At 49.3% G+C, this 70,482-nt stretch overlaps 5 protein-coding genes, 1 long non-coding RNA gene and 1 pseudogene across 7 annotated transcripts; 2 read left to right on the plus strand and 5 right to left on the minus strand.

Annotated features, from left to right (window-relative positions):
- Positions 1–18,699: 18,699 nt before the first annotated feature.
- On the minus strand, positions 18,700–24,626 carry LOC120663005. Its single transcript, XM_039942043.1, has 2 exons — positions 22,554–24,626; positions 18,700–20,862 (listed from the first exon to the last, which is right to left on the minus strand). The coding sequence occupies exons 1-2, from the start codon at positions 24,517–24,519 to the stop codon at positions 18,833–18,835; spliced, it is 3,996 nt and encodes a 1,331-aa protein (XP_039797977.1). The 5' UTR covers positions 24,520–24,626; the 3' UTR covers positions 18,700–18,832.
- A 1,361-nt stretch (positions 24,627–25,987) lies between these two features.
- On the minus strand, positions 25,988–32,146 carry LOC120663006. Its single transcript, XM_039942044.1, has 2 exons — positions 30,043–32,146; positions 25,988–28,635 (listed from the first exon to the last, which is right to left on the minus strand). Exons 1-2 carry the CDS (start codon positions 32,062–32,064, stop codon positions 26,608–26,610), a joined length of 4,050 nt encoding a protein of 1,349 aa, XP_039797978.1. The 5' UTR covers positions 32,065–32,146; the 3' UTR covers positions 25,988–26,607.
- A 2,017-nt stretch (positions 32,147–34,163) lies between these two features.
- LOC120663004 (L-type lectin-domain containing receptor kinase SIT2-like) lies at positions 34,164–36,874 on the minus strand. The gene has a single exon (XM_039942042.1). It carries the CDS (start codon positions 36,569–36,571, stop codon positions 34,505–34,507), a length of 2,067 nt encoding a protein of 688 aa, XP_039797976.1. The 5' UTR covers positions 36,572–36,874; the 3' UTR covers positions 34,164–34,504.
- A 2,961-nt stretch (positions 36,875–39,835) lies between these two features.
- On the plus strand, positions 39,836–41,137 carry LOC120663010. The gene is made up of 2 exons (XR_005670249.1): positions 39,836–40,143; positions 40,829–41,137. It is a non-coding gene; the product is annotated as an uncharacterized LOC120663010 (long non-coding RNA).
- Positions 41,138–41,477: 340 nt separating this feature from the next.
- On the minus strand, positions 41,478–45,807 carry LOC120663009 (annotated as a pseudogene).
- A 2,004-nt stretch (positions 45,808–47,811) lies between these two features.
- Positions 47,812–48,705, plus strand: LOC120659101. The gene has a single exon (XM_039937159.1). It carries the CDS (start codon positions 47,812–47,814, stop codon positions 48,511–48,513), a length of 702 nt encoding a protein of 233 aa, XP_039793093.1. The 3' UTR covers positions 48,514–48,705.
- A 4,845-nt stretch (positions 48,706–53,550) lies between these two features.
- LOC120663007 (L-type lectin-domain containing receptor kinase SIT2-like) lies at positions 53,551–55,821 on the minus strand. Of its 2 annotated transcripts, none has more exons than XM_039942046.1 (2): positions 55,230–55,821; positions 53,551–54,857 (listed from the first exon to the last, which is right to left on the minus strand). In XM_039942046.1, exons 1-2 carry the CDS (start codon positions 55,789–55,791, stop codon positions 53,761–53,763), a joined length of 1,659 nt encoding a protein of 552 aa, XP_039797980.1. In that variant the 5' UTR covers positions 55,792–55,821; the 3' UTR covers positions 53,551–53,760. The 2 variants fall into 2 exon arrangements, with proteins under 2 accessions (XP_039797980.1, XP_039797979.1); XM_039942045.1 differs by having other exon boundaries at positions 55,032–55,821.
- Between the last annotated feature and the right edge of the window lie 14,661 nt (positions 55,822–70,482).

The following is a 70,482-nucleotide window of genomic DNA, read 5'->3' on the forward strand; positions in this document are numbered from 1 at the left end:
TGTCTTGCTTCGAAAGTATAGGAACCCGCACCCAACTCCTGGGGTAGTCAAGTAGTCGTGGAGAAATGGGGATGCATTGTTTACTTTTGGTAGTCTCATGTTGAGCTCGGCTGACCATATGTCGTTGGGCTGGTTCCTGTAGTTCAAGGCGGGGAGGGGAATGGTTGGCATGTATAGTCCGACGGGGCAAATACGTGCCGTGTTGGTTAGGTCCACCTTGCAAGGTTAAATCGGATCGATTCGTCGTCAGTCGCTCTCGGATATGAGCACCTTGATCACTGCGTCGCATCGTAGTGTTATGACGAGATGATGAGTATATTCATATACATATGATGATGAACACCTTGAATTATTGTTGATTTCACCGCCATGTTTGCTATAGTTGATTCCTGCAAATATTAGATTAGAGTTAATTCATATATAATCTGTGGCTAAAATAATGAAAGTAAGGAATTACTATAGTTGCTTTTCTGCAAAATAACCACCAGCCAAATGTCTTGCAAGTCTAGATATGTGGGCTAAGTTATACCCACTGGTCGGGTAAGTCTTGCTGAGTATTAGTTGCTCAGGGTTTGTTCTTTACCCTATTTCAGGTTTAGGAGCTAACTAGGTTTCACATCGGTGGGCTCGATGTGGCGCCTTATCTTCACGTCTCGGTAGTCCTCGATTTATTTCATTTGTTTTATTTATTCTCTAGTAAAAATGCTCTGTAAGTTAGTTTCTTTCTCGCTGCTATCTTTTCTTTTGTATATTTTAAATTTACAGCTGTTTTGTAAAAGTCTTAATTTTATTTACTATTTTTGTAAGATTGTATCATGCTGGTACCTTCTGTGCTCGTCTTCGTGCGAGACTTCTGGGGTGTTTTGATCTGGGTTGGAAACAGTTTGTCAAGTTACACTTAATTAAGCTAATGCGTCTGATGTGTTCAAATAATGGCGGTTACGCTTAATTAAGCATTTTAACTCGGCGGGCCTGACACCCTGCATCAGCCATCCTTCAGCATCGTCTTCACCTTGAGCGCAGGCAGCAGCACCCTGCACTTCGACATCCTTCCCATACTTGATCCCTCGACCTCTGACGGTGGGAGATTTACCCCCAGCATCTTCGAGACTGTCAAGATCGAAGCACTGGACAGCACAGCGTTCCATTCTGGAAGAGCTATCCGGGTGACAGCTGCCTTGCAGCCACCAGAAAACGATGATCCTGATGCAGCATCGATGAGGCAATACAGCGTGCAGATCGAGTACGATGGAGCTGCGCACAACCTGACCGTGCGCCTAGTCCGTGATGGTGCAGCAGGAACTGAGGTGCCTGACGAAGCCACCCTACACCTGGGTGCCAACGACACCATGTCCCCGGACGGCCTGCTCTTCGCCCTCTCGTCGGCGATGGGGCAGCTCCTGCAACTCCACACCTGGAGCTTCACGATCGAGATCCCGGAGACCGTCCGCTCGCGGGGGGTGAACACCATCACCGTGCTGTCCTCCGTTCTCGGATCGGCAGCCACCCGCCGCCGCCATTGCCACCGCGGTGTACCTGTACCTGAACTCCAAGTACAGGCGGTGAAAGAAGGACCTGGATCATCTGGCCAAGACCATGCGGCGCCTCCCCGGTGTGCCGATGCAGGTCGGCTTCGCCGACGTCAAGAAGGCCACCGGCAACTTCCACGAGGCCACAAGGCTGGGGCAAGGCGGATTCGGCGCCGTTTACAAGTGCAGGCTTCCTGCTCCGAACAGCAAGGGGGAGTTCGTGGAGGTTGCCGTCAAGAAGTTCAACCGGGCTGACAACAGGGGCTATGAGGACTTCTTGGCGGAGGTCCGCATTATCAACCGCCTGCGCCACAAAAACATCGTCCCTCTCGTAGGTAAGAATTAGTCAAATTGCATGGTGCAAAATTTGCATCAAAAGATTATCACTCAAAGTATTTTTAAGCTGCTATTAATTTTGTACTAGCAATTAATAATATATTCTAAGATAATTTTATGGTTTGAAAATACTTTGTACTTAGGACTTTAATGAAAAACATTTCTCCATTTGCATCTAATTAATATATATCAAGGAATTCATGTTTTTGCACCAAAAAAAAATCAGGTTGGTCTTACAACAGAGGAGAGCCCATACTCATCTACAAGTACATGCCCAATGGCAGCCTAGACCAGCAGCTCTTCCGCAAGAGCCGTGAAGAGCTGCAGCAGCCGCCGGCGGCTTCTATCTGCCAATGGAGCACTCGCTACAACATCGTCAGGGACATTGCAACCGGGTTGCAGTACGTTCACCACGAGTACGAGCCCATGGTGCTCCACCGCGACATCAAGGCGAGCAACATCTTGATCGACCTCACCTTCCAGGCACGCCTCGGAGACTTTGGCCTCGCCTGCGTGCTCGCCGACGGCAAGAACTCCTACACCGACCAAGGCGCACCCGGAACCATCGTGAGGGACCGAAAGGGCGACCAGAGGGGGTGAATGGGAGCCGATTCAAAATTCTTGCAAACTGAAACTTCGGCTTAGTAACAAAGTGCACACCCAACCCTAGAGTCCTAGACACAGTGTGGAGTAGTTATTGAGGAGCTATACCAACACAAGAAAGCCCTAGGAGCACACGCGAACCAACGTGAAAGCAAATAGCGAAAAGAAGCAGCTGAAAATACGCAAGGTATACTCACCGGTTAAACCGACGTACACAAAGGCACCTCGTCGGTTTAACCGATGCGCAGAGCCTGCAGCAGTTAAAAAGCCCACACCGGTTGAACCGACGCTACGGTTTAAACTGCGTCGGTTTAACCGGTGATAGAGCACTGGATGATCCGACAAAATCGATCACGAGCGCCGGTGTGGTTGTCCAGAGGGACACCAAAACTCGATGCTGAGCACCGGTTAAACCGATGCTAGCAAAACCGAAACACCGGTGTAGTTGTCCAGAGAGTTTGCAAAGCCAAACACACAAAGCACCGGTTAAACCGACGTCTAGAAAAGTCTATACGCCGGTTAAACGAGCAGAACAGCAGCAAAACGACACTCGCCGGTTGAACCGATGCACTTGGGAGAGAAAGCATCGGTGCAACCAGACGACAAGCAGAAAACCCTAATGCATGAATAAACCACTCACCGGTTGAACCGACGCCAATGAGCACAAGCGTCGGTTTAACCGGTGCTCGGAATAACTCTATCCAGAAATGTTTTTCAGCCCGTGTTCTTCCAAGAACTCGATGATCGAGTGGGCAAATCAAGTCCAAATCTCACCAAATTTTGCAGGCATGATCACAAGGGACTTGTGAACACGTCCACGGAAGAAATCGACGAATTACTCCATGGTTTGGGAGAAATCGACGAAATCTTAAGCAAGATTGTGGTTTTCTCAAGAACGCCAAAACTTCAATTCGAAGAAGCTCGTGAATCCGAGGGTTTTAGGGCTAGTCAAGATGGATTAGGAACACCCCAAGGAGTCACAAAATCGTCAAGAAGCAACCCGTCATCTAGAGTACGAGAATCGACAAAGGAAAATTGAAATCATTCAAAACAAAGCACAAAACGTACAAGATTGAATTGAATTCAAAACCCCGGAGGGCACAAGGAGGATTGGGCCTCCTTTCCCACACAATCTCAGTACAAAGTCTTCAAGAATCCATCCCTAAAATTCTAAGCCTAGAGAGGAAGTAGGGAGGAGGAAGAGAGGCGCCAGGGAGGAGGGTGGCGTGCTGTCCAGGTACTGAAGAGAGAGAGAGGGAGAGGGTGAGGGGGTTTTTAATCCCAACAACTCTCACCCGAAAGGACTACACTACCCCTAGACTCAATTAAACACTAGAAAGCCCGTAGGACAAAAACCGGAAAATGATACAAAGACTCATCCGACGGTCGAGATTCTTTCTTCGAGTCGAAAACTCCACGCGCGGGTTTGGAGGGTCTGGTATGCGGTTTTGGAGGGTCCGCGAAACCCGGGTAGGTGGCCGGTTTTGAGAAAACCGCCAAAACTCCACGCGCGGGAAGATTCCTGCCTCCACGCCGTGGCCCTAGACGTCGTTCCCGCCTCGGCCTTCTGACGGCCCTAGACGCCGCCTGTCACCTCCTCGCCCGCAGCGAGGCCCTAGACGCCGTCGACGCCCGTCGCCTCTGTCAGTCCCGAGACCGACGCCCATGCCTCCACGACTTGGCGTCTTCAACCGCCGTCCGCCTCCTTGGTTTTGTGGCGCAAACCAAGAAACCCGTCTTCCGTCGCCGCTTGTGCCCTCGATCCAGGAGTGGACGCCACAGCTGCCGATCGGCCTGATCTCCTCCACGGCAACTCTCCGTCGACACTCGACGCCCGTGTACCTGCAATTCAAAGACCAAGCGCATGATCACACCGCACGGTTGACAATTCACACATCACAAGCAGGATAGAGTACTCAACATTCCTCACATCGGCTTCAGGTTGCCGGAGTACATCTGCAGCGGCAAGGCCACGAGGAAGACGGACGTCTTCGCCTTCGGAGTCCTCGTCCTCGAGATCGTCACGGGGAAGAGGGTAGCCGGCAGAGACGACATGCAGTTTGGGCATGTCACGGATTGGGTCTGGAGCCTTCACGCCGAGGGGAAACTACTCGCCGCCGTCAATGCCGCCGTGCTCGCCGGCGGCGGCAGCGAGTTCGACGCTGAGGAGGCCGTACGGCTGCTGCAGCTTGGCATGGCGTGCAGCAATCTGAACCTAGCGGACCGGCCGAGCATGGTGGACGCTGTGAAGATCATCGGCAAGTTGGAGCCGCCGCCAGATTTGCCTCCTTCCAAGCCACCGGATGGTGTGGCCACCGGAAGGGTGGACCTCAGTGACGGCCTCTGATTGTTGCACGTCGACGAGCAACTGAGGGACCGAAAAAGGCGACCAGAGGGGGGGTGAATGGGAGCCGATTAAAATTTTTCTCAAATTGGTAGTACGGCTTCAGATCCCAAGTGTGCACCCAACCCAAACGTCCTAGGTGAAGTGCGGAGTACCTACGGAGAAGCTACACCAACACAAAGCAACCTTAGGAATAAGCGAGACAAAACGCGGAAGCAAACACGCAGAAACAGCGCTAAAAACGCACGGTATAACTCACAGGTTGATCCGACGTATATGAACTTGAATACGTCGGTTAAACCGGTGAGACAGAGCTGGCAGCAGTGAAAAGCTATCACCGGTTGATCCGACGCAATGGTTTAAAAAGCGTCGGTTCAACCGGCGATAGTGCATCGGATGATCCGACAAAATCAAATTATAACACCGGTGCAGTTATCCAGAGTGACCTCAAAATGGACGAACTGAACACCGGATGAACCGACGAAATCATTCACGAGCGCCGGTGCAGTTGTCCAGAGGAACACCAAATCGAAATGTGTTGAACACCGGTTAAACCGACGTCAAGGAAATTCTATACGCCGGTTGAACAGGCAAAACAGCAAACCCAGTGGTAACGCCTGTTGATCTGATGCACATAGAGACTAAAGCACCGGTGCAACCAAAAACCTAGGTCGAAAACCCCAATTGAACACCGGTTGAATCATTCGCAACGCCGGTTCAACCGGTGATAGGAAAAATCCAACCCGACGCAGAAACTCTGTTTTTCCTCTCGGTTCGATCCAAGACTTGACGATTGGAGGATCAAAACAAGTCCAAACCTCACCAAATTTTGCAGGCACGATCACAAAGACCTTGTGAACATACCCACCAAAGGAATCGACGAATCACTCCATGGTTTGGGAGGAATCGAGCAATTCCCGAGCAAGAACGGGGTTTTCTCAAGAACGCGAAAATCTCCAATAGAACGGACTCGTGATTCCGGGGAATTTAGCACTAGGCTAGATGGATTAGAAGCACCCCAAGGAGTCACAAAATCATCTAGAAACTGCCCTCAATCTCATGCACAAAGAACAAAACGGGAGAACCAAAATTCATCACACAAAAGACATTCAAAGTACAAGATTGATTCAAATTCAAAAGCCTCGAGGGCACAAGGAGGAGAGAGCCTCCTTTCCCGATCAATCTTAGTACAAAGTCTCAAGAATCCATGGATGAAATTCTACCCCAGAGAGAGGAAGAGGGAGGAACAGAGAAGGAAGAGGCAGGCGCCAGGGAGATGCTCTCGTCTGGGCAAAAACGGGAGAGAGAGAGATAGAGAGGGAGGGCTGTCCACTAACTAAATATCTCCCACTAACTCTAAACACGAAAAGACTAAACTACCCCTAAGGCTAGAAAATAAACTAGAAGGCCCGTAGGGGCAAAACCGGAAAAGATACATTGAAGATCATCCAACGGCTGCGACGACTTGGAGATATTTGCTTCGACCCGACACAATTACTCTGATGTCGCCACGCGTCCTTTTGGAATCTTCAGAGGGGGCAGTTTTTGGAAAACTGCCGAAACCGAGTCGGGGGCGGTTTTGAGAAAACCGCAAAAACTCCACGCGCGGGAAGATTCCCGCCTCCACGCCGTGGCCCTAGACGCCGTTCCCGCCTCCGTCTTCTGACGGCCCTAGACGCCGCCCGACGCCCGTCACCTCCTCGCCCGCAGCGAAGCCCTAGACGCCTTCGACGCCCGTTCCTCCACCAGCACCGAGACCGACGCCCGTGCCATCACGACTTGGCGTCTTCAACCGCCGTCCGCCAGCTTGGTTTTGTGGCGCAAACCAAAAAACCGGCCATCCACAGGCACTTGCGCCCTCGATCCAGGAGTGGACGCCACAGCTGCCGCCTGGCCCGAGCTCCGGTCCCGGCTGCCCTTCACCGCCGTCCACCTCACGGTCCATCGGCCACAGCACCTCCACGGCAGCTCTCCGTCGACACTCGACGCCCGTGTACCTGCAACCAAGGACCAAGCACATGATCACACTGCACAGTTGACAATTCACTCATCACAGCCAGGAGAGGGTACTCAACATTCCTCAATGCCCCCCTTGATGAGTGCATTGTCAACACACCACTAACGAACCAAGAGAGAAGCAAAAACCGAGAAGAACAAAGAAGAAAGAGAACTTGAACAAGTGACAAAAGCTCGAAAGAAGTAGGGACAAGTCACTTGACCATGCAAAGATCGATTCCCTAAGACAAAGGCAACGGCTCAACGCAATCGATCAAACACAAGCATGACTCCTCAAAGACAGAGGCAGGGCTCGACACAGTCATGCCAAAAGCGAAGAGGAAAATAGGAACTAAACAAAGCAGAAACTCCCACTGAAATGCATTTCCCCCTCACCAGTGCAACTCTCACCACATGTATGCACTCTCAAGGCCCTGTGCACAACAAGTTTTTGGTTCTCTCAAAAATCAAACAAATCTCCCCTTGTTTGATCACTAAAACTTCTCCCCCTAAAACTTCTCCCCCTTGTTGGCACATGCACACATCAAGTCTAAAAGGCCTAAAGCTCCCCCTGAAACTGAGACTCCCCCTGAAAATATACTATGCAATGAATAAAATGCAGGAGGTGTAAGTGAAAGCATTCAGGGATACAAGGATATGAGCAACATCTAGTCACAAGCATGTGTGCATCCATAAACAAGACCTGCATCTAGCTCAACAGGGTATATCAAATCAGTCTAGAGCTAAGCAAGTTCAGTTTAGCAGAAATAAAAGTATCACCCATGATCTAGCACTAACAAGTAGGGAATGGAAACCAGTGCTAAACAAATTCATACAGGTGAGCCAAAAACAGCCAAGGCATGTTGCAAACATCCATTATGCAATCAAATTATATCAAGCAAATGTTAAAGCCAGGGGTTGAAAGCTTGTCATGCTTTACTTAGCAACGAGGCCAAGCCTATGCCAAAGGCAATCAGAAGCTTAAGACACTCGTTTCAGTCATGCACAGCCTTGCCCGGGTTCTCACAAGTGCAAAGTGAGCCGTCCCGAAAGCTCGATCAGTGCGACAAGCAACCCCACCTGGATCTTCCCATTCCATTTCAAACACATATCAAGCAATTTTATCAATTTTTAGATCATGACAAATATGAATTGCTGAACCAGGATGAATTGAAACAAGTTAAGTATCAAGAAGCTACACTAGCATGAATAAGATAGCAAAGCATATCAACACGCCCTAACATGCTAGTAGCCAAGACAGGGTGACCATGTTTTCAGATTTTCAAAACAAAAGCCGCTATACTCAGAGGATGTAATATACACAGTGGAGCAAGCTATTCATGATCACATTTATGGACTAACACTAGCAAGCACCAGAGAATCATAGCAAAGTATTCATGAATGCTAGTGCAAGTGAGCAATGCAAAAATGCTGAAATGTATAATGCAAGTGCAAAATGCAGCTACCAAACCTAGAAAAACGAAGAGAACAAGGAACCAAGACCTACAAAGCTAACCAAAGAAAAACTAGCAACTAAAAGGGGGTAACAAACCCCAAGCTCCCCTCGCAAGCGAGCAAAAGTCTCAAGCTCAAGTGGTTTGGTAAGGATATTTGCGGATTGCCTCTCGGATGGTACATGGATCATGTGTATGTCGCCTCTCTCACGATTATCTCGCAGGAAGTGGAACCTGATGTCTATGTGTTTGGTTCTGGAATGGAGCACTAGGTTCTTTGCAATGCAAATGGAAGACATGTTGTCTACAAAGATGGAAACCCTACCAAAACTCAACCCATAATCCTGCAAGGTTTGTTTCATCCAAAGAATCTGAGAGCAGCAGCTAGTAGCGGCAACGTATTCGGCTTCTGTGGAAGAGAGCGCTACACTAGCTTGCTTGCGAGAGGACCACGAAACTAGCAATGTACCGAGAAAGTGACAAGTGCCAGAAGTCGACTTGCGATCCAACCGGCACCCACCAAAATCGGCATCCGAGAAACCAACTAAAGCAAGAGATGAATCCGCAGAATACCAAAGAAAGAATTCAGGAGTGAACTTGAGGTACCTGAAGATGCGTTTCACCACTTGTTTGTGGGAGGTGCGCGGTGAAGTCTGATACCGCGCACAGAGGCCGACCCCAAACTGAATGTCCGGCCGGGTCGCCGACAGGTATAGAAGGGAGCCAATCATGCTCCTGTACTTCTTCTGGTCAACCGCCTCGCCATCCAAGTCCGCATCGAGCGTCGTCGATGTGCTGATCGGAGTCAGCTGAGGAGACAAGCCACTCATGTCAAACTTCCGCAGTAAGTCCTTGGTGTACTTGGCTTGATGAACGAACGTGCCCTGAGGAGTTTGCTTGATCTGCAGCCCGAGGAAAAACTGCAGCTCACCCATCATGCTCATCTAGAACTCCCTGGACATCTGCTCAGAAAACTTGGAAACAAGAGCGTGAGAAGAGCCACCAAAGATGATATCATCCACGTAAATCTGAACCAACAAAAAGTCAGAGACAGAGCGCATGAGGAACAAGGTTTTATCAACACATCATATTTTAAAACCTTGAGCAAGCAAAAAAATTTTAAACCTATCGTAACAAGCTCTAGGCACCTGTTTCAAACCGTAAAGAGCTTTCTGAAGTTTGTAAACTCGGTTTGGAAACTTAAGATTTTCAAAACCAGGGGGTTATTTCACATAAAATTCCTCTTCAATAAAACCATTTAAGAAGGTGGATTTCACATCCATTTGGAAAACTTTAAAATCCTTGGAAGCAACAAATACAAGAAAAATTCGAATCGCTTCTAAGCGTGCTACCGGGGCAAAAGTTTCCTCATAATCTTTCCCTTCCTTTTGGCAAAACCCCTGGGTTACAAGTGGAGCCTTGTTCCACACAACCAACCCATCTTCTCCTTGCTTGTTCTTGAAAAACCACTTGGTTCCAATAGGGTTACAAGCAGGCGGAGGCTCAACCAGAACCCAAACCTGATTCCTTTCAAAATTTTCGAGTTCCTGATGCAAGGCATTGACCCAATTGGAGTTAGAAAGTGCATGTCCAACATCTTTGGGCTCAAAAGAAACAACAAACGCCGAATGAGCAAAGCCAGCGATACATGTTACCTTAGACCTGGTGACTCGCTCGTTGATGTCACCTAGCATATGTTGAGGTGCATGACGATGCTGAATGTGCCACGGTGCTTCCCTTGTCGAAGTCGCCTCCTCCTCAACAACAGCTGGTGTAGACTGGGTCACCTCCTCAATCGGTCCCCGAGAAGTGGATGTAGTCGGATCAGGGCCGTCATCGTCATTTGAGCTCGTGGCAGAGGCAGCTGGGTCCACAGCACGCGTGGTAGCCTCAGCATCACCCTCGTCAGCTTCTTCTTCCTCATCTTCAAAGATGGAGGTGCCGAGCTCATCATCTCCTGCAACTTCAAAGACAGAAGAATTGCACGGTGCAGTCTCGTCGAAAGTGACTTCACAAGTCTCTCTAACGATATTAGTATCAATAATCAGCACACGGTAAGCTCTAGAATGAGAAGCATAACCGATAAAAATACCGTCAGACGATCGAGACTCAAACTTATCAAGCTTTCCTTCCTTTAGCACAAAACACTGGCAACCGAAAACTCTGAGATGGTCAACACGGGGCTGGCGTCCAAATCGCAACTCATAAGAAGTCTTGTGCATAAAAGCACGCAAGAAAATACGATTGGACACATAACAGGCGGTGTTAACCGCCTTAGCCCAGTACTTTCTAGGAGTCCTATGCTCTTCGAGCATCGTCCTAGCCATCTCAACCAGCGTCCGATTCTTCCGCTCTACAACCCCATTCTGCTGTGGAGTGTAGGGGAAAAAATACTGGTGTTCAAGACCTTGATCACTGCAAAAGGTGTCAAAACAAGCATTTTTGAATTCTGTGCCATTGTCACTGCAAATCGCTCTCATGGCATGGGGTAGCTCGTTTTTCAACCTCAAGATCAAGTCTCGAACAAACTCGAAAGCCTCATCCTTGGTTCTCATGAAAAAGACCCAAGAATAGCGAGAAAAGTCATCCACGATCACAAGAACATACCACTTCCCACCAACCGACATCACCCGAGAAGGACCAACTGTGTCCATATGTAGCAACTCTCCAGGGTGAGTGGTCATCACTTGATTAATCGGCAGATGAGAGGTAGCAACCATCTTCCCGTGGCGACACGGGTGGCAAACAAGATCCTTTTCAAACTTCAATTTGGGCAATCCTCGGATCAGGCCAAGTGAGCTAAGTCTCGACAACAAGTCAAAGCTCAAATGTCCAAGTCTCCTATGCCACTTCCACAAATCAGAAGAAGGACCAGCCAACAAGCAACAAGGAGGACCAAGAGAAGTTCCAGAGAAATCAACCAAGAAAACCCGATCGCGAGGTAAAATCTGGCAAACCAAATCTCCTATGGAATCTAAAACACGAGAACAACCCTCCTTGAAGCGAACTTCAAACCCCTCATCAAGAAGTTGCGAAACAGAGAGCAAATTGAACCCAAAGTTCGAAACCAAAGCAACTTCTCTCAGGGTAAAGCGATCGAAAACACGAACAGCGCCAATTCCACGTACCTTTCCTCTTCCATTGTCCCTGAACACAATGTACTCCTTTGAGCACATCGGGGTGAGGCTGGAGAACCACTTGTCATTCCTGGTCATATGGCCCGAACACCCGGAGTCCATGATCCACCTGTTCTCCAAGCCTCCGGCCTGCACATCAGTAGCGAGACAAAGGGTGAGAAAATGTCTCAACACTGGGGTTAGCAAAGTGTGAAGCAAACCAGTGTCGAGCCATTTGCTCTACAGAAGGGTTAGCAAAATCAAGCAAAGTGTATCCCCTGTCCCGTCTACCGCGAGGCTGACGACCACCACCGCGAGGAAAGCGTGGTGTCTCGTAACCTTCTCCAAAGCCTCGGTCCCGTGGTCCATAGCCGTACTGAGGACGACCTGGAGCACGACCAGCAAAGCGACCACCCACTGGAGCACGGTAATCACCACCGTCTCCCTGTCCTCCACCTACACGGCGCGCCCTAGCATCTTGCCTACCACCACGCCGAGGAGTACCATGCACTCGAGCAGAGTACATGTCCGAGTTATGTCTCTCCTGCTCACGCCTCATAGCCCGCTTCCTCCTGAAGCAAAACTCCTCCAAGTGTCCATCTCTGTGATAGTACTCGCAGTGGTACCTCACCTCTCTCTTGGGAGGTGGAGGCCCCGTCTTTGGACAGAAAGGAGCAACCCCCTTCTTCTGGGCAACCTGGGCTGTGGCAGCAGGGAGCGTATCGAGGGGATTCTTTAGCTCATTGGGCTTTGAAACCCAAACATGCTTCTGTGGAGGTGATTTTGGTGGTTCTTTTAGCACACCATCCACGGGGTCAACAAGCAAAGGCTGCGTGCTCGTACTAGCCGTGTTTAGAGCACTCGGAACTCCAGCAGTCATGCCGATCTTACCATACAACATGTCAAAGTCGACTGCGTGTAGGTGTAACCGACCCCAAACCCATCACCACGCTTAAACTGTTTGATCATCATGCCCAACTGCGGCTCACGACCAGAAACCCAACCAAGAATCGCCCTAAGATATGTGTTCTCATTCTCCAAGTTGGCTTTCTCTACCGCAAGATCATCCAAATCAAAAATCAGACCAGGGTAAACAAGACAATCAATAGGTGGGCTAGACTCCACGACCTTAGTCTTCCCCAAAGACATAATCAAAGCGTTCTTCTCATCTAGCTCCGACCTAAGCATGGGACAAAGCTTACAAGCACCAAGCAGAACAGGCCTAGACCTAAGCTCCTCTAGCTCACACACAACAGCAGCAAACTTAGACTGCAAAGAAGCTAGATCAGACTTAAAGATGGAGCACTCATCACATTCAAGCACATCACTAACGATAGGAGCATCCTTGGCCAATTCAAGCTCATGCTTGGCCCTGGCTAGCTCGTGAGACACGTCAGCCAGCGAGATCTTGGCAACATCTAAGTTCGCTACGTTCTCATCATGCTTGGCACGGAGAGCAACAAGATCGTTCATGTGAGATATGCAGCCAGCGCACTCATCCTCACCAGATTTCTCTTTAGGACAAGCCAGCTCAGCCCTAAGCCGCTTACGCTCTCTAGCTACTTCCTTAAGCAGCTTTTTCTGATTATCGAGAGCGGCATACAACTCCCTAACCTTAGTATCAAGCAGGTCGATAGTGGAGTTTACCTTTGAATCACTCTCGGACCCAGGAGAAGCGTCGTTGTGCGTCGGTGTAGCATATCCACCTGGAGACGCACGAGCACCATTGGCCTCACCCGCCATGGTGCAGAAACTCTTGTGCCGATCGGCCGCCAAGCAAACGCTGATGAAGCCGGTGGCTTCCTTGTCCCGCTTCTTCTTCTTCTTGTCGTCGTCGTCGGAGGTCGATGAAGAAGAGCGGTCGGTGTCGGAGCTCTTGTCAAGGTCGCTGAGCTGCGCCAAGAAAGCCTTCTCCGACTTCTTGGCCTTGTACTGGAAGCGCTTCTTGATCGACTCCTTGTCGAAGCGCCCTCCCTTGTCCCGGTCACGGCTGCGGTGCTTGTGGCACCGACGCTCCTTGTTGGAGCTTCCCTCGTCGCGGTCGCGGTGGCGGTAGCAGTCGAACTTGTTGTTCTGGCCACCGCCGGACTTCTTGGGGCAGTCAGCGACGAAGTGGTTCAGATCGCCGCAGTGATAGCACCCGGGGTTCTTTCGCCTCTACCTGTTGTGGTAGACACGATGGAACTTGCTGATGAGGAGGCACAAGTCGTCGTCGCCCAGCGTCTCCAACTGCTCATCTGTAACAGAAGACAAAGAGGCAAGAGAAAAGCCAAGAGCAGAGTTAGCATTAGAGCTCGATCCACCTGGGCCAGTCACAAGAGCGATGCTCTTGGAAGGAGGGGCACCATTGCACTTGACTCGTGTCTGGTTATCCACCTTAGTGGCCTTGAGCTTGCTGAAGAGCTCATTCATGGTCAGAGTCTCATAGCCTGCAGACTCGATGATTGTGTTCACCTTGAGATCCCATACAGAGCAGTCAAGTGCGTAGAGCAACTTGAGAGCCTTCTCATGCTCTGTGTAGTCAAGGGCATCAGCAGATCTGTTAGCACTGACTTTGTTCACAATCGATTGAAACCAACTGAACATGTCGCCAATGCTCTCACCCGGCCCCTGTGTGAAGTTCTCATATTCACGCCGGTGAGTCTCGAAAAGTCTAGTCTTAACCTGAGGTGTGCCCTCGTGGTAGTTCTCAAGGCACATCCAAATCTTGTGGGCTTCCTGAAAACCCTGGACGCGTGAGAACTCCGCACGAGAAACGCCAGCGAACAAGGCATTGACAGCCTTGGCGTTAGCCTCGTGCTCGGTCACTTGAAGAGGAGTGACCCGAACGGCAAGCACCTCGTAAGCCTGGTTCTTGGTGATATCCCAAACCTCAGCTCCCAAGCTCTGCAAGAAAGCCCGCATGCGAACCTTCCAGTAAGCATAGTCCTCGCCGGTAAACACAGGGATTTTACCAAGACTTGCCATGGTCGCCAAAGGGTTTTCGAACCGGTTAGGGTAATGAAAACCTTAACCAAGCTTTGATACCAATTGAGGGACCGAAAAAGGCGATCAGATGAGGGGGGTGAATGGGAGCCGATTAAAATTTTTCTCAAATCGGAAGTACGGCTTAAGATCCCAAGTGTGCACCCAACCCAAACGTCCTAGGTGAAGTGCGGAGTACCTATGGAGAAGCTACACCAACACAAAGCAACCTTAGGAATAAGCGAGACAAAACGCGGAGGCAAACATGCAGAAACCGTGCTAAAAACGCATGGTATAACTCACCGGTTCATCCGACGTATATGAACTTGAATACGTCGGTTAAACCGGTGAGACAGAGCCGGCAGCAGAGAAAAGCTATCACCGGTTGATCCGACGCAACTGTTTAAAAAGCGTCGGTTCATCCGGCGATAGTGAATTGGATGATCCGACAAAATCAAATTATAACGCCGGTGCAGTTGTCCAGAGTGACCTCAAAATGGATGAACTGAACACCGGATGAACCGACGAAATCGTTCACGAGCGCCGGTACAGTTGTCCAGAGGAACACCAAATCGAAATGTGCTGAACACCGGTTAAACCGACATCAAGGAAATTCTATACGCCGGTTGAACAGGCAAAACAGCAAACCCAGTGGTAACGCCAGTTGATCCGATGCACATAGAGACTAAAGCACCGGTGCAACCAAAAACCTAGGTCGAAAACCCCAATTGAACACCGGTTGAATCATTGGCAACGCCGGTTCAACCGGTGATAGGAAAAATCCAACCCGACGCAGAAACTCTGTTTTTCCTCTCGGTTCGATCCAAGACTTGACGATTGGAGGATCAAAACAAGTCCAAACCTCACCAAATTTTGCAGGCACGATCACAAAGACCTTGTGAACATACCCACCAAAGGAATCGACGAATCACTCCATGGTTTGGGAGGAATCGAGCAATTCCCGAGCAAGAACGGGGTTTTCTCAAGAACGCGAAAATCTCCAATAGAAGGGACTCGTGATTCCGGGGAATTTAGCACTAGGCTAGATGGATTAGAAGCACCCCAAGGAGTCACAAAATCATCTAGAAACTGCCCTCAATCTCATGCACAAAGAACAAAACGGGAGAACCAAAATTCATCACACAAAAGACATTCAAAGTACAAGATTGATTCAAATTCAAAAGCCTCGAGGGCACAAGGAGGAGAGAGCCTCCTTTCCCAATCAATCTTAGTACAAAGTCTCAAGAATCCATGGATGAAATTGTACCCCAGAGAGAGGAAGAGGGAGGAACAGAGAAGGAAGAGGCAGGCGCCAGGGAGATGCTCTCGTCTGGGCAAAAACGGGAGAGAGAGAGATAGAGAGGGAGGGCTGTCCACTAACTAAATATCTCCCACTAACTCTAAACACGAAAAGACTAAACTACCCCTAAGGCTAGAAAATAAACTAGAAGGCCCGTAGGGGCAAAACCGGAAAAGATACATTGAAGACCATCAAACGGCTGCGACGACTTGGAGATATTTGCTTCGACCCGACACAATTACTCTGATGTCGCCACGCGTCCTTTTGGAATCTTCAGAGGGGGCAGTTTTTGGAAAACTGCCGAAACCGAGTCGGGGGCGGTTTTGAGAAAACCGCTAAAACTCCACGCGCGGGAAGATTCCCGCCTCCACGCCGTGGCCCTAGACGCCATTCCCGCCTCGGTCTTCTTATGGCCCTAGACGTCGCCCGACGCCCGTCACCTCCTCGGCCGCAGCGAAGCCCTAGACGCCGTCGACGCCTGTTCCTCCACCAGCACCGAGACCGACGCCCGTGCCTCCACGACTTGGCGTCTTTAACCGCCGTCCGCCAGCTTGGTTTTGTGCCGCAAACCAAAAAACCCGCCATCCACCGGCACTTGCGCCCTCGATCCAGGAGTGGACGCCACAGCTGCCGCCCGGCCCGAGCTCCGGTCCCGGCTGCCCTTCACCGCCGTCCACCGCACGGTCTATCGGCCACAACACCTCCACGGCAGCTCTCCGTCGACACTCGACGCCCGTGTACCTGCAACCAAAGACCAAGCACACGATCACACCGCACGGTTGACAATTCACTCATCACAGCCAGGAGAGGGTACTCAACATTCCTCAGCAACTTCAACAGGGCCTCGTCGACGTTCATGGTGGAGACGGCGGGCATGGAACGAAGCATCTCATTTGGACAAGACCGACGCGGCAGGCTGACCGGTTATCCCAGAGGAAGATCTTCGCAGCTACAGGCCGTCTCCGATTTTCACTCTGCACATGAATAATCTAGCTAGTGTCAAGGTGAACATAATTAGCTAGGTTGTTGTCACTGAAATGGAGTACATCAGATCACGTGGATGATCAAGTGTTTGTGATGGTGCTGACAATATGGTCTGAAATCCATTAGGGCTTGTTCGGTTAGACATAGATTCATTCCGGGCCGGGAATGATACAAACAATAAGAAATATAATAAGAGATTGGAATTCATTCCGGGTCGAAAACTAATTGCAATAAAATATGCTTATGATAGCTACATTAAAAGACATGGAATCAATCCATGAGTGTAGAGGTGTGGAATCAATCCTTATCTCTTATTGCACCTATTATGAGTCTATTATGTTGCAATTAGTTTTTGATCCAGAATGAAACCCGGCCTCTTGTTATATCTCTTATTGTTTCTATCATTCCCGGCCCCGAATAGATCCATGTCCAACCGAACAAGGCCTAAGGCAGTTCACATTTTCGTGCACTGCAGAGAAATTTGTTGTACTGCTATTCCCTATTGTGTACAGTATCTGGAGGTTGTGTACAGTATTCAGATACTGTCCATTGCGTCAGGCTGAATCTGAAGGTTTTCAAACTGTCTGTTGTGTATAGTATCTGAATACGATCTGCTGCTGCAGGGAATTTTACCAAAAAACAGTTACTACAAGAATTGCATGTTTTGTCGCAGATTGATCAGGGAACCGGATCATCATAATGATACATTTTTAAGGAAGGAGAAGCAAAGTGGCAAACTGAGCTATATATCAGTACCAGGTGGCTGTAATAAGCATGAACTGAAAAATAACTTCCGCTGAGATATCAGACTGAATGTCTGAATCAATTTGACAGCACTCCATTCACCTGTGGCAATGGACAGAGAACAGGCAGCACGGCTACAACTTGGTCAACTCGCAAGCGAGACATACAGCGCCTCTTCATCCCCGTCCCCTACCCGCCCACCGCCGCAACTTCACCCTCGTCGAGGATCGCTACAAGGCCTGCCACCGGCAGCTCCGCTTTGCTCTCCACGCCGGCGCCGACCAACCGCCTCCCAATGCAACGGCCTGCTCATTACTGGCTTCCAGTCGCCGGCGGCGTTCGACACTTGGACGGCGATTTCTCTTCTCACGGAACAAGGCCGAAGAAGACACGTTAGGTGTCCAAAAAAAAAACATGAAAATGAAGTTGGCCTTTGTTCTAATCTTCCCTAATTTCTCCCAAGAAAACGGATGCAGGTCGACTGATTTATAGGAGTCACCTTTTCATTGTTCTGTGTTTTGAGTGGAGCAAAGATATATAACGTGTATTCACATCACATTAGTTTTTGATTATTTCTTTTGGTAAAAAAATAATTATTGAAATCAAAAGATGTGGGTTGGATCAATCTTAGTATTACTAATTGGAGGCTCCTTTGGAGCCTTCACGTGAAACCACCTAGGATCCTAAGTGGACACTCTGAAAAATTAGAGAAATCCTATAAATTCTCACAAAAATCAGAAACATCCCGCCATCAATCCAACAACTCTAATTCTAATAACCATCGGATCTGTTATCTTTACTAATAAATTACTCATCTCTGCCATTATGAACATAGACTAAAGTAACCCCCTAAATATGTATCTAAATTACCCACCTCTGCCATTATAAAAAAATCTAAAGTAACCCCCTAATCTTTGTGTAAATTACCCACCTATGCCATTGTTATAGTAATACAAATACCCCCCTAAATTTGCATATAAATTATCCAATTATGTTATTATTATTACAAGTTAAATTACTCATAAATCTGAATCTAAATTATATAATTACAATAATATATTAAGATGCACCAATATAAAATTCTAAAATTACTATTTCTATCATTATTAATATATTATTTATATAAAAATACTACCCACAATATATGTCACCATATATTCATGTATGATGGAAGAGATACGAACACCAATTCACAATTAAATAGTTCAACTAAATATATATTGAATACATATGGAGATGTATAAAATAAAATCTATTGTAACTAAATAATAAAAATATATATTTTAGAGTATGTGTTAGAATATTTAATAGATGAAAAGGGCATGAGATAGATAATTATAATCATTGATCTTATTTTTATATTAATTCTAATTAGCCCGTGCGGTTGCACGGGTTGACCGACTAGTTATTGAAATAAAAAGATGTGTCATATACAGTAGTAACCAAGTCAAACAGCATCAGCGTCATCTTCCTCCTGATAGGTCGGATATGGTGCCCACGCTCACCATCGTCGACGAGCACGGGCATGACATGACGTTGAACCCTTTCCTTTGCATGAGAGCCAGCACGTCGAAGCTCGGTTCTCCTCGCGTCATCTCCGGGAGTGGCATCTCCCCTTCAAGATACTGCAAGACTTGCTGCATGCTGGGCCTTGCGGTGGCAGATGGGTGCGCGCACAACAATCCTACCTGAAGCACAAGCCGCACCTCGCCGGAGTTGTACTCGCCTCCTCGCAGCCTTGGGTCCACGGTCTCGAGGAGCGACTCGCCGTGCCAGTGCTGGAGCACCCAGTCGACCAGCAAGAACTGGTTGCCTTGCACGTCCTGCTTGATCGGTCTCTGCCCGCATGTGACCTCGAGCATGAAGGTGCCGAAGGCAAAAACATCGGTCAGAGGGGTCGCCTTGCCCGTCCGCACCAGCTCCGGTGCTAGGTACCCCGTGGTGCCAACCACACGAGTAGTTTGAGGGTTGGCACCGTGCTCGTACAACTTTGCGAGGCCGAAGTCACCGAGTCGCCCATTCATTTCTCTGTCGAGCAGCACATTGCTGGTCTTGATGTCGCGGTGGACGATGACTTTCTCCCACCTCTCGTGCAGGTAGTGTAGGCCGAAAGCAACACCTTTGATTATGTGAAATCTTTGAGCCCAATCCAAGGTTACTGGGTCATCTTCTTCTTCGCTGTATAGGTACTTGTCGAGGCTACCATTGGGCATGTAGTCATAAACTAGAATGAGCTCATCTTTTCGGCGACAGTAGCCGAGTAACTGCACAAGGTTACGGTGCCTGATGCGGCCGATGCTCACAATCTCCGCGATGAACTCTTTCATCCCTTGCTTTGACCCATGGGACACCTTCTTCACAGCGACTTCCACTCTGGACTTTTGAAGCCGTCCCTTGTATACCATGCCAAAGCCTCCAGCACCAAGCAAGTGCTGGTCCTTAAACCCTTGTGTGGCATGGAACAGATCTTTGTATGCGAACCGATGCGGTCCGAACTCGCTCTCCCAGTCTTCCCGCAGCTCAGTGTACCTCGACCGCCTTCGCACAAGTAGAATCAAGACGATGCCCGCTGCGAGAACGAGTGCGGCACTCGCAATCGGCAGGGTTATCTCCAACACCTTTGAGCGAGGCTTGGAGCCCAATAGTTGGGGAAGCTTGGGCAACTTGGTGACGTCGATCACTGGAGCAGGTCTGTTCATGCCGAAGCTCCAACCGAGAACGTAGTGCCGTGAATTCCCCGGTCCGGTTGCCGATGAGAAGCCGATGTACGACGGCTCTGCTAGCACGGTTGACAGGTTGTAGATGTAAGAGAGCAATGGCTTGTTGGGTTTCACCGTTGCAAGGGGAGCAATGGTCACGTTGATCTGCATGGTCACTCCGTCGTAGTCCACCCAAACCTGCATAGCTTCACGGCTGATGAGGCTTAAATTTTGGAAGCTGCCATTGCTGTCGTGGTAGTAGCCTGCGTCATTGGATAGCACGGAGCTGAGGCTGTTGATGTCGATGCCCACATGGTTGGCGTTGATGTCGTGGAACTCGATGTTCTGCACGGTGTCGAGCTCGACGGCGAACATGTGGTTGGTCGCGTTGCCGTCGTTCTGGGCGTTGGTGAGCCCCATGTACTGGTCCGTCAGCGCGCTGGACAGGCTCCTGCTGCCGGGCGCGACGACAAGGGCCAAGCCATGGGTGCTGAAGTCGAGGTAGCTGGAGACGATGCCGAAGACGAAGGCCACCGAGAAGGACTGCACCGTGCCATCCGGGGACCCGCGGAGGCGCAGAGGAGCCGGGTGGAAGGCGTGGCCTTTCTGGTGGGTCGTGCCGTTGGTGAGCTCGAGGAGGCCGGTCGCGGTGACCGTGGCGCCGCCGTCGAGAGTGAGGTTTGCGCCGGTGAAGCCGGTGTAGACGAATTGGTCGCCGTTGCTGCCGTCGGCAGCTAAGGATCCAAGAAGGCCATGGCCAAGGAAGAGAATGGGGAGTAGATGGCAGAGCATGTGTGCTACCACCATTCATGCGACTGGAATGTTTCCCTCTATGCTGTAGTACACTGAGTGCTGTTGGTTCTCGGAAGCTAGCTAGAGGCAAAGGAAATTCCAAAGCAGACTTATTTTATTTAAGATGATAACACACCGCTAAAAAAGTTTGGGCAATCAAACAAATTGATAACTCACGGGTAGCTATCTGTAGCTCACACGCGGATGCAGCAGTGTGAACTGGTGGTGAACACATTGGCCGGCACGCATGCGTGTTTGAAAATCGGAGCTGGGGAGAACATGACGACCGGCCGGCCGGAGAAAGCTACAGGGAATGACCAATCAAGTCATCAGTCAAAGTCACCGGGAGTTATCAGCCATAAGCTAACTGACAAGATTACACTCTAAAAGAAGATTGTGTATGATTGGCTATACTAATTAGGACGCCTGTCAATCCACAAGAGGCCATGCGAAAGAAAAACATTTTACAGCATGTGGCATGTTAAAAATCATTTGTATTAAGGTTTTATCCAGCTTTGCGTTGGTGCAAAGCTGGATAAAATATGTTTGCATCGAGATAAGAAGGTTTTTATTTTACATTATAAAAGAAGTATTGAGGACTATCATATATACCACGAGTTCACTCAAGTGGAGACTATGAACGATATAGTCCGGAGGTCATGTTTGGACTGAAAGATTAGTACCGCCGAATCTTCTTAATTATCTGAATTTTGTTAGTGATATGCTATTGCTACCTGCATAATTGTCTCAATCATCTATGCAGGTGTCATTAAATATAATACTGATGCAGTTGTTGGGAAATTAGGTTGCCTACTGCATCTGCAACTTGTTCATCCCTGGTCACGCTGATGACGGTGAAGCTGATGTTTGCCGTCCCCATACAAGGCATGTTTCTCTTTCTACGTACACTAGGCACGCTTGCAGCCAAAGAATTTTCTGTTCCTATGTTTGAAATAACAAAGGTGTCACATCAGTCCACGCATGCTATACAAAATAATTACAAGAAGATCATAGGATAAATATGAAAAATTTAATCCTATCGTACTCAGGAGTGGTAAAGGGCCTTAATTTTTTTGTCTAAATAATCTAAGGGCAGGACCCTGGATATGGCTCTAATCTTATTCAATTTTGAGCTAAAAAATTGAAGGGCCAAATAAGATTGTGAAGAAAGCATTAGGGCCATGGTCCATTACCACCCTAGATTCGTACTTTGAGAGAGCTTGGGCTTCTTTTGCTACTGTTATCTCTCTTTTTTTTGTTAGCGTTTGCACTCCTACTTTAATATATGTCGGATAAAGCTCTTGCCGGCTGTTTTTTTAAAAAAATACTATTGTACCATGAAATAAATTCCAGATATGACATCCACGATTTTTTCAGCCAACGTTGATTTATTTTCGATCGCAGCAACACACTTGAAAATTTTAAGTTATACCGTCAAAGGATTTGAAATCAAACTTGATAGCATGAGATCAGCTTGTGGCTCACTAGAATGATGCAACTTTCTTTCTTATTATCACATAGCTAAAGAAACTAATTAACAAAAAATCCAAAGCATGTGAGTAGGTAACTAGGTATCTATAGGTACACACAACATAAAGCTAGGTGTATATCAAAACCACTAGCTAGCACAAGGTTGGAAATTCTTCTTGTCGTTCTTGCACAAGGTTTGAAATGCTATCGACTGATGAAGGATATGACATGATGTACGAGTCGAACCCTTCATTCTGCATCAGTGTCAGCATTTGGAAGCCTAGATGTGCTGGAACCAGCTCTGGCACTGCCACTTCACCGTTTAGATACTGCAGGACTTGCCGCATACAGGGCCTTGCTTCAGGAAAGGGATGAGAGCATAACAACCCTACCTTCAGTGCTATGCATGCCTCATCAACATTGTAGTCACCTTGGAGCTTGGCATCCACAGTACCAATTAGCGATGTTTGTTTCCAATGCTCGACCACCCAATCAACCAACATGAGTTGGTTGTCTTCTGAATCCTGCATGATGGGCTTTTGCCCACAAATGACCTCAAGAACGAATATGCCAAAGGCGAACACATCGGTCAAAGTGGTCGCCTTACTGGTGCATCCAAGCTCAGGAGCAAGGTATCCTATGGTGCCAACAACATGCGAGGTTTGGGGGTTGTCACTGTGGTCATACAACATAGCAAGCCCAAAGTCTCCTAATCGACCATTCATACCACTGTCGAGTAGCACATTGCTCGCCTTGATGTCGCGGTGGACGACAACCTTTTCCCATTCCTCATGGAGGTAGATCAAGCCTGATGCGATGCCTTTGATGATACCCAGCCTTTGTGCCCAATTTAGAGTAGCCTTGCTCTCTTGGCAATACAAATACTTATCCAGGCTCCCATTCGGCATGTACTCGTAAACCAAAAGCAGTTCACCTTTCCGACGGCAATAACCGAGTAACTGAACAAGGTTAGGATGTTGCATGCGCCCGATGCTAACAATCTCAGCAACAAATTCCTTCATGCCCTGCTTCGAGTTGTGTGACACCCTCTTCACGGCGATCTCGCATTTAGACACACCAAGAACTCCCCTGTATACTTTGCCAAACCCTCCTACTCCCAACAGATTTTTGTTCTTGAACCCTTCTGTGGCACGGAACAAATCCTTGTACGAGAACCGATGCGGTCCGAACTCGACTTCCCAATCTTCCCTAAGTTCACTGTACCTTAGCTGCCTTCTCCTAAGTAGAACAAGGACTGCACCCAGAAAGAGGACCACTGCTGCTGTGACAATTGGTAGGATGATTTCCATGACCTTGGATCTTGGTTTTGGGAACTCACGGGGTAGCTTGGGCAGCTTGGCGATGTCGATGGCTGGCGCGGGACCATCCATGGCGAAGCTCCATCCAAGAACATAGTGTCTTGAGTTGACTAACCCTGTGGACGATGAGAAGCCAATGTATGCCATGTCGGGGATCACCGTTGAGAGGTCGTGAGTTGCCGAGAGCAGCGGCCTGACAGGTTTGCCCATCTTGAGGGGAGCCAGGGTCACGTTGATCTTCTTGGTCTGGCCGTCGTAGTCCACCCACACCTGCATCGCCTCGTGGCTGATCAGCGTCAGGCTGTGGAAGTCGCCGCCGCCGTCGTCGTGGTAGCCGGCGTTGGTAGAGTCCACCGAGACGAGGCTGTTGATGTCGATCCCGACGTGGTTGTCGCTGATGTCCCTGAACTCGTTGTTCTGCATGGTGTCGAGCTCGACGGCGAAGACGCGGTTGGTGGTGTTGCCGTTGTTGCTGCCGTTGAGGCCGAGGTACTGCGCCGCCATCGCCCCGGAGAAGTCCTTGCTCTCCGCGACGAAGAAGGCGATGCCGTTGGCGCTCACGTCGGGGTAGGCGGAGAGGATGCCGAACACGAACGAGGTGGAGAAGGACCTCATCGCGCTACTGTTGGACGACGCGTCGCGGAAGCGCAGCGGTGTGGGATAGATGGCATGGCCTTTGAGCCGGAGCGTGCCGTTGGTGAGCTCGAGGAGGCCGCTCCCCGTGACGGTAGCTGCGCCGTCGAGGATGAGGTTGCTGCCGGCGAAGCCGGAGTACAGGAGCTGGTGATCGTCGCCGGCGGTGAGGGCTGCAAGGTTGAGGACCACCAGGAGGAGGAAGCATACAGCTAGAAGCTGCTTGTTTCCAGGCATGGAGGTCACTTTGAGTTTGTTGGATTGAGTGAGGCTAATTGCACTTGTGCAGAGAGGCAAACAAAGGTGTCGCGGAGCTGCTGCGGACGTCAAAACGCGCCAATGGGAGAGGCGGAACGCAGGTCGCGCCACTGAATGAGACGCACTGGCGCAGAGTCACGGAGGAGGAAGAAAACACTGAGGCTGACAGGTGGGCTCAATAATCGTTCTTGTTTTCTTTTTGGTCAAGATGAAGGACAATCATTACATTGGATTTAGAGGGTGAAGATGGATGTGAAAGTTACGTTGTGACTTGTTTGAAGAAAGTTACTGAATCTGCGTCCGTAAGACAAAATATCAAGTACGCTACGTGATTTAAAACATTCCTCAATATTATAGCATAGCCTAATGGTGCACCTTGTCTTTGGGTCAAAAGTAGATACCCTTGTTTTTTTTTTTATTTTCATATTGATTCTCTCATATTTTAACCCATCAACCCAGCTTGGTTGTGAGCTTATTAGTCTCTGTCTCAAACTAAGGAAAAACGATTATGTCCTAAGTTTGAGATTTTAGTTTCTCAAATATATTACTGTGTTCGCTTGGCTGTGGCTGATGGCTGGTGCTGATTTGTTATGAGAGAACAGTACTGCTGACTGGCTAGTTGCTGGTGGCCGGTGCTTATTTAGTATGAGAGAACAATACTGCTGGTTGGTTGACTGACAAGCAAAACGAACACAGCTACGTGGAGTGTATATTTTGTAGATTGTCTCTCATCTCATAGCCTGTATAAAAAATTACTTAGGAATATTTTTCTTCCATCGTCGTTTTCATTGATTTTATCAAGGAGACCCTTTGCCGCCTTGGACGGGCCATGACGACTGCCAATGTGAACAGTTCAGCATTGTCTGTTCTGCTAAATTTTATAGCAGTCCCCATCTTCAAGAAACAATTTAATTGAGACGTCCTACTCGCCATCAATTCAATAAGCTTTGCTGTCCTTGTTCCATCTTGACCAAGGCATCAGGAAATTCCACTCCCATTTGATGTTGCCTTTATATGCTGGGGGTGTTAACTGTTAAACTATGTAAAGATGGGTCATATGCAATTATGCATGCAGCATGCTCCAGTTCCATTCATGTCGCAAACACGAGGGGCAATGACTCCTCAAGCGCAGAACATGAGGAGAAACTACAGATCGTCAAGTAATGAAATAAAGTAATGTTCTTTTTAATTTCTGCCATCCAAAAGCCAATCAAGGTTCGAGTTATCAGCTCAACATTGGTGCTTGTATTTACAACTAACTGAACTAAGTATTATGTTAGTTATAAGTGATGTGACCACTGACACCAAGATTCATGTGAGTGCGCATGTGCGTTTATGGATTGAGTATGCAGGGGTGTATATGATCATTTGTATTTGTACCGTGTTTTAGCAAAACCATATTTTTAAGTGTAAAAAAAGAAGAAGAATTTCTTCATAGCACTGGAAATAGGGCGTGCATGGATCAGTTATATAAAATCATCTACAACTAGTTCATGTAGTGCTAAAAAATAGAACAGAAGAACAATGGTGGAGCTCCCCATACAGCACCATGGGGCAGCTGCCCCAGCTTAATTAGCGGCACAAAGACCCCTCACTCCTCCCTCATGTCAGCATCAGCGCTGCAGCGGTTCAGCTATGGTTGTATGGTGGCTCCCTCATTTTGGAGCTGCAGAATTATATAAGAAGTCCATACACATTGAGAAGACATCCAAGCTAGCAAAGTGATCAGTTTGATCATCCGATAAAATTAGCACGTGATTAGTGCTAAATTAGACCTAGTGTGAGTGATTGCATGGTGTTTCTAACTTGTTCTTGGTTTAAGGATCGGAGTAAACCACCATTATAAGCTTGATCCGCCATAATATTGGAGTCTTGATGGCTCGCCGGCAAGCTCATCACTCCTCCGGCTCGGCGTGGAGTGTTAGTGGAACCTATGTTTAGGTTACAAGGAGACTCTTTCTTTCATGGAGAAACTCCACAAGGAAGACAATGTCATGGAATATTTTTTAATCAATAGGAGCAACCCTGCTGTTCTTTCTCAAAAAGAGGAAAATATTCAAGTGACTATCATCTCCCTCCTGACATGTCTGATATAGTTCCGAAGCTCATCGTTGATGATGGAGGACATGACACAATATATGGATTCAATCCCTTGTTTTGCAACAGGGCTAGCATATTGAGGCTCGATTGTGTCGATGCCAACTCTGGAACCGGTGCATCTCCATCAAGGCAATCCAAGACCTTTTGCATGCTTGGCCTTGCGCATGCAGATGGGTGCGAGCAGAGCAGTCCAAGCTTCAGCACAAGGTATGCTTCATCAGTGTTATAGTTTCCTTGCAACCTTGTATCCACCGTCTCAAGGAGAGTCCCATTGTGCCAATGATCAAGTACCCAATCAACCAGAAACAGTTGATCATCACCTTGGTCATCTTCCTTGATTGGTCTTTGCCCACATGTGACCTCAAGGATGAATATGCCAAAAGCAAAAACATCTGTGAGAGTTGATGCCTTGCCTGTGCGCAGTAGCTCTGGAGCAAGGTAACCCATGGTACCAACCATATGAGTGGTTTGCGGATCAGTGCCATGGTCATATAACCTTGCCAGGCCAAAGTCCCCAAGCCGCCCATTCAATTCTTTGTCGAGGAGCACATTGCTTGCCTTGATATCTCGGTGAATCACAATTTTATCCCACCTCTCGTGAAGGTAAAGCAAACCGGTTGCGACACCTTTGATGATATGAAGCCTCTGAGCCCAATCCAACGTTGGCCTTTCCCCTTTGCAGTGTATGTATTTGTCAAGGCTGCCATTCGGCATGTAGTCATACACCAAAAGGAGTTCACCTTTCCTCCGACAATAGCCGAGTAATTGCACAAGGTTTCGGTGTCGGATGCGGCCAATACTAACAACCTCAGCGACAAACTCCTTCATCCCCTGCCTCGACTCATGTGACACCCTCTTCACAGCGACCTCCACTTTAGATTTTGGAAGCACTCCTCTATACACCCTGCCAAACCCTCCTTTTCCAAGAAGGTTCTTGTCCTTGAATCCATCGGTAGCATGGAACAAATCCTTAAACGAGAACCGGTGAGGTCCGAAGTCAACCTCCCAATCTTCGCGTAGCTCGGCGTACCTCATTCTTCTTCTCAGGAGTACAACCACAAGAGTGCCTAGAGCGACAATGAATGTTGCGGTGGCAATTGGCAGGGAGATCTCCAAGACCTTGGATCGAGGCTTCGCGGTGAGGCGAGGTAGCTTTGGCAGCCTGGCGATGTCGATCGCCGGAGCAAACCCGCCCATGCCGAAGCTCCAGCCAAGAATGTAGTGGTGAGAGTTTATCGGGCCGGTCGCAGATGAGAAGCCAACGTATGAAGGCTCAAGCAACACATTCGAGAGGTTGTATACTGCTGTAACAAGTGGCCTTACTGGTTTGGTCATCCCAACAGGAGCAATGGTGACGCTGATCCGTGTGGCTTCCCCATCGTACTCCACCCACGCCTGCATCACCTCGCCGCTGATCAAGTTCATGTCATGGAAGCTGCCGCTCCCGTTCGTGTCGTCGTCGTAGTAGCCTGCGGTGTGCGCCGCAACGGAACGGAGGCCGTTGATGTCGACGCCGACGTGGTTGTTGTTCACGTCCTGGAACTCGACGTTCTGCATCGTGTCGATCTCGGCGGCGAAGAAGTGATTCGTCGCGTTGCCGTTGTCGTCGATGTTGGCGAGCCCCATGTACTGTGCGGCCAGCGCGGAGGAGAAGTCCGTGCTGGGCGCGATGGTGAAGGCGATGCCGTGGCAGCTGAGCCCCGGGTAGGTCGTGAGGATGGCGAACGCGAAGGAAGCCGAGAAGGACCGCACCGGGCTGCTGAGCGACTCGCGGAAGCGCACCGGGGACCGGTGGAAGGCGTGGCCCTTGAGCTGGACCGAGCCATTGGTGAGCTCGAGGAGGCCGTCTGCCGTGACGGTGGCCGTGCCGTCCAGGGTGAGGTTGGTGGTGCCGGAGAAGCCAGAGAAGACGAACTGGTCCTGGCCGGTGGCAGCACTAACGGCCAGAGCTGGATTCAGGGAGTGGAGGAGGACGGTTACAAGGAAGGAGATGATCTCTAGATGAGCCATGACCCGTGCATGCGAAACTCTACAGAATTGCAGGGATGTGGAGATGATTGGAATGCTTTGTGCGTGGGGAATAGATGTACTATGCATGACTTGCCTAATTGCGTGTTACGGCCTTACGGGCTCGGTCAGTCACCCTGACCTGACACATTATTAGGACCTGCAGCTGCAGTTGCTGATGCATCATTGTCTGAAGTCTGAACGTGTTTATTGGTGCTGCTTTCTAGTAGTGAAAGCAGCGATTCAATTTCTTTGTTCTGTCCCTTTCCTGTACACTGTCTACCAGTCGCTGGTCAGAGGAGATGCCGAGAGAACTCATGTTAACTAAACTTTTCCAGAGGTTTCTTTTTAGCCTTTGTCACATCAAAAGTAATATTACTATTTAAAAGTATCAAATAAAATTTATTTATAAAACTTTTTACACAGATGGATGCTAATTCGTGAGACAATCTAATGAGCTTAATTAATCCATGATTTGCTACAATGATGCTACAGCAACCATCCGTTAATTATGAATTAATATACCTCATTAGATTTGTTTCGCAGTTTAGTCCTAGAGTTCTGCTATTAGTTTTGTAATTAGATTTCATTTAATACTTCTAAATATCAAGATTCTCTTTGATATGACATGATCTAAAGTTTAGCCCTTGGATAGAAGAGTTGTGTTAGGATTCCAAGTCTACGAGGCCAGTGTGCGTGTGCTTCATGTGAACATATGGGATGAGAACAAGCGTAACTCTGACGTCTCTGAGGAAATCATCAGAAGATGCGCCTTCAAAGTCAGACAATGAGAGACGTGATTTAATTGCAAGCATTCGGCATAAACTGCTGACTAGGTCAGATTCATGCGTGTGTTCCTTATCTTCTTTGTTGACTCCACTCCTGTTTTATTCTTAAGAATACTTCTTAATTGAGTTCACTTGTGTTGACACGCAAGGATGACTACCTAGTGCAGGTTTTCGCTGTTTAGTCCTAAGATTCAAAATCACGTTTGTAGAAGACTGAAATGCCGTGTTCAAGTTACGTTTCCCATGTTGGCACATTTTGGCCTAATCACGTTGGCAGAAATTTATAAATGATCAACATTCTTCATCTTCAGACAGGAAAAAAAATACGGTCCACATTAGTTTAATCTTCTGGACATAATGTTTTCACACATGTAAAAGTGTCGCGGTATACTAGTAAGTATATGAAGACTACTCTATAACAAAGTAAAACACAAGCTTCCAATGTCTATTTACAAGTTACAACTTTCTTTGAAGGGATTAATCATGGAGTTCAGTGTATCTACATTGAAGAGTAGCATGATCTAAAGAAATGAATGACATGGAAACAAAAGGCGATTCACGTGATAACTTCTCCTAAAACGTTGGACATGGTGGTCATGGTTGCAACCGAAGAGGGGTAAGACATGATGTACGAGTCGAACCCTTCATTCTGCATCAGTGCAAGGGTTTCAAAGTTTTGAAGTGTCGGATTCAGCTCCGGTGGTGGCATGTCTCCATTTAGATACTTCATTACCTGGTGCATGCTAGGCCTCATGCTGGAAAGAGGGTGAGAGCACAATAATCCTATCTTGAGCACTAGGTATGCCTCACCAATGTTGTACCTTCCATGAAGCCTAGCATCCACGGTATCGGTCAGTGATCCTTTGTGCCAATGGTCAACAACCCAATCAACCAGTAAGAGTTGGTTACCATTTGAAGTTTGCTTGATGGGTCTTTGTCCACAAGTGACTTCAAGAATGAATACGCCGAAGGCAAACACATCGGTCAGAGGGGTTGCTTTACTTGTGCGACCAAGCTCGGGAGCTAAGTACCCTATGGTTCCAACCACATGAGTGGTGTGTGGGTTGGCACCATGGTCGTACAACCTTGCAAGGCCGAAGTCACCAAGTCGGCCATCCATGTCCTTGTCAAGCAGCACATTGCTTGCCTTGATATCACGGTGGATAATAACCTTCTCCCATTCCTCATGGAGATACAGCAACCCGGCAGCGATTCCCTTGATGATCATGAACCTTTTGTCCCAATCTAGAATTGGAACATCATCACTAGCATCGTACAAGTGCTTATCAAGGCTCCCATTTGACATGTACTCGTAGACCAAGAGGAGTTCACCTTTTCGCCTGCAGTAACCAAGCAAGTGCACAAGATTACGGTGTTGCAAGCGGCCAATGCTGACAACCTCTGCTATGAACTCCTTCACGCCCTGCTTCGAGTCATGCGACACTTTCTTGACGGCGATCTCCGTTTTCGACACCGGAAGCACACCCTTGTACACCCTCCCAAACCCTCCGACACCAAGTAGGTTCTTGTTCCTGAATCCTTCCGTTGCATTGAACAAATCCTTGTACGAGAACCGATGTGGACCAAACTCGACCTCCCAATCTTCCCGCAGTTCGGTGTACCGCAGCCGTCTCCGCACCAACAGAACAGCAATGGCACCCACAGCTAAGATGAATCCTGCGGTCGCTACTGGCGGTACGATCTCTGCCAGTTTGGCACGGTGCTTGGGGCCAAACCGGGGCAGCCGTGGCAACTTGGAGATGTCAATGGCTGGAGCAGGTCCGTCCATGGCGAAGCTCCAACCAAGAACGTAGTGCCGCGAGTTGAACGAGCCCGTCGCCGACGAGAAGCCCACGCACGCCACGTCGGTGAGCACTGTGGAGAGGTCATAGGCGGTGGACAGCAGCGGCCTACTGGGTTTGGCCATTTTCAGGGGAGCCATGGTCACGTCGATCTGCTTCCGATCACCGTCGTAGTCCACCCACACCTGCGTCGCCTCGCCGCTGGCAAGCGTCAGGTTGCGGAAGACCCCGCCGCCGCGATCATCGTAGTAGCCGGCGCTGGCCGAGGACACGGAAACGAGCCCGTCGACGTCGATGCCGACGTGGTTGCCGTCGATGTCGCGGAACTCGTTGTTCTGGTCGGTGTCGAGCTCGACGCCGAAGAGGTGGTCGCCCTTGTCGCCGTTGGTCGTGGCGTTGACGAGGCCGATGTACTGGCTCGGGAACGCCGCGGAGAGGTCGTAGCTTCCCGGGGCGACGAACAGGACGATGCCGTGGCCGCAGGCGTCAGGGTCCGGGCAGAGGATGCCGAACACGAAGGACGTCGAGAAGGACCTCGCGCTCGCGGTGCCGTTGCGCGGCTCGCGGAACCGGAGCGGGGCCGGGTGGATGGCGTGCGCCTTCTGCCGGAGCGTGCCGTTGGTGAGCTCGAGCAGGCCGGACGGCGTGACCGCGGCCGCGCCGTCGAGGGTGACGTCGGCGCCGGAGAAGCCGGAGTAGACGAACTGGTCGGCGGCGGTCGTGCCGGCGCTGCCGTCAACCTTGACGCCGATGGCGAGGATCACGCACACGCACAGGCTGATACTGAGCAGTTTCTTGTGAATTGGAAGCACGGACGAGGACGACATAGCTTCGCGCTGTGCCGCACGAGGACGAATGCGAATGCGAGGCTGGTAGCTAGAACTTGAAGCAGGTGCTGCTGTGTGAAAAGCCTGGCTGACTGGAAGGCAGCCGAGAAGAATTGACTGGTCAATTGCAGCAGAACCAACCAAGGCGAAGCTGCAGCTGTACTAGTGCTCTGGCGGGAGCTATCGTGCTGGGCCGAGCATGGCAGAACAGGCTTACGGGCCGATGTCATTGGGCTTCCAGTATACCTATTCCGGCTGCTGAAAGTCTGATGCTACACACTGCAGAACGAACATGCATTCTGTTGCAATGGATAAAGATTTCCTTTTTGGCAATGCAGAACGAACTTAACATCAATGCACGTGCATTTTCATTCCTAAGTCACAACTTAAGCATGAACCAAACCGAGGCTAAGAGTCAACTTGTGTAACTTTTTGGTACTTGAACAACTCCTGTTGGATCGCATAGGTAGATTATGGGTTCTAAGCCGAATATGGGTGTAAGGTGTTAAGAGCAACTCCAGAAGAGAATGTAAACCACTCTGTATTGGTATCTCGCTCGGTATACCAACTAAAAAGGCGATCAAACAAACTCGTATATCGGTTCTCTCGGTATCCAACTCGACATCTGGTGCGGCTCGCTTGGCAAAGGTGTCAAGACGGAGCACCTTGCCATCTGCTCTCCTGGGCCCGCCCGCATCCTCCCGCCTCCTGCCTGCGAATCCCGAGCCCGCCCGCGCCATCGCCGACCTCCCCCAAAAGACACTCCGAGCTGCAGTCCTCCCAGAAGCCAAGGCCGGAGCTTGAACTCTTGCCGCTGTCGCCGTCAAACTCCACCGTGGTGTGGGGCCTCCAACCGATTCCCTCCGCTGGGAGCTCCGCGGTGACATCCCCGACCTCCCTGGCAGCTCACCTAGGCCTGATGTGGGCCCCAATGACCTCGCGCCGGCAGCCATGCCCATCCCCATGTTGCGCCTCTAGCTCCGCCGCTCACCCGCACCCGTCGAGGACCCCACCAGTTTCGCTGTCTCCTCCTCTTTGCGGTGGTGCCAGCCCCACTAGCAGCCGTCGCCGTACCTGCCGGCGGCGGCCGGCCACCGCCGGTTGGCTTGTTGCCTTGGCCCAGCCCCACCTGCAGAGAATAAAATAGGGCTGGGTGAAAAAAGAAAAATCTAAAGAAGAGGTCCCACATGTCAGGTATTTGAAGAGCCAAAATTTCTAGTCTGTTGATTTCCCTACCCTTTGGAAAGCTAACAAGCTAGCTAAATGGCTAGCTAAATGTGAATTTAGCTAGTGGGATTTACCTAGCCTCGTGGAGATGTTCTTACAAACGATCTAGTTTCACCACCAAGAAATCATTTCATTAATAGGATATCAATTTGTTTCTATGTTTAGTGTTCTTAATGTTTACAATTATGCCTATCATTTTTTAATACATATGATCCAAATAGAGCACCAACATATAAGTTGCATTTTTAGGAAAAAAATTATACAAGTTTCATATATTTTTCTAATTTAAAATGAATTAGTTTTGAATTTTTTAGGCAAAACCACATTTTGTTAATTTATATAAAATGAAAAATAATCTTTGAAACCACTCCAAGGGCTAAATTTATCTGATTTAAACAGATGGATGGCTACAGTTACCATGTGCTCTAGTTGAGAGTTGAAAATCAAACTATCATGCTAGTTTGAGCGAGAAATTGGACTTTATTTTCTTTTTTTCTCAAATGAAGTCTGGTCCAAACTGTAGAAAAAATATAGGGGTGACTAGCGTAGTTTCCATGAGCTTTATGATTAGTTGTCCATGTAAGGTTGTTTATTTTGATGTTCCTAAACTTTCTCACATATATAGCTACCATATAAAAAATGAGTATAAGTCATGCAACGAGTCTGAAAATTAATTTACAGGCCATCAAAATGAACTTGACAAAATACTAATTAAGTATCATGCAAATTACTATGAACTTGACAAATACTAATTAAGTGACACACAAATTAGTAATGGTGGATGTTGGGGTTGGACCCAGAACAGACGAGAGATGAGGTAGAATGAGAGAGAGTAAGTCAAATGAGCAAGTAGCAAGTGGCCAAAAATCATCTCCTCTAAATCCTAGGGCTATTTATAGGGAAGAGAGACGGTTGTTTACATTTATTGCATTGGTGAGGCTGAATATTACATATCGATCCCTAAATTTACAACAAGATACTTAATCACTGCAACTAAGTCCATGTACCTCTAACTTAGCCTTTATACACAAAAGCGCACCCCCAACAGCAGATCACAACATTTTTCTCGTGTGTTTCACAAGGTGAATTATCGTGTTGGATTTACACCACATATAAGTTGCGACACAACAACACCCACTAAGAACCAGAAACAAAACAGAGGCCATGTGTACTCACATGCTTTAGATACAATCAACCAATATACTAGCTGCTGTCATCTTCCCACCGAGATGCCTGGTGTCATCGTGCCCATGCTGGTCGCCGACCACGGATACTGCAGGACGGACTGGTCGAAGGACAATTGGTTCCGCATGAGGCTCAACAAGCTCATGTTCGCCGGCGCCAGCTCCGGCAGCGGCGCGTCGCCGTCGAGGTACTGCATGACCTGCCTCATGGTAGGCCTCTCACCTGGGAACGGGTGCGAGCACATCAACCCAAGCGTCAGCACCATCCGTGCCTCGTCAACGTTGTAGTTGCCCTGCAGCCTGGAATCCACGGTCTCCTCGAGAGCTCCTCTGTGCCAGTACTCGAGCACCCGGTCAACCAGCATCGCCCGGCCGTGTTGGACGCTGTTGCTGACCGGGCGGCGGCCGCAGGTGACCTCGAGGAGGAAGGTGCCGAAGGCGAAGACGTCGGTGAGAGGGGACGCCTTGCCCGTGCGCGAAAGCTCCGGCGCAATGTAACCCATGGTGCCAACCACGTGTGTGGTTTGCAGGTCGGTGCCATGGTCGTACAGCCTTGCAAGGCCAAAGTCGCCTAGGTGTGCGACCATGGCGCCGTCGAGGAGCACATTGCTTGCCTTGATGTCCCGGTGGATGACGACCTGCTCCCACTTTTCATGGAGGTAGTACAACCCTGAAGCCACGTCTTTGATGATCTGAAGCCTCTGAGGCCACTCCAGTAAGGGCTTGTTCTCCTCGCCGTAGAGATACTTGTCAAGGCTGCCACTGGGCATGTAATCATAGACCAAAAGCAGCTCACCCTTCCTCCGACAGTAGCCGAGTAACTGCACGAGGTTGCGATGGCGAAGGTGGCCGATGCTGACAACTTCAGAGACAAACTCCTTAATCCCCTGGCTCGAGTCATGGGACACCCTCTTCACGGCGACCTCCAGTTTGGACTTTGGAAGCACTCCCTTGTACACCTTGCCGAACCCGCCTGCGCCGAGCAGGTGCTTGCTCTTGAACCCTTCGGTCGCCATGAACAGTTCCTTGTACGAGAACCGGTGCGGCCCGAACTCGACCTCCCAATCTTCTCTGAGCTCATCGTATGCCAGCTTCCTCTGCACAATCACAAAGACTGCAATGCATGCCAACAAGGCTACAAAAGCTGCTGCAGGCAGTGCAATCTCCAAGACCTTCATCAGAGTCTTGTGGTTGTGGCCAGAGTGTGGCAGCTTTGGCATCTTCTTGAAATCAATGGGCGGGGCAGGTCCGTTCATGGCGAAGCTCCAGGCAAGCACGCAGTGCCGCGACTTGATCGGCCCGGTCGCGGCAGAGAAGCCAGCGTAAGCATGGTCGGTGATCACAGCTGAGAGGTCGGTGGTGTTGGAGAGCAGGGGTTTGGACGGTTTCGCCACTCCCATGGGAGCCAGAGTGACATTGATTTGCTTGGCCTCCCCATCGTAGTCTACCCACACCTGGATGAGCTCGCCGTCAGTGCTGATGAGGCTCAAGTTCTTGAGCGTACCGTCCTTGTCGTCGTGGAAGGCGGCGGAGCTGGATTCCACGGAGGAGAGCGCGTCGATGTCGATGCCGACGTGGTTGTCGTCGATGTCTTGGAACTCGTCGTTCTTGATGGTGTCGAGCTCCACGGCGAAGAAGGGGTTGCCGCTCGGGCCGGTGCTGTGGCTGTCGAGCAAGCCCAGGTACTGGGCCGGCGACGCGTTGGAGAAATCCTTCCCCGGGGCGATGACGAAGGCCATGCCATCCGTGCTCAGGTCTGAGGATGCCGAGAGGATGGCGAAGACGAAGGCGAGGGAGAAGGACTGCGCCGTGCCATTGGGGGAGTCCTTGAACTGAAGCGGGATCCGGTAGAACGCGTGGCCTTTGACGCCAGGCTCGTTGTTCGTCAGCCCAAGGAGCCCTTCCCTGGTGACCGCAGCCGTGCCGTCGAGGGTGAGGTTCTCGGCACCGGCGGCGAAGCCCGCGAAGACAAAGGAATCGTTGCCGCCGGCGACACAGAAGCCCGGAAGGTTGAGGCTAAGGCAGAGGAGGAGGAAGGCTACAAGGAAGGACATGGGAAGATGCTCCATGGCTCTGGACTGTAGGAAATTCAGCATGCCAGTTTCACAAGGTACTCTTCTTCTAGAGGTAGTCGTCCCTATGCTGTGGTTCTGTCTGTAGTTTACCTGCTAAGTACGTTGTCATTGTCGATGTACAGCGATTGACCGGCGGCCGGAGCAACTTGTAAGCCACGAGATGATGACCGAAGACTACTAGCACCGGTGGATGCCGTGGTCGCTGTGTCTCGTGCTGCACATGTGACCAATGTCTGAATTTCCTGAATACAACAGTGTGGTGGTTACATGGGAAGAGTTGTCTTTTTTTGAGATGTACTACAACTTGTGCCCTGCTGTTCTTTTGGAGTTTTGCCGGAACGAATCTCGCTCGGAGAGTTTAATCCATTCCATGTGGCCCCCCAAAAACCTAATCCAGACCATGACAGTATGAGATTCTTTTTATTTACTACTCCCTCCGTTTCAAATTATAAGTCATTCTAAAAATTTTGGAGAGTCAAACCATCTTAAAGTTTGACTAAAATTATAGAGAGAAACACAAAGATTTATAACATCAAATAGGTATACTATGAAAATATAGCTAACAAAGAATCTAATGATACATAATTGGTATCATAATTGTTATTATTTTATTATATAAATTTGGTCAAACTTGAAAAAATATGACTCTCTAAAATTCTTGGAATGACTTATAATTTGAACCGGAGGGAGTACTTGGCTAGTTGAAAGCTTACAGAAAGACAAAACGTAGTATGACTATCATCAACTCAATTGGGTACGTACCTTTCATGGTGGCGTTACGCTGCCGGTTCCAAGGAAATGACGCGCGCACCAACTCTGTCGCCGATGGCCTGCTGGCGTTGCCAAGGATTTGGAGCTGCCGATCCATTCGTGACATCAGGTCCTCCAACCAGAGGTATGGATCAGATAAGATTGGAGAGAAGCAGGGCAGATTGGGGAAATCTATTTATCGCATAAGCAATTGGAGCTCGCAACGTTGCTGAGCTCACTATTCATCTTCTCTGGCGAGCCAGGTTAGGAGGGGGGGGGGGGTTGCCGGGGCGACGATAGTCATTAGTGCCCTTAGAAGAGAGGGGGAGGGGGTGGAAGAGACGACCGGCGGAGGTGGCGGGTTGTGGGCGGCGGCGGGGACGTCGCTAGCCAGGGCGGCAGCTTGACAACTGGTGGGCTAGGTACCGGGTGGGGAGTAGGGTTCTCTTGGATGGGGACGACACTAGGCGGTGGATCCGGCGGCTCGGGAGCCGCCGGAGATCGGGAAGATGGCGGCGGCGAGGGCGAGCGACGCGAGCACTCTTCAGCGATACTTCAGCTCGCTCTTGCATGAGCGCGGAATAGACATCCCGGGCAGATTGGTCAGGTCCAACGAAGTTAGTGGCAATCTTGCGAATCCATTGTTAGCGATGTTAAGTTTGCGACGCAATATTGGGAGGGTAAAATTTCAAATTTCTCTCTTTTTTAATTGGCTACTAGTTGAAGGTTGCAGAAAGAGAAACTTTGTATGACTATCAATTGTGGGCACATCATATTCTAGCTAGCTCGGGGAATACCCTGCAATCGAATCTGTGTCAAATTCATACACGCTTTTTGGAGAAAAAAAAATTGGACGCATGCGTACGTCGCCGTCGTTGGAACTAAACATCGATGAATGAGTGGGTAGTTTTCACAGTACTGGCTATCTATTCTGACGTAGCCACGCAGAAGTTTTTACCGTCATGTGCTTTGGATGATACCGGCCAGTACTGAGGCCTTCCTATCCTTTCGGCCTCTCGGCGGGTTCTGCAGCCGGTAGGAGCAGATGAGCAGTCGCAATCTTTTTAGAGATGCCGTCAGATACGGTGTTCTTAGGTTCCTTAAAGTTTGATGGCTGCCCGTTGACGCTGCGCACGGTCCTCCTGTCAGTTTCACGTTGGGCCCCAAGGAGACACTGACTCTTGATGTGCTTGCCAGTTCGTTGGACTGTTGCAACGTTTCAATGTATAGGTTTTTTGAACGAAAAACTGTGGGGAAGTTCATTATAGTGACAACATTTTTCATTAAAGAAGAGAGTTTATTTACGAGGACTAAATGACGTGGGCATGACACGTATGTATACGACGTCCATTCAAGATGAAATTACGGTGAGCTTATTCCTATGCACTTTTAGTAAGAATAGATTGCTACCTAAGAAAATTATTATAATTATGAACAACAAAGAAACCCAAAAATGTTTGGAGAGAGGTATGGAGGAGGAGAATACCAGCGCGGATGTCTAAACCAAGCGAGAGGCCCACAACATATAATTTCGACTCCAATTCAGAGTTCTGGACCAGGCCGCCTTAAAACAGCGCCCAGATCACGTATGGGGTTCAAATTGATGTTCTAAGCATGTACGGAAAACTATTAAAATAAATTTTCCATTGCCATCGGTCCCATGTAATTATCAGGTCCGAGTCACCGGAAATTGTAGAAACAAGTGGATACCCAGAATATGTAAGGTGCGATGCCGCCGTATTTTGGGCCGTTGGGTTGTGTATCATTTCGGAGTCCAATGAAGACGAGTTTAGGGTTTCATGGACGACCCTAAACATTTATCTTGAGTAGCTGTCACCCAAGTTAGGGGTGGATTTTGTTTTGATTAATTCTGTCTTGAACAGTTCGTCGTCACCGACTTGTAAGACCCTAACTTTGTGAGCTTAATCAATCATTTGCAGTTCTTTTTGTGTTCTTTCTCGTTGTTGCTTATGTTCTTCGATTCGTAGGTAAGAATTAGCCTTTGTGGTGAGGTCAACCGAGCAGTGCACGGTTGATATCAAAAGACGATATGGTGCATCGATTGCCGGCTCGAGCCTTATTGGTCGGAAGCCGAATTGCTTGTATCGAATTGTCATTATCCTCTGATGAAAGATAGGACATCCTCGTATTCCCATCATAAAAGACCTACGAGAACATACAAACAAAAGACATATTATACGGAGTTAGCCATGCTACTGGTATGTTCGGGTGCAACTCCTCCTTTTCTAAAAGTACAGTTACTACTAACTAGCTTTTCCTACGGTTTTGGCAAGTTTTAAAAAACATAATCTCCTCACAACCACATTGCTAGCAGTTTTATAATTAGTTGACAAAATATACTAAAACTGTTGACTGCTCGTGAGAATAAACTGATAGAAAACTGTTGGCTTCAGAATCGGGCCAGATTCTATGAAAGAAGCTGACGATAAACATGGGCTGATGGGCTGGCAGGCCCATAAGGCTGCACTCAGCAGGAATCACCAAAAGTCCAAAAGAACTGTGAGAAAAGAAATGAATGGCTCCAATTCTTTTTCATCTGGGCCCATTTCGCCGTAGCGCTCGTCGACGCCCCCACATTGGCGGCGCGTCGTCGCCGGCACCGGCAGCGCTTGCCGCTCGCCACCTCACAAGGCTCGCTGCACTGCCAGGATTTACCTCCTCCGGCTCCGAAACAGTACTCAACGAGGGACCTTGGAGGCAGCGCCGCGGCGCGCGTTGAGCCGAGCACTCACTGCGGCTGAGTCATTCGACCCGGCGGCGGCGGCGGCGCGGCGCCCGCACCGCCTGCCAGGCAGGCTTCCGAAGGCAGTTGCCTCCTTCCGGTGACTAACTACTGAGTCCAGTTCATTTTGTTACTCTAAAGGTGTTTATGATTCCAGGATTTGGCATTATTGTTCTAGCCTGCAGTAGCATTTGGCTGTATGGGTCCAGTAAAATTGTATGCTCAGCAACAGTTAACCTGAACCTCAGAATTGCTCAACTGAGAGTTATAACTTCCCATGTGAAGACGGTCCCGCGTCATTATTCAAATCTTAGTAATTTCATAAGTTAGCTCCAAGTCACAAACTGCACTGGACATACTTAATATGTTTCCCATTTGTTCCTCAACTAAAAAATCCAAGAACCGACAAAAAGAAATCATTTTTTAGCATGTTCATATTTCAACAGTAAATAGGTTAGAACATCGAACTGATTGTTGCACCTTTCTGTGATATAAATGGAAATGCAGATGTCTATTGTTCAGTACGTTTGGAGAAATGTGTTTAATAGTCTGTACCTAGCTTCTCAATACTCAATGCTAGTTAGAAGGCATGCATCAGATTTCTGGGGACACAGGTTGAATCCATTTTTAAGGGCCCTTGAGAAACTACCCTCACTATATGCTGTAGCTGTGGGTTGAGCAGTTTGGAAAAGAAATATTAATGAGAAAATTGTGCTTTATAGATCGTGCTCATTTCACTTCAGTGGTTGATGTTGGGTTTATAAATTCTCTTCTCCGATCTCCAGTGCAGGGTGGAGATAATGCGTTTATGTGAATGGATGGGTGCCTGCAACTTCCTCCAGCTTTATGATGATAATGTATGAACTTCCTATGCTACTAATTGATTCTCTTTTGCATTTAACTTTATAGTGAAGCTATCGCTCATTTTGTCCATTGTGTTCTTTTACTGAGGCTAAGCTGTTTATGCAAATCATTTAGCTTCTGTTTTCTGTAGTTCCGGTGATGTTTCTAAATATGGTTTGATATGCTAAAATAGTTGAAGCAGGGGATGAACCTCCTTCCTCAAATATAATTGATATATTAGGTTTGCGAGATACATTTCTACAATGTTTAAAATCTATCAAGATGAATAGAAGGATACATCTGAGTTGAGAGGGGTTTCATTTTAATTGGAACTGTTCCTAGTTGTCCGATTTGCCATCAGAAGAAAATCAATTCCCAAAATATCCCTATAAAATAACCTTTCTTTCTGGGAGTAATTATTCTACTTTAAACACCAAAGACTAGGAGTTAGGAGTATAAGTATAATAGGTTCCCTAAATGCTGAGTTGGGCTGGACCTGCTTGGAAGCAATGAATGAGTTGGACCTGGCTGTCCAGATTTTACTTAAATTCGTTTATTTTAGAACATTGCAAAGTCATAACATTTTCAGTATATCCAAATAGATCAATAGACCTGCAGGACATGTGAATGTATATTTGTAACCTCAACCGAATAGAACATGTAGACTGGTTCACTTATACAGACAGAAGGCTACTTTGTACACAAATGAAAATCATGAGCTCAGGAAGTCCATGTAATAAGATGTAATGCTCAACTTTTACAAGGATAATGCCCTTAAGTACTCTAGCACTATGAAAAACATTACAAGACTCAGTGCTAACTGCTAAGTATCAGCATAACATTAAACATCCATGGAAGATCATCTTCCTCTTGAGATTTCAGAAATTGGGCCTATGCTTGGTGGCAGTGTATAAGGACCAAATGCTTCATCTTGTATTAGGAAAAGCATGCTATACTCAATGTCTGCATTCTTCAATTCTGGGAGTGACAAAATCATAATCAAGTTACTGTATGACCTCCTGCAAGTTAGGCTTCACATTACTAAATGGATGCGAGCATTACAACTCAAGTTTTAGCACCAGGCATGCCTCATCAGCATTGTAGTCTCCTTGTAGCCTAGTGTATGTTGCCTCAGTCAATGATCCTTTGTGCCAGTGCTCAAGAACGCAATCTACTGACTGCACTCACGATAACATCAAAAACCATGAAAATCATCTTCCTCCTGAGACGCTAGATCTTGTGTCAATGCTTGATGACAGTGTATACGGGTCAAACCCTTCTCCTTGCATTAGAGTGAGCTTGCTGAAGCTCATTTCTGCATGTGTCAACTCAGGGAGTGGCAAATCAGAGTCAAGGTACTGCATGACCTTTTGCATGTTAGGCCTCACATTAGTAAATGGATGTGAGCATAATAACCCAAGTTTTAGCACCAGGCATGCCTCATTAACATTATAATCCCCTAGTAACCTGGTGTCTACAGTCTCAGTTAATGATCCTAGAACCCAGTCTACTAACACCTCTTGGTTGTAATCTGCATTATTGTTTACTGGCCTTTTCCCACATGTCACCTCGAGAAGGAATGTGCCAAAGGCAAACACATCTGTTAGAGGGGATGCCTTTCCTGTCAATACCAATTCCGGAGCTAAGTACCCCATGGTACCAACCACATGTGTAGTCTGTAGGTCAGTACCATGATCATACAATCTTGCTAGGCCAAAGTCACCTAGACGTCCGTTCATCTCACTATCAAGAAGAACATTGCTTGCCTTAATATCACGGTGAATGACAACCTTTTCCCACTTCTCATGGAGGTAGAGTAAACCTGATGCAATCCCTTTGATGATCCAAAATCTTTGAGCCCAATTCAATGTGTGGTTGTTCTCTTCACAGTACAAATACTTATCAAGGCTTCCATTTGACATGTAATCATATACTAAAATAAGTTCACCTTTTCGCCTGCAATAACCAAGTAACTGAACAAGGTTGCGGTGTCGAATGCGTCCAATGCTTACAACCTCAGCAATGAACTCCTTCATACCCTGCCTCGATTCATGGGACACCCTCTTAACAGCAACGTCCAATTTAGATGATGGGAGGACTCCCTTGTATACCTTCCCAAATCCTCCTGCACCGAGTAGGTTCTTGTTCTGAAATCCCTCTGTGGCATGGTACAAATCCTTGTAGGAGAACCTGTGTGGTCCGAACTCAGTTTCCCAATCTTCTTTCAGCTCAGTGTATCGTAGCCTCCTCCTAAGAAGTAAAATGATGATAGCTCCCATGACTGTAATGGATGTTGCAGTTGCTATTGGTAGGATGATTTCCAAGAGTTTTGACTGGGGTTTATGACCCTTCGGAGGTAGCTTTGGGAGCTTGGTGGTATCAATCTTTGGAGCTGATCTGTTCATGCTGAAGCTCCAGCCAAGCACATAGTGTTGTGAGTTAACTGCACCAGTTGATGATGAGAAACCAATGTATGCTGGCTCTTGCAGCACCATTGAGAGGTCATAGTTTTTTGAGATCAATGGCCATACTGGTTTCTCCTTTTCAAGGGGAGCTATGGTCACATTTATTTGCTTTGCTTCTCCATCATAATCCACCCATACTTGCATTGCTTCACCACTATTAAGACTTAGGTTTTGGAAGCTAGCACTTGTGTCATCATAGTAGCCTGCAGAGGATGACTCTATGGAGTTTAGGTCATTGATATTTATGCCTACATGGTTTGCATCAATGTCCTTGAACTCAATTGATAGAGTTGGATCGAGCTCCACAGCAAAGAAATGGTTTTTTGGGTTTCCATTCTTCACAGTATTTGTGAGACCTATATCTCTCTGGACTCGCCGCTGACCCCCGCGTCGCCCCCGCATAGGGCGACTCGGGCGGACGCCCAAGCACTCGCCGCCGCCGGCCCCTTCCCCACCCCTCCCTTGCCGCGCCGCCGCCGGAGCCGGCCCCGGAAGTCCGCGCGGCCTGCGAAGAGGGCGGCAGCGGAGCAGCCCTTCTCCTCCCCTTCACCTCGCGGCCGCGGCCGCAGGAGATGCTGGAGGGGGCTCGCCGCCGGACGGGCGGTGGCGGAGCTGGTGGCTCCGGCGGCGCCGGATCTGGGGCCTCCATGGCCGGATCCGGTAGCCGCGGAGGAGCGCGACGGCTGTTGCTGGGGCGCGATGCTCGACGCCGGGAACGACGCTGGGACTCGGAGGCAGGCCAGGCGCGGGGTCTGTTGGGGGCGCTAGCGCTCCGGTTCCGGCCTCCCGTGGCCTGGCGGCGGGGCCGGTGCTGCTGCCCTGGCGGATCTTGCCGGGATCCGTCCGATGGTAGCGGCGGCTGCGGCCAGATGCTGGGAGCAGGGGACGGGTGCCCTAGCGGCCGGGGCTGGCGCCCTCAAGGAGGGGGGCGGCGCCCATGATGGTGTGGCGGCGCCCGTGGCTGCGGTCACGGTCGTCGTCGACGGCTGCTGCGGGTGCTTGTACCGGCGGCTGCGGATGGCGACGGCCTCGACGTGCGGCGGTGTCACGCTAGCGGTGGAGGCAGGTCCGGCCTGCGGCCTGGTCAGAGGGGGTGACGGTCGACGCAGCTATGCGGCTGCCGCGTGCAGCCGGCGCATCGTTGCTCTCTGATGAGGCCTTCATGGGATTGCAGGACAGCGGCGTTTGAAGGTGTTGGATGGCGAGGGGTCCGGCTTCTTGGCTCGGCATTGGCGCTAGTGAGGTCTTGGGTGAAAGTCTTGCGACGGCGACGCCATTGGTGCCACTTTCCCTGCTGGGGGCGTTGTGTATCCCCTTAGTGTCGACGTCCTTGGGTGAAAACCCGGTCCATTGTGGACGTGCGATGGTGGCGGAGTTGTTATCGCTCCCTTGTTGAAGGCGTCGCATTTGGACTTCGTCGTGGCCTTGAAGTCTTCTGGGCGGATGCTCTCGTTTCTCGGCGTCTGGTTGACGCGTGGAGGCGGGTTTTGCAACGTGAAGTCGGAGCTGCTGCGTAGGGGACGCAGCTCGGCAATAATGACGCGCGGCAACCTCCCCCCTCCGCCGTAGTCTAGGTCTCTGCTGGGGTCTTCATCCGCTGGGGTGAGGCGTGGGTTTCGGCCGGAAGTCGGAGCTACTCTTCACAATTGAGCTTGGCAATGATAACTGGTTGTGGCCGCTTGCTTCGGATCCTCGGTGTGTGGTTCGTGGGTGGTCTGCCACGGGAAGTCGGAACTGCTGGCGGCGTTGCTTCCATGCTCGGCAACGATGATCTATGGCAATGCGTCGTGTTGTGCTCAACCGCGTCGCGTGGGTTGGTTAGCCTTGGGAAGTCCTTTGGCTCCCCGTTGTGCTAACTTTTCTTGTAAATATTTTTTCTATCGAGCTCCTGCCTTTTATTTCAAAAAAAAAATATTTGTGAGACCTAGGTACTGGTTGGCTAATGCATCTGTGAAGTTCTTGCTCGGAGCAACAAGCCAACAATGAAGGCCAAACCATGTTGTGTCATACTGAGGTAACTAGAGCAGATTCCAAACACAAAGGAGACAGAGAAGGACTGCACTTTACCATTATGTGACTTGCGGAAGTGCAAAGGAGCCGGGTAGAATGCATGCCCTTTGCGATTAACGATGCCATTTGTTAGCTCAAGGAGTCCACTCGGTGTAATTGTGGCAGTTTCATCCATGGAGAGGTTAGTGCCACTGAAACCAAGGTATAGGAGCGGGCTGCCATCTGCGCTGAGAGTTGCTAGGTGAAGGCCAAAGGAAAGCAGGAGGCATGGAGGGAAGAACTTCATGTGAGGTGTGAGGAAATCTTGTAAAGAATCAACAACAGTGCAGCAAGATGAAGCAATAGGCCAGTAGTGGTGCTTTTGCGTTGAAGGCTTGGTAGGAGTTAAAACAAATTGAGGCAATGCCAAATTTCTACCCTACAAGTTTTTTCCACACGTATCCATGTCTGAAAGTGTTAGAGAGGGTGATGTTTTCTGGTGAAAATAATGCAGCTAATTTATACTGTGAAAACGACATAATTTAGGAGAAAAAATTAATTATTAATTATTTTAAGACTTTGTCTTGTGGACTACTTTTTGCATGTTTTGTAGTTGGCTAATTATCATGGCATCAAAAGAATTGCAGCACCTATGCTATTTTATATGTTCATAGATATTGCGATGGGTGCTTATGTATACTTCAGAATTTCTTTTGTAAGCAGCTCTCAAGTAATGATTCATTTTGTGGGTGGTAAATTGTTAGTGATAACAGATAACTATGTTTCTTTATTGGCCTACAGCAGGGGCCTCACTTGTGAGCCAGCTATATGAGGCAGATATTTCTTCATTGTGGTTGGAAATTATCTAGAAAGAATACGGAATCCGATTATCAAACTAGATACTACGATTTCTTAGGGGGTCAGCACTAAACCAAGTTTTATCTGATCCAAATCAACATTTGAGTTATGTTCCTCTTCCATGATTGCGAATATTCTCCAGAAAAGAGTTATCGGTTGCCACTGTAAATCTGTAATCAGTTAGCCTATGTTGTCTTAATGAAGATTTTGGTATTTTCCATACATGATAGTGTCTTTTTTCCTGTATTAGCTTCATTCTATTTTTATTTTTAGTTCAATAGTATTGTAATGCTAATGAAATTTCTTCCATTATCTAGAAAAAAAATCTTGTAATTCTACCCTTCTAATGTTCAATAAACCCCCTTATATATATATGAAAACATATATTCCATACATAACCATAAATAAATTCGCAAACTTGTCTATGAAATTAGAAAAAAGAGCGTACCCAGTGTTGTAGGCTTCCCGCACTGTGCGGGGTCTGGGGAAGGGTTGTCTTTAAGTTAAAAGAAATTCTACAACATGATTAAGCTAACCCAACCATAAGGTAACTTCTTTATAATGGAAGAAAATTTTATGCCTGATTTTGTTGCCTATTGCTACCGCAACCCCTTGCTTTCAGTCATTTTCATGATGGTTGTTCCCTTCTGCGGCCATTCATTTTAATGATGATGCAATGTTTCTCTCCATGACCTTTAATTGACTCAGAGGCTTATTTTGTAAAGTTTTCTGTTTTTTCTAAACCATATCTTCTGCTTTAGACTCAGCCAGGCATCCTCTAGACTTCTCATGGCCTCACCATCTAAATGAAACTTTTTTATTCGAGTCAAAGTTTATGAAAATACTAATACTAGCTAGACTAAGTTTTATTTCAGAGAAAAAAAATCAAGGCTATTCAAGAGAATCTTGAGTCTTGGTTTTTTTCTTGGAATTGACTTAAACTAATAGGAAATTTGAACTGATTGTTTTCAACCCCCAACTCTTTTGACATACATGAACCAAATTTGCCTTTTTAAGTGTTCGGTTAGATTTTTGGGAGAAGTTCTGTTACGGGCCAGGTCCAGCCGGCCCATGCGCCCGAACCGGCGCAGCCGCCGCCGATGATCACGTATCAACGCCGCCGTCGCACTAGTGGCTGAGATCTGCTTCTTTAGATATTTTAATTATTTCCATAAATTAGTTGGTTTGTAAAAGGATATAAGTGTTAGAGGAGTCAAGGACCTATTGGGCCTAGCCCATTAGGGTTAATTAGTCGCTTGCTTAGGGGTCAAGTAAACCTCTCTATATAAAGAGAGGAGATGTATCAATCTAATCAAGCAAGGGCAATCATATCGCTCGGCTTCCCTCAGGGAGCCGGGAGACCCCCAAACCCTAGCCGCCATCCCGTGAACAGTACCCGCGGTACTGTAGCACCGCGGGTACTGTAGCGCGGCAGCCGCCGTCACTTCCTTCTCCACAATCCTCTCAATCCCACCTGCCTCCTTCCCCCTTGCGCGACCACGGCGCCCAGAAGCCGTCGGGCGCGCATCATTCTCCGTCCTTCTTCTTCCCACGCCTACAACCTGCGTCCACGCCTTGGTAGGGATCCAATTCCTATCAATCTGGTATCAGCTATGCCAGGCGACGACAAGTCTGAGCCACCACTGCCGCCGCCAACCATGGAGGGTCTGGCCGCCATGATGACCAAGCTGCTGAGAAGCATGGGAGACATGGAGACGCGCTTCATCTCTATGGAGTCGCGCATCACCTCTATGGAGCCACGCCTTCAACCGCCGCCGACGTTGAACCCCACGGCGTCCATGCCCTATGGGATGCCAGGGTACGGATCTACAACCCTGGCGAGTTCTTCATCGACGGCCGCCGCCACACTGTCCATGGCATCCCCAACGTCTTCGCCGACCCTGCCAATCACCAAGATCACGCTCCCCCACTCGCCATCACCGCTGCCCGTGTTCGACGACATTCCGCAGCCCAACCCGTTGGGCGCGCCGGGTGCACCGGGAGCTGCCAGCGCACACGAGCGCCTGGGGGTTCCGCGCTTCAGCAAGCTCGACTTCCCCACCTACGACGGCACTGAAGATCCACTGAACTGGCTCCACCGCTGTGAGCAGTTTTTTAGGGGACAGCGCACGCTAGCCTCCGACCGGGTCTGGCTCGCCTCGTACCACATGACTGGCGTGGCCCAGACCTGGTACTACGCCCTCGAGCAGGACGAGGGCATGCCGTCATGGGAGTGCTTCAAAGAGCTTGCCAACCAGCGCTTTGGGCCGGCCATTCGCTCCAACTGCCTCTCGGAGCTGGCCCGGCTTCCCTAGCACAGCACCGTCCAAGACTTCCAGGAGCGCTTCAACTCTATGGTGTGCCACACCCCGGAACTCTCGCCAAAGCAGAAGGCGGACCTCTTTGTGGGGGGTCTGCCGGATCACATCCGTGTCGACGTCGAGCTCCGCACACCCCAGATGCTCCAGGATGCCATGCATCTCGCACGGGCCTTTGAGCATCGCGCGGCGGCCACGGCGACCGCTTCTCCACAGCGTGCAGGGCGCCTTCCCCAGCGCCTGCCCCTGCCGCCGCCAGCTGCGCCACGCGCAGCTCCTCCAGCGCCGGCGCTGGCACCGCCGGCCGCTCCTGCACCGGCCTTACCGGCGCCGCCGCCCAAACCGTTCCGCCGTCTGACTCCGGCTGAGATGGTGGAACGCCGTCGCCAGGGCCTCTGCTACAACTGCGACGAGCCCTACGTACGTGGCCACCAGTGCCAGCGCCTCTTCTACCTGGAGGTGACTGACTACACGTCCGATGGCAAGGATGACGCTGCGGCCGGGGGCGCTGGCGCCCAGCCTACTGAGGAGCCGGACCCGGTTGTCTCCCTCCACGCCATCGCCGGCATTCGCACCGAGGACACGATGATGGTCCCTGTCCACATCGGTGGACACCGTCTGACGGCCCTCCTCGACAGCGGCTCGACACACAACTTCATCCACAAGGATTTGATGAGCCGTCTCGGTTTGGCGACATCGAGCGCCAGGCTGCGAGTGACGGTGGCCAACGGTGACCGCGTGCCATGCGGGGCGGTGGCCCGCAACGTGGCCATGCATATCGGCTAGGAGGAGTTTGCCATCAGCTGCTTCGGCATCGGCTTGGGCGGATTCGACCTCGTCCTCGGCGTCGACTACTTGCGGACCTTGGGTCCGATCCTGTGGGACTTCGACGACCTCTGCATGGCATTCTGGTGGCATGGACGCTTCATCGTCTGGCGCGGGATCGGATCGCCCCGCGTCGACATCTCCGAGCCGCTCCTGCACGCGCTCTCGGCCGACCCCGAGCGCCCACTCCTCGACGTCCTCCTCCAGCAGTACGAAGACGTCTTCGCCGAGCCGCAAGGCCTCCCTCCGTCCCGCCCCTACGACCACAGGATCCACCTACTGCCGGGCACGGCACCAGTCGCGGTCAGGCCGTACCGCTACCCACAGCTGCAGAAGGACGAGCTCGAGCGTCAGTGTGCCACGATGCTGTCCCAGGGCATCATACGACCCAGCACCTCCCCGTTCTCGGCGCCAGTGCTGCTGGTCAAGAAGGCCGACGGCACCTGGCACTTCTGCATCGACTACCGTGCGCTCAACGACAAGACTTCCAAGGACAAGTTCCCGATCCCGGTGGTCGATGAGCTCCTCGACGAGCTGCACGGCGCCAGGTACTTCACCAAGCTCGATCTCCGCTCGGGCTACCATCAAGTGCGCATGCACATGGCTGATGTGGAGAAGACCGCGTTCCGCACCCACCACGGCCACTTCGAGTTCCTCGTCATGCCGTTCGGTCTCTCCAACGCGCCGGCCACGTTCCAGGCCCTGATGAATGACGTCCTGCAGCCATTCCTTCGGCAGTTTGTGCTCGTTTTCTTCGATGATATTTTGATATACAGCCCGTCGTGGTCTGATCACTTGCAGCATGTCCGCCTCGTCCTCGACGCGCTACGCGCCAACGGCCTCCACCTCAAACGCTCCAAGTGCGCCTTCGGCTCCCGCTCAGTCGCCTACCTCGGCCACGTCATCTCTGCCGAGGGAGTCGCGAGGGACACCGCCAAGGAGGAGGCGGTCGCGTCCTGGCCGGAGCCACGCTCAGCCCGAGGCGTGCGCGGCTTTCTGGACCTCGCGGGCTACTACCGGAAGTTCATCCGAGACTTCGGGGCGATCGCCGCCCCCCTGACACGCCTCCTGCGCAAGGAGGCCTTCTCCTGGACCGCGGAAGCGGCGGAGGCCTTCACGGCGCTAAAAAAGGCGCTCTCGACGGGTCCGGTATTGCAGATGCCGGACTTCGAGCAGCAGTTTGTGGTAGACTGCGACGCCTCCGGCACCGGTTTCGGCGCGGTGCTGCACCAGGGGTCCGGCCCCCTGGCCTTCTTCAGCCGGCCTTTCGCCGCCCGCCACGTCAAGCTGGCGGCCTATGAGAGGGAGCTCATCGGCCTGGTACAGGCTGTGCGTCATTGGCGGCCCTACCTCTGGGGGCGCCGCTTCTTGGTCCGCACCGACCACTACAGCCTGAAGTACCTCCTCGACCAGCGACTGTCTACGATCCCGCAGCACCAGTGGCTCAGCAAGCTGTTCGGGTTCGACTTCGCCGTGGAGTATCGCCCGGGGCGCCTCAACACTGCGGCGGACGCCCTCTCCCGCCGCGACAGCGAGTCCAGCTCCGATGACGCGGCGGAGCTCCACGCCATCTCCGGGCCGTCCTTCGACCTCCTCGACGACATCCGCGCGGCCACATCCACTGACGAGGAGGCTGCACGGCTCCTGGACGGGGGCCTCGATGCACCCTGGCACACCGACGCAGGGCTCCTTCTCCACGGCAAGCGCATCTTCGTGCCCGCTCAGCACGACCTACGCCAGCGAGTGCTCTCATTGGTCCACTCAGCTGGTCATGAGGGCGTCCAGAAGACCCTACAACGTCTGCGTGCCGACTTCTACTTCCCCCACGACAGGCGGTTGGTACAGGAGTTCGTCCGTGCCTGCCCCACATGCCAGCGCAACAAGACGTCGACGCAGCGGCCAGCGGGGCTGCTCCAGCCCCTCGAGGTTCCCGCCCAGGTGTGGGCGGACATCTCGATGGACTTCGTCGAGGGTCTGCCCAAGGTCGGCGGGAAGTCGGTCATCCACACCGTGGTGGACCGCTTCTCGAAGTATGCGCACTTCATCGCCCTGAGCCACCCGTACACGGCTTCGTCGGTCGCCCGCGCCTTCTTCGACGGCATCGTTCGGCTCCATGGCTTCCCGACGTCCATCGTCAGCGACCGGGACCCCGTCTTCATGAGCCACATGTGGCGCGACCTCTTCAAGATGGCCGGCGTCCAGCTCCGTTTGAGCACGGCGTTCCATCCTCAGACGGACGGCCAGTCGGAGATCGTCAACAAGGTGCTGGCCATGTACCTGCGGTGCGCCACGGGAGATCGCCCGCGAGCCTGGGTGGACTGGCTCGCGTGGGCGGAGTACTGCTACAACACCTCGTACCACACGGCGCTTCGGGCGACGCCATTCGAGGTGGTCTACGGGCGGTCCCCGCCGGCGCTTCTACCACACACCGCCGGCGTGGCCCAGACGGACACGGCCGACACGCTTCTCCGTGACCGCGACTCCTTCCTCGCCGACTTCCGCGAGCGTCTTCTTCAGGCTCGTCAGCACGCCAAGCACTACTACGACGTTCACCACCGCGAGCTGGAGTTTGTGGTGGGTGATTGGGTCTGGCTCCGCCTGCTACACAGGCCGACCCACTCGCTGGAGCGCTGTCCCTAGGGCAAGCTCGGCCCTCGATACGCAGGTCCGTTCTAGGTGATCGAGCGTATCGGGCAGGTGGCCTATCGCCTGTAGCTTCCAGAGGGGTCGCGCCTCCACAATGTCTTCCATGTGGGGCTGTTGAAGCCCTTCCACGGCGACCCCCCTGTGTCCATGCCGCCACTGCCGCCCATTCATGATGGCAGGGTGGTCTTGACTCCGGCTCGGGTGCGGCGGGCGCGCTTCCAGCATGGCGCCTGGGAGATCCTCGTGGAGTGGCAGGGGCTCCCTCCGGATGATGCGACCTGGGAGCCACGGGAGTCCTTCGTCGAGCGCTACCCCGACTTTCAGCTCGAGGACGAGCTGTTTCTCGAGGAGCGGAGAGATGTTACGGGCCAGGCCCAGCCGGCCCATGTGCCCGAACCGGCGCAGCCGCCGCCGATGATCACGTATCAACGCCGCCGTCGCACTAGTGGCTGTGATCTGCTTCTTTAGATATTTTAATTATTTCCATAAATTAGTTGGTTTGTAAAAGGATATAAGTGTTAGAGGAGTCAAGGACCTATTGGGCCTAGCCCATTAGGGTTAATTAGTCGCTTGCTTAGGGGTCAAGTAAACCTCTCTATATAAAGAGAGGAGATGTATCAATCTAATCAAGCAAGGGCAATCATATCGCTCGGCTTCCCTCAGGGAGCCGGGAGACCCCCAAACCCTAGCCGCCATCCCGTGAACAGTACCCGCGGTACTGTAGCACCGCGGGTACTGTAGCGCAGCAGCCGCCGTCACTTCCTCCTCCACAATCCTCTCAATCCCACCTGCCTCCTTCCCCCTTGCGCGACCACGGCGCCCAGAAGCCGTCGGGCGCACATCATTCTCCGTCCTTCTTCTTCCCACGCCTACAACCTGCGTCCACGCCTTGGTAGGGATCCAATTCCTATCAAGTTCGTCTTATCCTATCGAGTCATAGGCTCTCAAATTCTTTTTAGGAGACTTGAGGATTATTATACTGGTCCTACTCAATTAAGGATTCCTATCTACTTTAATTTGAGTATATGTGGGACTATATAAAGCCAAGGGCTGGCCATAAGAACCAAACCTGATTAGAAAATTTAAATGATATATGACCTTATCCCAAAGCAAGGTAGAAGCAACTGCAGTGCATGAGATGATAAGAGGCAAGGTTACTCATCTGAAGCCTTGTCCAAGTACTGGCACTCGTAGCACATGATGATAGCAAGAGACTGACAAATAGTTACATTATATTTGTTTGTATTCGTATTCTACGCGGTAAGCTTAGCCAAACATTGTTCGTTTTGTTGCTAATATTTTGGTTATATCTACAAGTTTCATCTACTGAAATTCTTAGTACTATGTATGTTTGTATTGTGTCATTCCTTTTAATTTTAAAACATATCAGTGACATCTGCATTCACATATGTACGTTTTGTTGCTAATATTTTGGTTATATCTACAAGTTTCATCTACTGAAATTCTTAGTACTATGTATGTTTGTATTGTGTCATTCCTTTTAATTTTAAAACATATCAGTGACATCTGCATTCACATATGTAATATTTCACATATCTGATGTATTCACAAACCCACCCTGGAATTTCCTTGCATCTAATGTAAACACATTACAAACAAATTATTTCAGACTAGACAGACAACTATACGTAGGGTGGCACAAATATCTAATTCTTGTGCTCTTAACTTTACAATCTGAATATATCAATGGTTCAACCAATTCACATTTTCTTATGATAAAGACAGCAAGGTAATTTTTAGAGTACATGCATTTCATCTACCTCCTGTGAGGTAAGATATCATACTGTTATTTGTCGTTGAGAATGAGTTTCTCAAGGTCGCTGGGTTGAAACATCTGTTCTGCATGAAAGACAGCATGCTAAGGCTCATATCAGCTGGCGTTAACTTATCCTGTAGTGGAACATTGCCATTGAGATACTGCATGACTTCCCTCATGCTTGGCCTTAGATTGATAAACGGGTGTGAGCACAGCAATCCCATCTTTAGTATTAGGCATGCCTCATCAACATTGTAGGCACCTTGGAGCTTGACATCTACTGCATCTGTGACTAATCCTTTGTGCCAACAGTCAAGTACCCAATCGACCAACAGCAGTTGCCTATCTTGGCCAGTTTGCTCAATGGGTTTTCTCCCACAAGTAATCTCAAGAACAAACATACCAAAGGAAAATACATCGGTAAGTGGAGTTGCCTTGCTAGTTCGTCCTAGCTCTGGAGCTAGGTAACCAATGGTACCAACAATATGTGTGGTCTGAGGTTCAGCACCATGGTCGTATAGCCTGGCTAGACCAAAATCACCTAGATGTGCATTCATTTCATCATCAAGGAGCACATTGCTTGGCTTGATGTCCCGATGAAGTACTACCTTCTCCCATTCCTCATGGAGGTAAAGCAAGCCAGATGCTATTCCTTTGATTATTCGCATTCTTTGATCCCAATTCAAAGTAGGCTTGTTCTCTTGATCATACAAGTACCTGTCAAGGCTTCCACCTGGCATGTATTCATACACTAGAATAAGTTCACCTTTTCGACGGCAATAGCCATGTAACTGCACAAGATTACGGTGTTGGAGGCGGCCAATGCTTACAACCTCGGCAACAAATTCTTTCATGCCCTGCTTAGAATTATGGGAGATTTTCTTCACAGCAACCATCACCTTAGATTTTGGAAGAACTCCCTTGTATACCCTTCCAAATCCTCCTATGCCCAGTAGATTCTTGTTCTTAAATCCTTCAGTAGCATAAAACAAGTCCTTATATGAAAATCTGTGTGGTCCAAACTCAACCTCCCAATCTTCTCGTAGTTCAGCATACATTAGCCACCTTCTAACCAGAAGAATGACAATGGTGCCTCCAATAATAACAAATGCTGCAGTAGTTATTGGAAGTATGATCTCTAAAACCTTGGATTGAGGATTGGGGCCTTCATGGGGTAGCTTTGGTAGCTTGGTGATATCAATGGGAAGAGAAGGCCTATTCATGCCAAAACTCCAACCAAGAACATATTGCCGTGAAATGAATGAACCTGTCGATGATGAGAAGCCGACATATGCCTTGTCTCTGAGCACTCTTGATAGGTTGTAGGTAGTAGAGAGCAGTGGTTTGAATGGTTTGGCCACATTTACGGGAGACAAGGTCACATTGATCTGTGTGTTATCCTCGTCATATTCCACCCACACCTGCATCACTTTGTAGCTTGCTAGTGTCAAGTTGTGGAAGTTACCATTTCTGTTGTCGTTGTAGCCAGCACTGCTGGAATTCGCAGAATTGAGCCCGTTGATGTCGATGCCAACATGGTTGTTTTCTATGTCCTTGAATTCATCATTACAGTTGGTGTCGAGCTCAACAGCAAAGAAGTGGTTGGTCGCATTTCCATTGCTGTGTTCGCTGATGAGTCCCATGTACTGCATTGGCATTGTGTTCGAGAAGTTCTTGTGTGCGGCAACAAGGAAAGCGATGCCATGACCGCAGATGTCGGGCTGGACGCAGTAGATGGCAAAGATGAAGGAGAGAGCAAATGACTGCACTGTGCCGTGAGGTTCTTTGCTGATGTGGATTGGAGTCGGGTGGAAGGCATGGCCTTTGAGACGAACAGTGCCATTAGTGAGTTCAAGTAGGCCATTTGGTGTGATGGTAGCTGCACCATCAAGGGTGAGGTTCGCACTGGTGAAGCCTGAGTAGACAAATTGATCTCTGCCAATTCCAAAGGCTGAGAGGTTTAGGTGAATGAAGAACAGGTGTAGAATCAGCAGAAAGAACAAGGGATTCATGTAAGAGTAAGACATGAGTATTATTGACTAATGAGGACACAAGGACATAGGCTTCACCACAATTGAATGAACTTGCACTACATTTAGCAGTTTATATTTTTGCACTGGAGCTAGCCATTCTGTTACCAAGTCTATACGGCATGGGCTCATTGATTGCTTGTCAACTTCATATTCTTTTAAGCTTTTTCACAGATATCACTACCTGAGTATGAGTGCATTTAATATATCTAAGATGAGATTTTTCATTTAGTCATGTTTTGTTAGAATAATTGGCCAAAGTCTATACGGCTATGGGTGCATTTAATATATCTAAAATAAGATTTTTCTTTTAGTCATGTTTTGTTAGAAATGCCTGATATTTTCTAGCATAGCAGGACATCCAAATTGACAGTGAAAAGTTCAGTGGAATAGTGGCACTGGCGGGATTCGCGGCGACGGTCGCGAGCCGGTCGAGCACGCGCGCCGGTCGGTCGTGATGTGAGGAGCAGGAAGACGGGACGGCGAAAGGATTCGGTGTCGGGATGGCGAAAGATCGTTTGGAAGGTTTACGGGAATTTTGGAGTTCGATTCGAGCTCAGCGATGAAAAAGTTTCGGAAATTATTTTTAGTGCGTGATTTAATTTAGTGAATTTTTGCGCTGTTACAAACCTACCCCACTTAAAATGAATCTCATCCTCGAGATTCGGCTGGCTTCTAAAGAGTTGGGGAAACTCTTTCTTTAGGGCATCTTCACGTTCCCATATAGCTTCTTCTACTCCGTGTCTGCTCCACTGTACTCTGCAAATCTGTACCTCGGAGTTTCTTGTCCTCCTAGTGACAGTGTCCAAAATCTTGACAGATACTTCCTGGTACCGAAGGTTTGTTTGTAGGTCCATTTCTTCTTCTAGCACATGCTCTTTCTTAGGTACCCTCAAACATCTCCTTAGCTGGGATACATGGAACACCGGGTGTATATCTGACATTCCTTCTGGTAGCTCCAGACGGTATGCCACGGTTCCGACTTTCTTCAGAACTCGGTACGGTCCAATGTACCGAGGGGCCAACTTTCCTTGTATATGAAATCTACGAGTTCCCCGAATAGGTGAAACCTTAAGGTAGACGAACTCTCCCGGGTTAAAGCTTATTTCTCGCCTCTTCCTGTCTGCGTAGCTCTTCTGTCGAGACTGGGAGGGCTTCATCTTTTCTCTAATCTTGGCTACTCTTTATTCAGCTTCCTTTATGAGTGCGGGTCCAACTAGGGCACGTTCTCCAACTTCTGACCACATCAGGGGAGTTATGCATTTTCTTCTATAAAGAGCCTCGAATGGTGACATGCCCAAGCTTGCTTGATAACCGTTGTTGTATGAGAATTCCGCATAGAGTAAACTTTGCTCCCAATCCTTGCCATAGGTAAGGGCACATGCTCTCAACATATCCTCCATAATCTGATTCACCCTTTCTATCTGGCCATCCGTTTGTGGGTGATAAGCGGAGCTAAAATCCAATTTGGTGCCCATGGCTTTATGCAAGCTTTTCCAAAACCTAGAGGTGAATTGGGTCCCTCTTTCTGAAACAATTCTGCTAGGCACACCATGTAACTTTACTATATTTTCCACATAAAGCTTAGCTAGCTTTTCTCCACCGTAATTGGTCCGTACGGGTATGAAATGAGCCGCTTTAGTGAGTCGGTCCACTATTACCCATACGGAGTCATGTATTTTCTGTGTTCTGCGCAAACCCACTACAAAGTCCATTCCTATCTCATCCCATTTCCAAACCGGAATAGGTAGGGGTTGCAACAATCCTGCTGGCCTCTGATGTTCGGCCTTGATCCTTTGACAAGTATCACAATGGGCGACAAACCGTGCAATATCCGCATTCATTCCCTTCCACCAATATTTTTGTTTTAAATCCATATACATCTTGGTGGATCCTGGGTGGATGGAGTAGGCCGAGTTAGGGACTACATCCATGATTATTTGCCGGAAGTCTCCTTCCCAGGGCACACAAATACCATTTTTATACCATAAAGTTCCCTCATTATCCACTCTAAAATTCGGTACCTTATTTTCTCCAGTCTGCATTCGGATTTCCATCAAGTCCTTGTCCGAACTTTGGGCTTTTCTAATTTTGTCCTCCAGAGTGGGTTGAATGCTCATCTTGCGAATGGAGCCTCGAGGGACAATGTGCACATTAAATCGTGTCATTTCTTCCTGCAGATGTGCATCCTTGGGTCCATAAGATTTCCGGCTTAAGGCATCAGCTACCACATTAGCTTTGTTAGGGTGGTAATGAATTTCCACATTATAATCCTTAACAAGTTCTAACCACCTTCTTTGCCTTAAGTTTAAATTTGGCTGGGTGAAAATATACTTCAAACTCTTATGGTCGGTATAGATCTCGCACTTATTTCCAATTAGATAATGCCTCCAAATCTTGAGGGCATGCACTACGGCTGCAAACTCCAGTTCTGCTCATGAAGCCTGAGCTGTCGGGAAGCATAAGCCACTACCTTCCCGTCCTGCATGAGGACACATCCTAATCCTTGTCGGGATGCATCGCAATAGATGACAAAGTCCCGATGGATATCTGGTAGGGTCAGCACTGGGGCGGTTGTCAACTTATTCTTCAATTCTTGAAAACTTCTTTCGCATGACTCTGTCCAGGTGAATTTCTTATCCTTCTTGAGCAGCTCTGTCATGGGTCGGGCTATCTTGGAAAATTCCTCAATAAACCTCTGATAATACCCAGCTAATCCAAGAAAACTTCTGATTTCACTAACATTGGTCGGTTGCTGCCAGTTGGAGACTGCTTCGACCTTCTCAGGGTCTACTGCTACTCCTTCTGCGGTAAGAATATGACCAAGGAAAGCTACTTTCGCCAGCCAGAATTCACACTTGCTGAATTTGGCATATAGCTTATGTACTCTCAGCTTTTCCAATACTATCCGCAGATGTTGCTCGTGTTCCTGGACACTCTTGGAGTAAATAAGTATGTCATCGATAAAGACTACGACAAACTTATCTAATTCGTCCATAAACACCTTGTTCATGAGATTCATGAAATAAACAGGAGCATTGGTGAGTCCAAAAGACATCACCGTAAACTCAAACTGCCCGTAACGGGTGACAAAAGCTGTCTTCAGGATGTCGCTTTTCTCTAATCTTGAGCTGAAAATATCCTGACCTCAAATCAATCTTGGAAAAATATTTGGCTCCTTTTAATTGATCAAAAAAGTCATCAATCCTGGGGAGGGGGTACTTATTATTGATGGTAACTTCGTTCAGTGCCCGGTAATCCACACACAACCTCATACTCCCATCCTTCTTCTTGACAAAAAGGACTAGGGCTCCCCAAGGCGACGAGCTTGGTCTGATGAAACCAATTCATTGCAGTTCTTCCAGTTGCTTCTTTAATTCTACCAATTCGGAGGCTGCCATCCTATAGGGTCTCTTGGCTATAGGAGAGGTTCCCGGGACAAGATCGATGACAAACTCTATATCCGTATCCGGTGGCATTCCGGGAAGTTCTTTAGGTAAAACATCTGGGTATTCGTTTACTACCGGGACTTTTTCCAAGGACTTAGCTTCCATGCTAAACACTATTGGGTCAGATCCACTTCTCTGAGTATGGCAGGTCACTCGTACTCCTTCTGGGTTCGTTAGGTGTACCACCTTGCCAGTACAACATATGAGACCATTGTGCCGGCTTAACCAATCCATTCCAAGGATCACGTCTATTCCCTTAGACTTAAGTACTACTAGGTCTGCTAGAAATTCTACCCCACTTAAATTGATCCTTACCCGTAGACAACCTAGTTGACACTTGATGTCACCTACAGGCGTCCGGGTTAATAGGGGTGTTTTTAGTAGTACTGTAGGTATATTGTGTTTTTCCACAAAACTTGAGGATATGAACATGTGATGCTCCAGAATCAAATAGTACTATTGCAAGAGTTGAGCTGACTAGGTACTCACCGAGCACTACGCCCTGAGCTCATTGAGCCTCCTGCGCGTTGATGTGGTTGACGCGGGCTCGTCCAAATGACTGCTGGGGCTGCCTCATCTGCTGACTGTTGTTGTTGCAGATGGGCACTCGGTTGGCACCTGACAAAATTGGCCTTTGTCCATTCACAGAGTTGGAGAAGGCTGAGGCTGCCGGCTTGTTGTTGGCATACGGGCAGTTAGCAATGAAATGCCCCGTCTCTCAGCAGTTGAAACAGGCCCTAGCATTGCTGTTTTTGGTGGTGACTTGGCTGGCATTGCTCTGCGGGGCCTTCATGGTGTTCTGGCTTCTGAACTGTGTGTTAGGGGCTTGGGATCTTGTCACTTATGGCTGGATCCTATACTGCATTGGGGCCTGATATCTTGGTGTCATATAGCTAGAATTCCTTGGTTTCTGAAAGCGGTCCTGCTGGCGGGCCTTACTTTCCAGAAACTTGCGCTTGTTATCCTTCTTTTCTTCCGCTTTGGCCCTTTCTCTGAGAATGGCCTTGTTCCTCAGAGTGTTGAAGTCCGGGTAAATCTGCGGGGTAAGCAAGGTCCGGAGTTCTGGATTCAATCCCTTCTTAAACATGTCCTGCTTCTTTTCATCATCGTCCACTTCCTCTGGTGCATATCTGGCCAGCTCCATGACCTGGTGGGTGTACTCTTCTACTGACATGCTTCCTTGCTGCAGTGTGCAGAACTCATCCGCCTTGCGCTTCATGGTGGCCGAGGGGATATGATAGCGACGGAACTCCTTCACAAATTCCTTCCAAGTGATGGTGGAGGCATCTTCGGCAGCGGCACAGTATTTCTCCCACCAGGCTAAGGCAGTCCCGGTGAGTTGGTGGGCTGCCAGAAGAACCTTGTCTCGATCTTGGCATTTGAACGGCTCGAGCTTTCTCTGGATCACACGCAGCCAGTCGTCTGCATCCAAGGGGTTGCTGGATCTGGCAAAGGTGGGTGGTTTGGTCCTCAGAAAAACTGTCAGCTTGTCATTCATGGTCTGCTCTCGTGGCCGCTTGTTGACGAGGGCTTTGGCCAGTGTTTCCAATATGAGGGTCTGATTGTGTATTATCTGCGCCAGGTCTCCGAGGGGTGGGGGTGGTGGCAGTGGCACTTCTCCTTGATTTCCTCCTCCGTTCTGGCTCACTTCCTGTTCTTCATGAGGAGGGTTCTGTCCATTAGGCTGTACTCCTGCATCAGCGGCTGCAGGGGTCCGGTTGCAGGAGGCCCTCGTACCGCTTCGGGAAGCCATCTGTAGATTGGGTAGAGTCTTTGTGAGATTGGGATTAGAATTAAGTGATGTTTAAGTTGTTTAATTCGTATTTTTGAAAAGGCAGAATCTACCTCCCGCTGGAAAGCACACAACTAACAAGCACACAACATAACAAACAACAAGCACAAACAACTTTATTATTGCAAGGGAGGGTACAACACGGGGACAAGACTAAAATGTGTACTACACGTCCGGGTACAGGATCACCCTTAAGGGTACAACATAAGCCGAAGGGGCAGGGGTGGCTTCGGGGCATGCTACTCGCGGGGCGAGCCTTCTTCAGAGTGTGCGAGCAGTCCTTGCTCGCCGTTCTCTGGGTTCCCGTTTTCCAAGGGTTGTCCAGTAGCTTCCCCTTCAACGGTGGCAGTAGGCCCTTCAGGGTTCTCGGGCGGGGCTTGTGGGGTTCTCAAAAGTGGTCCCCATCCTATGACGGGCATCCCGAGTAGAACATGGTCTTCCCTAGTTGCCGGGACTGGCGTTCCACTTCTGGTCTATTCTTGCATACACCGGTGCCGGGCCTACCTGAGGCTCTCCTAGGCAACCGCTTCGCTGCTGACCGCGGCTGCGGCTCTTGCCTCGGCTTGGGCTGCCCAGATCTGTTGCAGTCTCACTGCGAGCTCTGCTTGCTCGGCTCGATGGGTCTGCTCCCTTAGGATGCTGGCTTGCTCGTCAAAGAGCTGATCCAAGGAGGCTAGGTAGGTAGCCACTTGGTACAGGGAGTCTTCTTCATGGCATCACCATTCCAGGCTTCTCATACGAGCTTCCCAAACTGGGGTTCTAATGGCCGGAGGGAAGAACCTCATTGGTGTGGGAGCTAGTTGTCCTTCAAAAATCCGACACAAATAACGGAGTGCCTTCCTGACGGCCAAGGAATAGGTGTCTTGGTGCCTAAACCCCGTGGCGGTCACTCGCCATGGCTGGATGTCGGGGTAGCGGTCACTTCTGGCGATGACCAGGATCACCCTGCAGCGGAGGGTACCATGGTTCTCGTACTCTCTGCTGTAGTACCTTGGGCGTTCCGTAATGCCAAGGCTTTCCAGGGCATTGATCAAGAGGCTGGGGAAGCCAGGTGCAGCTTGGCAATTGCCCTGAGTCCATCCTTCCTCAGCCATCTGAAAACAAAGATAGGGTGAACAAGCTTGCACAAATATTTGGGTACAAAGAGAATAGATGGTACTTATTATTACAACATGGTGGGGGTACAGATTCCATGGATACACGATTATTAGGACAGAGGCTCTAACTTAGGTGTGCTACTCTCCTCTCATGGGGACTCTTTCTCGATCTGAATAGGGCACTTCTTTGGTGGAAGACACTGCTCCATCATATCATCTTCAGTTTGAGTACCCCTATCCCAATGGGTCTCTTCGGGTTCTTCCTCTATCCACCCACCTACTCCTCTGCGAGGCTCGTGTACTTGCCATTGGGCTTGGAGAGTGGCTAGGGAATACTCGGCTCGTACGGCTCTTGTCCGTTGTTCCTCCATTTCTTGGATTGCCTTTTCTGCCCTGTGGATTTGGTGCTTCAGTTGTGCCGCATGTTTGTGGTAGAGCTCATCCAGGCCGGTGAGGTAGATGGATAGGTGGGAGACCGTATCTTCTAGGTCTTCTTCTTCTCTCCCAAGTCCTCTCATCCGGGCAATCCATGAGCGTCCTCTTCCTTCAGTAGGCGGGAAAAATCCCATAGGAGTCCGCTGAAGATAATGCTTGTAGACCACACGCAGACGTCGCAGGGCTTTTCGGGCAGCCTTTCGGTAGGTGTCCTGGAAGCGAAAGCCCGTGGTGGAGATGAACCAGGGGTCCACGTCAGGGTAGCGGGTGCTCTTTCCCACGAAATCATCATGTCGCACCGAAGAGTGCCCCTGGAGTCGTACTCCCGGTAGACGTACTCTGGTGGGTCCACCACTCCGATGCGTACCAGGCTGAGTATCAATAACTTAGGAAGGCCGGGCTCCGCGTGGCAGATTCCGCCACTCCATCCATTGTCAGCCATCTGGAACAGGGCAAGAACCAGCAGTGAGTGTATGAGTGGAAAAAGGATTGAGCAAGGAAAGTCCTAATGTGGAAAGGTTCGAAAAAGGGGGTCTCGATCCTAGGGTCACGTCCTACGGCCAACCTACAGCTCTGATACCACTTGAAGCGTCTCCTCATAAGAGAAGACTTAAAAGTAATACAATATCTTTCTCTGGAGGCTGATAACACATTTATTACATCAGATGTTACATCACCATACAACTCTACGCGGAAGTGGGCAGTGAAGCGCCACTATCGCGAGGATAACAACTAACACCCACACAATGATATTAACTACGAAAAGGGGGTCATCAGAGTCTTGCGCCATACGGAACTCCCTGCGGGTGACCCTATCCACAGGCAAGGCTGGGTGCAGGACGGAACCTCTACTCAACGTCTTCGGGAAGGAAGTCTGGATCTTCCTCTGTAAAAATTAAGAATGGGGTGAGTACAAATGTACTCAGCAAGTCCAACCACACCCACGGAGGGGGTATAAACATAATATGATGCACATGGTAAATCAAGGGTAAGGCTAGGGTTTAATTTGCGGAAAGCTAATTGTTATGCATGGGTTTATTTGAAAGGAAAGGATTTTCAAAGAAATTTTCTTGTACCGAGTAACACATAGGGTTGATCCACACAGGATCCAAGTTTTAAATTGCTAACGGACTCCTCATCCGCCGTAGCACATGGCACAGCTGCCGGACACTTTCCAAAACAACTCACGCCAGCCCATCCATTTCCAGAAGAAACACTAGTTGTGTGACCAAACCGTAACTCGCCCAGTACTGTGGGCACGGCTATTCGAATAGGTTTTACACCCTGCAGAGGTGTGCAACTTTACCCACAAGCAGGGTACCACAACTCGATCACCTTAGTGTCGGTGCAGATCCCAACAAAGTCATTACCCACCTTAGCTAGACCCGACTAGCCATCACGGGATTCACCAAGGGGCCATTGACCAATCACTGAGGTTTAACCAGGGCATAAGTCACACAGAGCTAATCCCTTCTCCTTGATCACCCGTTGCTCTCAGCTCTCCTGATGGCTATCAGACTAACTAGTGGGGTTTATGCTAAGCCGTTGCCCATACAACGGTTGAGTGGTTTGCACGATAGTGGAGTTAGGTGAGATAACACACCAACTCGGTCCTTACTTGTGACAAGATGGATATCTCCCTTCCTTGCTCAACCACATAGGTACGAGCACACCATTTGGCAATTCACACAGAAGTGCCATCCATCCCGTCTTAAACTCATCTTTCGAAAATTTCACATTTTCCCTTCCCACACACTCACACATTTTCCTTCTATAAAACAAGTTGTACCGTATTCGAGGTCATAAGCGTTCTAGCAGCGATTAATATCCAAACATAATAAATCATATTCAGACATTAATCTAGGTGGTCAAGGAATGGTTATAACAAATCAAGGGGTGGCTATCCAACCATGTTTTCAGCAGGCAAAACATATGCAGTTTTATAAAAAAGACCAATAGGATGTGTTTATAAAAACCGGGACAAAACATGCATCAAAGGATGAGATTGAATTTGCTGTTCTTCGGGAAGTCCTGATCGAGGTACTGTCCTTCGGGTTCGGGGTCGCGGAACTGGTCCTCGTTCACTTGCTCATGGTACTGCTCGTCAACGGGTTCTCCCTCGTTTACACTGTGATCTACGACACATACAAACAAGCACATAATCGAGAAAAAGAAATAAAGGTTTTATCGTTGAGATCGAATCGGAAATAATTAAGATATGGAGATAGGAGTAATATTTTTGGGCGGTTTTCTAATGACATGGTCAAAAGTATATTACAAATAGCGTGGTAAAGTTTCAGGTTGATCGGAGGATTTTTGGCGCATGAAATGATAGGTTAGAGGAGTGGTTAGGGTTAAATAAGGGTCCAGGGATGTGTTTGTAATTAGCAAAAGGACTTGATTAAAATTTTAGGGAATGTTGGGGCTATTCTGAAAAGGGTCAGGGGTTTATTTAGAATTAAGTTTATATGGTGGAAGGGTTTGTTTTGGAATATAATAAAAGGGAGGGTTTATTTTGCAAAAAGGCTAAAGAGTGGGAGGGCTCTTAAACAAATAGAAGAGAGGGGAGGGGGTTTTGGGCATATTTGCCCATCTCTTGTTCCACCCGACCGGGAAATAGGGGAGGGGCGTGAGGGGCGGCGGCGGCCCTTGCCGGCGGCCCTGGGGCCTCGGCGGCGACCGGGTAGGAGGGGAAAAGGGCCAGGGCGGTGTGGGGGATTGATTCCCCTCCTCGATTTGAGGGGTGGCGGCCCGTAGAGGCGGCGCCACGGCGGCGGGCAGCGGCCGGCCCTGGCCGGTGCGGCGGCGGCTAGAGCTAGGGCGAAACGGTGAGGGGAGCGAGGGCATCCTGCTGCTCTTCTCACCTTGGGCTGGGATGGAGCGAGGAGGTGCGCCCACGGTGGCCGGCGGGCGGCGGGCAAGGTTGTGTGCGGCGGCGGCGCTGGGAGCTTGGAAGGAGGGCTAGGGGCGGCGAGTGCGGTTGTGGGGACGATGAGCTACGCGGGGAGCCCATTTATAGGTGGAGTAAGGCGGTGGAGGAGGGGCGCGGCGGTGGTGGTGGCTGGCGAGCTCGATTGGAGGGGCAGGCTGTGGAGCTCGGCGTCGAGCTGTGCGGGCTCGAGCGTCGAGGCGGGGTGCTGTGCGTGCTGTGCGGCACGGCGGGCGGCGCGTCGAGGTGGCTAGGCGACGGGACGGGTCAGCGAGCGGTGCGGCGAGCGGTGCGGCGAGCAGCGCGTCCACGTGGTGCGCGTTGTCACGCGCGCGTGGAGCGCGTGGGGTGGCCGGGCGCGCGTGCGTGCGTGGGGCGACACCGAGCTGAGCAGGCGGCACCAAGCCAACTTGTGGCCGTGCGTGATAGTGCAGGAAGAGGAAGGGAGAAAGGAGTAGGAGGGAGGAAAACAAAGAAAAGAAGAAAAAGGAAAAAGGGAAAAAGAAGAGGAAAAGAAAAAAGGGGAGAGAGAGAGAGAGAAGAGAGGAAAAAGAAAGGGGGCACTGGCGGGATTCGCGGCGACGGTCGCGAGCCGGTCGAGCACGCGCGCCGGTCGGTCGTGACGTGCGGAGCAGGAAGACGGGACGGCGATAGGATTCGGTGTCGGGACGGCGAAAGATCATCGGGAAGGTTTACGGGAATTTTGGAGTTCGATTCGAGCTCAGCGATGAAAAAGTTTCGGAAATTATTTTTAGCGCGTGATTTAATTTAGTGAATTTTTGCTCTGTTACAATTTCTGATGATGGGACATTGGAATGCCCTGACACTGTCGTTTTGGAAAATGCCGAACCGTCAAATGGGATACATGAAATTTCCACAAACTATGTTGATTCTGGAGAATCATTCGATCGTAAGACTACAATTGTCGACATATACTTTGCCTCATCAATTGCAAAAACCATCCAAAATGATCCAGATCCAAAATCCATGGTAGAGTGTAAGAAACGCTCGGACTGGAACAAATGGAAGGAAGCAATTGAAGCAGAGTAGGAGGGGAAAAGGGCCTCGGCGGCGACCGGGTAGGAGGGGAAAAGGGCCAGGGCGTCATTGGGGATTGATTCCCCTCCTCGATTTGAGGGGTGGCGGCCCGTAGAGGCGGCGCCACGGCGGCGGGCGGCGGCCAGCCCTGGCCGGTGCGGCGGCGGCGCTGTAGGGTCCCGGCGGTGGCTAGAGCTAGGGGGAAACGGCGAGGGGAGCGAGGGCAGCCTGCTGCTCTTCTCACCTTGGGCTGGGATGGAGCGAGGAGGTGCGCCCACGGTGGCCGGCGGGCAACGGGCAAGGTTGTGTGCGGCGGCGGCGCTGGGAGCTTGGAAGGAGGGCTAGGGGCGGCGAGTGCGGTTGTGGGGAGGATGAGCTATGCGGGGAGCCCATTTATAGGTGGAGTAAGGCGGTGGAGGAGGGGCACGACGGTGGTGGTGGCCAGCGAGCTCGACAGGGTGCCATTAATGCCGCTCGGCCGCTTGCGAGAGTCGGCGGCGCGATTCGCGGCGGCGACGCAACGGCTCGGTTTGCAAATTTGAGATGAAGGATTTGGGTAAAACCAAATTTTGCTTAGGTTTGCAAATCGAGCACCTTCACTCAGGAATTTTAGTGCACCAATCTGTCTATGTCCAGAAACTATTGAAGAAATTCAATATGGACAAAGCATATCCAAATAAGACTCCTATGGTTATTCGATCTCTCGATAAAGAAAAAGACATTTTCCGACCACGGGAGGAAGGAGAAGAGATATTAGGATCAGAATATCCTTATCTCAGTCTCATCGGAGCACTCATGTACCTTGCAAACAGTACCAGGCCTGACATTGCATTTGCAGTGAATCTATTAGCAAGACATAGTGCTGCCCCGACTAAGCGTCATTGGACCGGAGCAAAACAAATCCTTAGATACCTGAATGGTACCAAGGATCTTGGCTTATTCTTTCAGAAAACCGATGATCCTAGCTTAGTTGGATACACTGATGCTGGCTATTTGTCTGATCCCCACAATGCCAGATCACAGACAGGTTTTGTGTTCCTTCACGGAGGAACTGCTATATCATAGAAGTCATCTAAACAAACCTTAGTGGCTACATCTACAAATCATTCTGAGATTATTGCACTATTTGAGGCATCATGTGAATGCGTATGGCTCCGCAGAATGATAAACCACATTGAGAAATCTTGTGGTATTGATTCCTCATAATCACCTACCATTATCTATGAAGATAATGCCGCTTGTATTACACAGATGCAAAGAGGTTACATCAAAAGCAATATCACCAAACATATTGCTCCTAAGTTGTTTTATCCCCATGAGCTTCAGTAAAGTGGAGAGATAAACATCTTACAAACGAAGTCTTTTGATAATCTAGCAGATCTCTTCACCAAATCCCTGCCTACTTCCATATTTGAGAAATGTGTTAAGGGAATCGGTATGAAATGGCTCAGAGACTTGCAAGTTTCAGGGGGAGACTCTCTAAATGATGGACCCAGTTAAATGCTTCACATTGCACTCTTTTCTTTGATGAATTTTACTATCAGGTTTTCTCATACAAAGTTTTTAATGAGACAATGTTGAATACAAGCATATGCCTTATCTCATGTTTTCCCCACAAGGGTTTTTCTAGAGATAAAATCAAGGCATTTGTATATTACTCCTTAAACCTTGCAGGTTTATGATAGAGTAATAATCATACATATTATTCCTATGTTTTTTCTCACAGGGTTTTTCTAAGGAATTAAAAGAACTTGTTGGTCTCAAGGATTCGATCAAAAGGGGGAGTGTTACAAAACCAAGTTATTTGATCTCATCAAATGCAGCCATGGTTTCAAAGCCATTGTAACAACCATGTTTATGGCATTAATGATCTTTATTTCTGCCATTAGAAAGAAGAAATTGATGTACTTATGGCTAGGAGTTACACACTCTTGTAATCTCCCTATATATGGGAAACTTGAGATCAATGAGAAACACGCAGAATTCACCATACATTTTGTCTCCACAAAATTCTTACTAACAAGTGCCACCCCATGTACTAGCTAGCTAGCAGCTGACTTATCTGGATACTGAAATTTTTCATGCTATTTATTAGCTACAAAAAACAGCACAACGTTATCTTAATACAAAGATGCATAGATCTTCTGTGTATTGAAGAAAAAAAACGACGCAATGCTTTAAACCTTTTAGTCAGGGATTTCTGGATACTGAAGAGAAGCAGTATTCTTGTTACTGCCACCCCATGTCTAGATCTGCTGACTTATCTATGGCGGCGACCATTGAATCCGGTATAGGTTGAATCTGAATGTGCCATTTATCAATCATATAATGGTCAACATCATTGATCGATGATGTTGGGCTGCTAATAACTAACGAACTAGTCGTATGCTCTGAGGATTATGATTGGTATATATATGCCTCTAAAAAATGTGTCGCACAGTCAATCATGTGAAGGGGGAGAGGGACAGGAGTAGAGGAGAGAACGGAATAATGAGGTCCATACAATTTTTCTGAAAATATGCAAAAGAGCTCCATACCTATATATTTATTGAGAGTAGAATTGTAGAATGAAAAGGATTGAAATGGATGATCTCATTGATATGTATGGGTTACATTTATATCGACTGAACAGACAAAGGTGTCTCTTGGAGACACCCCTTTGGGGTGGTGGTTTCCCCTTTGTAATTATCTACTAATTACGTAATTACATATACTGATTATCCTAATTGATCACTAACTATTTTTCTTGTAACAACATTTGTTAGAGAAGTCAATAACCAATTTAGTACAAAGTGAGTCACCCAATATTTGTAAGATAGGTTGCCCCCCTGAACAAGCAAAGGCCGGAAAAATAACCCGGGCCATCATAAAAAAAGAAAAAATATTTTAGCGGTAAAAAGGAAGGAATGAGAAACTCAGCTAGGCGAATAATTTAGCTGAGTTTTTTCATCCCATACATACATTTAGCTGCATGCAAAGACGAAGCAAAGCTTAGTAAGCTTCTAGTCTAGGGTTAGTATCTGGATATACTGAAGAAAGGAACGTACGGTATTCTCGTGCTGCGCATCTATCCCAGCTGGGCTACACTACTTGCTGACTTGGCAAAGGCGGCGGCCATTGATCAATCCAACATGCATATGGTCGACGCCATTATATTGAGCAGGTCAGCCGGGAGAACGACAAACTAGTGGTAATAAGGTCAGAGGAATAATTAATGCATGCATGCTTAGTAGTACTACGTTTGTAAAAAAAAAAAGAAACCTTATGTTACGCGGTCAATAGTCGTCGTCTGAACTCTGAAGGAGCTAGCTAGAGACAGGAGACGAAGGAGAGGGTCTATGATGCCTCCTCTCTTCAGATGCACGACCGGATAGACATCGGCTGGACAACCGGCAACCACTGTCTGGTCGGAACCCTTCAACATTTTTTTCTTTTAAAAAAGGGGGGGCCGATCGAGCATGTCAACTAGGGCATGCGTTTCACCGAGTACAATCAGTCACTGCCCGATGGGGTACAGTCGACAACTCGATCTCTGTTCACGACGCCGGCAAAACTAACGTCTGGCCGCGGTGCACGGCAGCGCACCGTGCCGCGGCCTGCCACAACCAGCGGATCGCCGGATCGGACGACGTGCTTCAAAGCAAAACACAGCATTATCTCCGGCAAAGCAGCAAGGTGCCGGCGGCTGCAGGCGTGCAGTCGCCGTCGCTGGTGTGCTCGCGCGCGAGGCCGTGTCCGCCGGGAGAACGCGGCGCGGAGTCACCGGCAGGCATGTCGAACTGTCGAGGGAGCGAGTAGCAGGTCATCACATGGAGAAGCAGGTGGGCAGAGGCAGCACGGATGACCACACGTACGCACGCCCTGCTGCCGCTGGCCACCCATCCATCCTGCAGGTACACTGCTGTACGGTGTCGCCAGGGTGCGTTCACGGACTCACCTTTCTCAGAT

Source organism: Panicum virgatum, chromosome 2N, assembly GCF_016808335.1.
Source record: "Panicum virgatum strain AP13 chromosome 2N, P.virgatum_v5, whole genome shotgun sequence".
In the NCBI taxonomy this organism is placed as follows: Eukaryota; Viridiplantae; Streptophyta; class Magnoliopsida; order Poales; family Poaceae; genus Panicum; species Panicum virgatum.

Excerpts from the sequence above, each read along its gene's own strand:
- LOC120663005 (XM_039942043.1), bottom strand. The coding sequence starts at position 24,519 with ATGCCTGGAAACAAGCAGCTTCTAGCTGTATGCTTCCTCCTCCTGGTG. Across the intron at positions 20,863-22,553 it reads CGACTCGTACATCATGTCAT|ACATGCTCTGCCATCTACTC; the intron begins ATCCTTCATCAG and ends TGGTGGTAGCAC.
- LOC120659101 (XM_039937159.1), top strand. The coding sequence starts at position 47,812 with ATGCCAGGCGACGACAAGTCTGAGCCACCACTGCCGCCGCCAACCATG.
- LOC120663004 (XM_039942042.1), bottom strand. The coding sequence starts at position 36,571 with ATGCTGAATTTCCTACAGTCCAGAGCCATGGAGCATCTTCCCATGTCC.
- LOC120663006 (XM_039942044.1), bottom strand. The coding sequence starts at position 32,064 with ATGTCGTCCTCGTCCGTGCTTCCAATTCACAAGAAACTGCTCAGTATC. Across the intron at positions 28,636-30,042 it reads TCATGTCTTACCCCTCTTCG|ATCATCTCCTTCCTTGTAAC; the intron begins GTTGCAACCATG and ends GCTCATCTAGAG.
- LOC120663007 (XM_039942045.1), bottom strand. The coding sequence starts at position 55,791 with ATGTCTTACTCTTACATGAATCCCTTGTTCTTTCTGCTGATTCTACAC. Across the intron at positions 54,858-55,031 it reads CGGCTTCTCATCATCGACAG|GCACCATTGTCATTCTTCTG; the intron begins GTTCATTCATTT and ends TTATTATTGGAG.